The sequence below is a fragment of the Alnus glutinosa genome, chromosome 13 (assembly GCF_958979055.1).
Source record: "Alnus glutinosa chromosome 13, dhAlnGlut1.1, whole genome shotgun sequence".
Taxonomy (NCBI): Eukaryota; Viridiplantae; Streptophyta; class Magnoliopsida; order Fagales; family Betulaceae; genus Alnus; species Alnus glutinosa.
Genome location: NC_084898.1, coordinates 11,461,140 through 11,533,228, shown reverse-complemented (window position 1 = coordinate 11,533,228; position 72,089 = coordinate 11,461,140). Strand labels below are relative to the sequence as shown.

At 37.9% G+C, this 72,089-nt stretch overlaps 3 protein-coding genes across 4 annotated transcripts; 2 read left to right on the top strand and 1 right to left on the bottom strand.

Annotated features, from left to right (window-relative positions):
- Window positions 1–11,155: 11,155 nt before the first annotated feature.
- LOC133854230 (scarecrow-like protein 22) lies at window positions 11,156–14,431 on the bottom strand. Its single transcript, XM_062290320.1, has one exon. The coding sequence runs from the start codon at window positions 13,882–13,884 to the stop codon at window positions 11,467–11,469; it is 2,418 nt and encodes an 805-aa protein (XP_062146304.1). The 5' UTR covers window positions 13,885–14,431; the 3' UTR covers window positions 11,156–11,466.
- A 41,865-nt stretch (window positions 14,432–56,296) lies between these two features.
- On the top strand, window positions 56,297–60,142 carry LOC133854915 (autophagy-related protein 8f). 2 transcript variants are annotated; one of them, XM_062291187.1, is made up of 6 exons: window positions 56,297–56,440; window positions 57,155–57,201; window positions 57,281–57,336; window positions 58,341–58,393; window positions 59,407–59,525; window positions 59,829–60,142. In XM_062291187.1, exons 2-6 carry the CDS (start codon window positions 57,165–57,167, stop codon window positions 59,930–59,932), a joined length of 369 nt encoding a protein of 122 aa, XP_062147171.1. In that variant the 5' UTR covers window positions 56,297–56,440; window positions 57,155–57,164; the 3' UTR covers window positions 59,933–60,142. The 2 variants fall into 2 exon arrangements, with proteins under 2 accessions (XP_062147171.1, XP_062147172.1); XM_062291188.1 differs by having other exon boundaries at window positions 56,298–56,435.
- Window positions 60,143–67,793: 7,651 nt separating this feature from the next.
- On the top strand, window positions 67,794–69,642 carry LOC133854054 (uncharacterized). Its single transcript, XM_062290083.1, has 4 exons — window positions 67,794–67,963; window positions 68,518–68,731; window positions 69,048–69,109; window positions 69,374–69,642. Exons 1-4 carry the CDS (start codon window positions 67,838–67,840, stop codon window positions 69,533–69,535), a joined length of 564 nt encoding a protein of 187 aa, XP_062146067.1. The 5' UTR covers window positions 67,794–67,837; the 3' UTR covers window positions 69,536–69,642.
- The last annotated feature ends 2,447 nt before the right edge of the window (window positions 69,643–72,089 follow it).

Here is a 72,089-nt window from a genome sequence, read left to right as displayed (position 1 = left end):
GGTTAATTTAAAATAAGATTATTTCATTCCATCAAAGTATTTATTTTTCTTGGTCATTGCAGTTGTTCCTATTGCTTTTATGGTTGGTAATTTTTATGTTCCAATGCTTTGTTGTAATAATTTTTTTGACCAAGAAGACGTGTTTTTCATTTTTGGGGTATTTGAAACTTGTTTTTGGCATTTTGTATGGACGAGTTACTCGTCCCTACAGAATCAAATGCACCACAGATAATTACTAAAGATGAACGATATGAGTAATCTAATTGCATGACTTTGATTATTCATGAAATCTCAAGTCACTAGTGCATTAGGAGTTCTATCCTTGAATTAATTAAGGTCAAAGATAAAGGTTGTTGAAGAACATTTAGTGTAATGCCCCAATATAAACTAGGGTTAGTAAATCCTTAATTAGAGCTTAACGATTAATGAGGAACAAGGTTTGACATGAAAATTAAGAAAAATGAGCCTGGAACGACACTTGGCCAAATTTGAGGCTCGAGTGATCGATCACTGTCAGTGAGTGATCAATCAGCCCCAGTGAGTCATGGATTAGTGTGGCACATAAACCCTAGAGTGATCGATCACTCCTTTTTGGTGATCGATCAGCGTCAAACATACAGTGATTTGAATATGTTCAAGATTGCAAACGCGGTGTTTAGCTCATTTAAGGCCCCTAATGGCAACCCTAGCGACTAATTGGTCAGCTAGGGCACCAAAAACGCGCACGCGAGAGAGAGAGAGAGAGAGAGAGAGAGAAGCTTTTCTTAAGAGTTTTGGGAAATGATGCCATGTTGGGAGGAAGAACATCCAAAGGGTAAGGGGAATTTCCAGCCTCCCCATCCCAAATCTCATCACCCTGCTCCCACACAACTACCTCTCTAGACGGATCAAAACCTACTAGTCACTAATGAGATTGGGACAAACCATTTATCCTAAATTCATCGCCATTTCCAAAGATAGGAGTGACACAACCACTCAGGGGGGAGAAACCTATCACCTCATCTTCCTTAATATCTAGAGTCGATGACGACACGACCGACTCTAAAAGCGAGGAATGAGGAGTAGAAACTTTCACAACCAGGCTCGGGTTGAGAATCCCCCTCCAAAGGAAACCCTTCTTCGAAATAGATGGCTTAACAATATCCTTTAGGGAATCTGCCACTCTCGCAGAATCCATCATTGAAGCACTGCAACTGTTTCCTCAACTGAAAAACTAATAGACAATCTCATTCTTGCCACAGATTCTGCAAATAAATTATCGTCCAACTGCACTAATCGACCTTCCCTTGCCTTCCGGTAGTATTTTTGAAATGGCTTAGATATCGGCAACACATAAAAATAAGAACAAAGATTCTCACGCAGCTTAGTCGCCCCTGAAAAAGAAACCTGTGAAGGAGCAAAGAGGGGCTAAGAAGACCCCTTAAGTTTGAGTTGAGGGATCAAAGAAGCACCACCGGAGCTGCTTGGGAAAGGGGGAGAGGTACCGAAAGAACCAAACCCAAACAAAGAACTTACCGGAGCCGGAGAAATCCCCTCGGACTTGTGAGGAGCATCCAGAGATACCAAAAACAACATCTTTAGTGTCGACAAGGGGGGAAAGACGAACCATGAAGACGTAGACAACTTGGTGGAATCGACTGCTGGATCAGAAACACACCCACCCCTGGAAGTCGACAGACGTAGATCCACCCCAGAAACAGCCGTCGAAGTCGTCTTCGGCCGATAAAAATTCCCCCGGGCAACTATCGGACATTGAATACACATCGAAGAAACGAGACCCGCTTCAAGGTCCGAAACAGGACTCGTAACCTCAAAGACCTCCATCGTCTATTTGAATTTTGGTTTAGGCATGAATCGGCCTAAACAAAATCCTTTAATCTTACGGCCCAGACCAAACCCAACAAATTGACCCAACAACTTCCCAAAAAATCTAGCCCACAACTAAGTTGAACCTGACGAGCAACTTACTCCACGCACGCAAATTCAAACGTGAATTTGTCTTCCTTGCAAAGCCTGTGGACCCTCGAACAGAGAGACCAGCTTCAAGATTCTTCTTACCCAACGAACGTAGCAGCTTCTCCTTGACCATCAGATCAAGTGGAGGTATCTCCAACACAGAGCAATCCACCACCGATCTCAAAACCTCAGTCTACAAACCTCTGGCCAGAAGGAGATCAGTAGCACACGGCTTCACCAATGGAACCCATAACCTAGTATGACGTAATGGCTTCGATTGCACCACCTCCGCGTACGAGAATGGAAAACCACCCACAATGGGCATCACCATCACATTATAGCATGAGTCCGACCTCACCACCTCCACAAATGAAGGCCCCGTCTAATTCAAAACCATTCCCACCCTTTTTCTCCGCCGAAGACCAAGACTAAACCCACACCCCACCGTAGCAAAAAAGGAAGTCTTTTGCCTTTCTTAACTCACCGGCAAATTTGTGCTAGCCCCACTCTCCACGACCCTCAGGGATCAATAGAATCCCTCTCTGTCCGCCCATCCCATAAGCTGCCGCCTTTAAAAACCGGCCATCTTGGTTCCCACCTCTATGCACAATCAAAACCTTTGTCCCCTACCTGAAATATTTGACAAACTCTTTATCTCCAGGGAAACCCAAAAGAGCCTCTATCATTGACGCTAGTAAAACAGTGCACTGGTTGCTCAGGAGGACCTCACTAGAGAAGCCTTTCCTCTTTTCTTCCACCTACAGCACCAACACCCCATCCAAGACCGAGAGCACAAAATATTTCAACTCCACTAAGAACCTCCTTTCCATCTCAAGGCTCACTTGAAATTAGCTCTCCATAAGGCGAAAACTTCATAAATACATACCCACCCAATGATCTCCCACAAAGAAGGTAAAGTTTATAATGTCTAATCCCTATTTAGGAAAGATAAAAAGTTAGAAGAGTAGAACACTAATAACTTCACTCTCATGGGTTTGATTATTTGGATGGAGCCTTTGGTGAGTGCTACTGTAATGATTATGAATTCAGATTTAGGGATTCACGACATGAAATGTTTTTATGAAGGAAAATGTCTTGTTAGAACATTAGAAATTAAAGAGTGTTCAAATGATTACTTATGTTAAAGGAAAGACAAAGAAACACAAACATGCCCAGCAGTTAAAGAATGACAATAAGGTGCCAATAAAGTCTAATTTTTTTTTATTTTATAGGTAAGAAAAGATTTATTAAAAAAGCGTAAAAGCGCCCCTTGGTACACAGGAAGTATACACAAAAAACACCAAAAGTTAATCCGCAACAACTGACAGAAAATGGAAAAAGAGCCCTAGAACCCAAGAAAAAAAGCCCAAAACAACCCACAAAAGAGCCCAACCAGACACAAGAAAAAATCCACAAACCCGAGAGAATACCCACAACCCACCAAAGCACACAACCCCTACAACATGCAGACCTTTCCTTTACTACGCCTAAAGGAGACTAAGGCATCGCCATAATTTATGGAGCTTTGCAGATTCAGTAGCTCCCTATTGCCTTTTGACTTTTGGCATACTATCATCTTCTCTCACAAAAAATCTTCCTCCATGGCGTCCCGAATAGCCAAAGCCTCCTCCTTCTCAAAAGAACCATCCAAAGCCCAATCCAAGGGTAAACCATCCCAATAGTCTTCGTCCTCCTCCCAAACCACAATCTCTCCATTATGATCAAAACCGACAGGCCAATTTCGAGATTGGAAAAATTCATTTCCTTCAGCAGAAAAAGGAGATAGGCAACCTCTCGGGGGGGAGGAAGGTCCAACCAACCCGACCTCAACGACCTTCTACTACGATGTGAAAATAACTGGCACCTTCGGGCGAGGATTGAGAAATCCCCTTCTTAGACCCTGCTTCACTAGAGGTTCTGTAACCTTCTTCACTGGCAGCTCTGCAACTGTAACCTTTTTAACAGCACAGCCAGCAGACATCTTCATGGCTTCCAAGGAATCCAAAAATAGCTCATCATTCCAAATCATAGAATGCCCTTTCCTTAGTTCCTTCGCCCTCCAGTAGTTTGCTGAAAAGGCTTAGAAACCACCATAGGGAGGAATGATCGCAACTTCTCACCCAACCCAGCCGCTCCATCAAGAGACAAAGGGGCAAAATTGGGTTGAGGAATCTGAAGTGGCCTCAACGGAATGAACTTAAAGACAGTAGCCGAAGAACGGGCCGAAACTGCCGAAAAATTAGGATCCAGAGCCAACGATGGAGGAAACCCGAAGATTGTAGAGGCTGGACTAGAAGGAACCGGAGTCACCTGCAATCCACTAGACCCACCCCCAAAAGAAGACAAAAAAGGAGCCATCCCACTAGTTGTCGACGACGAGGGTATCTGCCGAAGAGAACACCCCCAAAGTGACCGGCGACACCGGACCCACTCCCACTGGGTTAGTCCTCGAACGCCTTATCGACCCACCCCAAATAAAATACAACCCCAACAACTCCCCAGAAGCTGATTCTGGCGACATCTCCGAAATGATTCTCGTCGGACGGACGGTTTTGGAGTTCGGTAGAAACCGGCCCAAACAACAACTTGAGCGTTTCCGATCCAAGCCTGGGCCAATTCTCAAACGCCTTGTCGACCCACCCCAACAAAATGCAGACCCAACATCTTCCCAGAGGCTGGCTTCGAACAGGAGGCTTTGGGTCTCGACAGAAACCGGCCCAAGCCAATACCTGTGCGTTTCCAACCCAGGCCAGACCCAAAACACCGGCCCATAAACTTCCCAGCAGCTCGGCCCATGGCCAATTTGAAACTGATTACCAACTGTTTCCACGTACACAAGTTCCAAAATTTGAAATTCAAATTCAAACTTGGGAGAGACTTCTTGCCCAGCGGTTGGTGATTCTGGTCTTTGTCCAGAGGATCTAGCGAGGGAGATTCCAAGGAATAGCATCTACCGCCATTCTCTGGTCTTCCTCTGCAAACCTCACCACCGGAAGAAAATCACACGACTCCGCCGGCAAATCCCTCAATCTGGAAGGAAGAACCCCCAAGCTGGACACCTTCTTCATGGCAGTGATCGGGTTCGACCTCAACACCTCCGCAAAAGAGAGCCCAGTCCACTTCGTAGCCAAACCCAAACTTGTCCCTTCTACCTTCCCAGCCTTTTGTTCCAACGCAGACGATGACCCGAGCCCGCATCCCACCATGGCTGAGAGGTAATTTGCCGCCTTTCTCAGTTCGCCGGAGAACTTGTGCCATCCCCGTCCTCCACTACCCTCAGGGATCAGAATGAAACCTTTCCGGCCACCCATCCCAAAAACTGTCGCCTCTAAAAAACAGCCAGCTTTGTTGCCACCTAACCGAGCAATCAAGACTTTCGGCCCTTCCCTGAATGACTTGACAAAATCTTGCTTTATCGGGGAACCCAAAAGCCCTTCCATCGTCGACACAAGCCACTCGAAACACTGGAAACTCAAGATGACCTCGCCGAAGAAGTTTTTTCTTTTCTTCTCCACCCTCAACACCGACGCCCCATCCAAAACCGAAAGGACAAAAGTCTTGGCTTCTACTATGAATCGCTTATCCATCTCGCGACACACCCAAAACACAAAACGGCCACGTCAAGGCATCACATCTTCCCCAGAAGAAAAAACCCACCCAACTAGAATGGTAACCGGCTTACGCCTCTACAAAAAAGCGGGACCCAAAAAATGGGACAGAACAAAGTTCTAGCCCCAAAGAACAAACGAGAGGCTAGTTGACAGAAAGGAAAGAGAAAACTCCGAATATGAGCACCTAAATTTCAAAATTACAAGACAACTTTGTAGAATCTGTAACAATTGAAAAAAGCTTATTGAAGTAGGCCTACTCAGAGAAGGATCCCAATAAAGTATAATGGCAACTGTGATACTTATTTCTTCTACAAAGGTTAGTAAATTATCTAGAGTTTTAAAAAATCTTAAATTTTACTATCTTTGGTATTTATGTCGATTGCATTAAGGGACATCAAATCAACAAAACCGCTAAAGGTGAACAAACGAGTTAAAGAGATTCTTCAAAACCAATAAAGGTGAAAAAATGAGTAAAGAGATTCTTGAGTTCATACACACTGACATGGGGTCTTTTCCTACTCCCTGTTTAAATGGTCATATATATTTTATTTCTATTATGGATGACTATACAAGATTTATGTATGCATATATTCTGAATGACAAGGTTGATTAAATGCTTTCAACACCTATAAGAAAGTAGGAAAACAAAAGAAAAAGAAAATTAAGATTGTAAGATCTGATAGAGATGGAAAGAACTATCATAGGTACACAGAAAATGGACAAATGATAAGCATGATTAGTAATTCTAATTTGCCATTATCCTTATGAAATGAAGCCTAAACGATCAATTTGTACATATGAAACATAGTTTCATGCAAGGCTGTCTCTAAGATTCCTTTCATTCTATTTAATGAGTAGAAATCACGTTTAAATATTTTACATATATGCGGTTGTCCTATTGAAGTGATGATTTATAACCCACACCTAAAGAAATTAGGCCCAAGGATAACTAACAAATTTTTATTGGCTATGCAGTCGACTCCAAGAAATTTAGGTTATATTGTCCTTTCCCATAATCCTAGAGTTGTTGAGTCTAGAAATGAAAAATTTCTAGAGGATGTTGTGTAGCACCCCAATCCCACATTGGGAAGATAAATAGTCCACATTGAGTGGGTAGATTATAAAGGCACTTATGGTGCTAAGTACCACATTGATTCTTTATTAGGTAAGACTAAAGTTTATAACTACTATTTTTGAAGTTATAGCGTATATGTGGCTATCGCTTTCCCTAAATTGTTAAAAATTGAATCAGAACAACCTAGTAATGCCATGTGGTAATAGAACACTACATGATGTGACATTAACGAAGACGTCAGTGATTTAAAAAGAGGCAAGTGAGGAAGATTGTAACACTCCAATCCCACATTAGAAAAATGAATAGCCTACATTGAATGAATAGATTATGAAGATACTCATAATGATAAGTCCTTCATTAGTTCCTTACTAGGTGAGACTAAACTTTAAAAATGATTTTAAAAAGCTCCAAATTGACTAGCCTTTTTTTGATTGATAGCGCAAATATTACTAGCACTTTCCTTGGGTCATTACATGCTGAACCTAGTGGGATTGTTTATCCTTGAAAGATAGAATTTGAGGAAGCACAAGAATTGATTGAATTGCCTTCAGACCAAAAAAGACGCTTGATTATGGGTAGGGGAAATCAATTTGATTGCCTTGAGGTACTATCAATTCTAAGACAACCAACTCACGAAGAACAGATTCAGGATGAACCTACTTAGACTTTGCAATAGTCTGATTTTGATATCGGATCTACAGATGATCAGCTTGTTTTCACAAGCCATTAGTGAAGATAACTCCACATTAGGTTCAATGCTATAAAGGATGAGATGAAATCCATGACTAAAAATCATTAACTTCCCAAAGGAACTGTAGCCATAAGCTACAAAAGGATTTACAAAACTGAAAGGGATACTTCTAGTAAAGTTGAATAATATAAAGCTGGACTTATAGCCAATGATTTTACTCAAAAGAAAACACTAACTATCAAGAAACCTTATCTCTAGCATCTAAGAAGGATTCATTTAACATAATAATTTTCTTTTAGTTCTTGTTTCTTTATTTCTTTCTTCTTTTATTTATTTATTTATTTTATTTTATTTTTATTTATTTATTTTTTTGTTGTCCTTGTGTATACTTCTAGTGTACTTTAGGAGCGTCTTACGCATTTTCATAAAATGCGCTTGCTTATAAAAAAAATAATGATAATAGTAGCTCATTTTGATCTATAACTACAACAAATGGACGCGAAAACAAATTTTCTAAATGAGAATCTTGAAGATGAGGTTTACATGACACAACCTGAATGTCTTGGTGATAACAGTCAAAAGGCTTGCAAATTAAGAAAATCTATTTATGAGTTGAAAACACGCCTCCCACCAATGGCATATGAAATTTTACAAGGTTATTAATACATACGACTTTATTGAGAACCTTGTTGATCAGTGTATATACCTTCCGGTCAGTGGGAGTAAAGTTATCTTTTTAATCCTATATGTTGATATTTTGCTTGCAAGCAAAATGAAAAATTTGGATGAAGCCTCTTATGTCATTGGAATAGAGATTCATAGAGACATGAAATAAAGAATATTAAGATTGTCTCATAAGGCCTACATTGAAAATGTTTTTGTGAGATTCAGATTAAAGGATTGTGCACTTCCAGTGGTACTTATTGTTGAAAGGGATAAATATAGTAAAGATCAATGTCCCCGAAATGTATTAGAACAAGAGCAAATGAAAAGTATATGCATATGCAATAGGCAACCGAAAGTATGCACCAGGTCTACACTAGACCTAACATTGGACTGGCAATACGACTATTGGGTCAATACCAAAGCAATCCAAATTTGGAACATTCGAGAACTACAAATAGAGTATTGCAGAATATGCAAAGGACCAAGGACTATAGCTTGACCTACATATACACAAACCATTTGGAGGTAGTTGGCTATTTAGATCAAATTTGCTAAATGTGTAGATAATAAAAACTCTACTTCAAGATATATTTTTCTTATTAATGGATGGGCTATATCCTGAAGATGCAATAAGAAGACTATAGTTGCTACATCTACTATTGAAGCATAATTTATTTATCTTATGCTATGAATCCACTAAACAAGCATTACGGTTGAGAAATTTTATTAAGGATCTCAAGATTGTCGATAATATAGCGAGACCTAATAATATCTTCTGTGATAATTCTACTACAATTTTATTTCATAAGAATAATAAGAGTAGAAGTAGAAGTAAGCTTATCGACATAAAATATCTTAGCGTTAAGAGCAAGTATTAAGAGACATGAAGTGTCTATTGAGCATATAAGTATTGAATTAATGATTCCTGATCCCATAACTAAAAGTTACCGACAAAGCAGTATAAAAATCATGTGGAGCATATGATTCATTAATTCATTTTGTACTTAATTTCTCTCTAATTGGTCTATAAACATAAAGTTATTGCTATAAAGTTTTATGCAAATGTATTGTTTCTATTTGTTGGGACAAATAAAGTTTGACCCGAATAGCTTAATAGAAAATATATTCATAAAGTTTGATTGCCCATAAAGTACTCATTTAGGGAGTAATATACATTATAATATATGGAAGTGATAACTTCTTATATAATGGTTTTATCATCATGATTCATGTATAGTCTTCTTTATGGGAGTGGGAACAATCCATAAATAATTAGAAAAAATGAACTTATGGACATATTGAAGAACCCAACACCATAAGAAATTCATGAGTCATAAAGGCCAAGTGGAAAAATGTATGAAATTCCATTCCCTAATATATTAAAGTGTGGCTCATATGCCACATGTATTTGTTGTGGTTTAATTAAACACAATTATAAGTGTTTGAAAATTTATTCCAGATAAAGAACTATTTGTGGAATCATAATTAGAATTGATTTCTTATTCCTTGATGGGAGGAATAAGTAAGGTAAAATTCTAATTGAGAGTCCCTCACCTAACCTACAAATACAGAGTCTGTGTATTCCATCTAAAAATGCGTTATTGGGCATGGGTTTGAAGACACTTCTTCTCTACTAGTTTTTTTTTTTTTTTTTTTTCTGGTTTCTGTTGCTGAAAATCTCTATTTCGCTTGAGCAAATATGAGTAGAAGTAACTCCAAAACTTTTATGTTGCGTATTTTAAAATATTATTTTATTTGTTAACACCCTTCTATTAAACAAAGAGCCCTGCAAGGAATTAGCTTGTTAAAGAGGATTCAGTTCCTAGCAAATAGAATTTAGGATTAGGTAACAACTGTTCAAATAAAAAGTTAGGTTAATATTGTGACAATTCCATGGGTAGTATTCACGCAGCAGTATATTGTGAGTTGCCACTGTCTAAGATTCCAAAGAAAGAATCCCATTGTGTAGTTTAAGCACAGCCCAAAACCGCCTTACATAAGAGTCAAGCTCACACTATCATCAACTGAAAGAGGGCCCAAAATGAGAAATTTTTAACATCATGTGTTAGGAACCTTTAGAACCCACAAGAGTCGAGTGCTGCATCAAGAGAAACTAGCACAAAGATTCTTAAATAAGTAAAGATCATGTGAAGTCAGTCTAGAATGTTATTGACATGAGGAGTATAGTTGTCCACCACTGTGCTAATCTCGAATAACACAGAACATGTAGCACCCAGGAGAGCACAAGATAAAAGAAATCATTTGTTTGAGGAATCACACGGTTAGCATTAGAAATCTAAATACTAGTAAACCAGGATATTATACTCTTATGGTATTGAAAGCCAAAAATAAAACTCTCCAATGCTTTGCTTGGGTTGCCTCCTCTTAACTCTTAGTACACACTCTTCCCTCAACATCATCTATGTCATTGTAAACCTATCCTTTGCCTAAATTTAACCAGTGTCAACGAAGTTGTGGTAGTTAAGAACAGAAAATTTGTCCATTACAATGACAGAATTTAGTTGGGCGGATCAAAGGGTGTCATGGTTATGTACAAAAATATAAAGCCAAACATCATGTAGGAGTTAAATTCATATATTATGTTAGCACAGGGAATTATTTTCTCCATTGTGAGGTTGCACGCACTTTATGGAATGCTATCTTCAGTCACTTCAGTTTGTCTTTGGTTATGCCTCTTCAGGAAGTAGATTTATTCGCTTGCTGGTAGACGGGTAATCGCTCTCAGAGTACGGTTGTGTGGAAGATAGTTCCTTCTTGCCTTTTGTGGTGCTTGTGTAGAGAATGAAATGATAAGACATTTCGAGGACAAAGAAATGACGATTAAGGAGCTCATTACTTTTTTTCTTTTTTTTTCTTTGTTCTCTTGGACTACTGCGTTCCTAACTCCATTAGTAATTAGCTTTAATGATTTCCTTGTTCTTTTTTCTTCTCCTTCTTAGACGCTTCTCTTGTATACTCCCTGTATACTTGACAGTGTTTTGCCTTTTTTTAATGATATTACTCTTACTTATCAAAAATAAAATTATTTACCCAAAAAAACCACCAAAATATATCAAATACTGCTATATTCATTTTCCATCACTAGTTCTCATTTGTTGTCAAGTATACAACAAATACTAGCCACCTTAAGCAGAATAAAGTGCAGGCTCCCCCATAAATGATCAATATACCATAGCAGCGATATCAATGTCCAAAAGAAATAAGATTCTAATTAACTTTCCAGTTAGATTTTTGATACTACCAGGAAGACTAGTCTGTCTGGCCTAGATGGACAATGAGCAAAGGAGACTCGAAAACATATAACATTTCATAAGATTAAGTCACAAAAGAGGTGCCACCAACAGAATTCAACATTTATTGACTTAATATAAAGTAATAGTTGGAACCTCTGTGGTAGATTGTGAGTTGCCAAAAACCAACCTCCCTGCTCGTCCAACTGCTGCTCCTCAGCACCTCCAAGCTGAAGCTGAGATGAGCTCCCGATGCTGCCAGCACAGCACAAGCGACGCCTGGCGCTTCTCAACATGAAACCCCCTAACCGGAGTCCTCTTCACCACACATTCTGCCTGAGTTTCAGTGAAGTTGCTGAATGTTAAAGGTGAGAACCCGGCGGAGGCAAAGAGTGTTTTCCAAAGGGGCATTTTGTCTGGGGCTCGGAAACGCCCCAGAACAGTGCTTTCGATCTTAGGCTGAAGAAGGAACTTCTCAATCTTGCTCACAGCATCCGAAGTCACATTAACAGCATCCAGAGACTCCAAGAGATTTATGTAGGAGTGGAGAGCTTGTACAACATGTTGTGGGAAGGGAAGATCGGTTCTATCACACCCTCGGTCCAAGGACACCACAATTTTCGGCGAGAGCTGCTTCACAAAGCGGAGGAGAGAAGGAAGCGCAGCCGGTTGATTGGAAGAAGACCAAATGGGAAAATTCACTGCAACTGCCTCATTCTCAGCCGCTCGCAGAATGGGCAGGGAATAAGAGGCTTGGTCCAAGCAATCAAAGTTCACCACTTCAAGCTCAAAACTTATTCCAATCTCATTAGCAAACTGCGTTAAGTTGTCGCGCATAAGCCCGAGCTCAATGGCATGATGGGTGTAAGGAGAGGCAAAGGCAGTGATTTTCAATGATGGGGCACCCCTGTTCCTAACTGGAAGTTCTTGCATAAACGACGCCCACTGTGCACCAAACCCAATATCAAAATCCACAATATGAATACGGCCAACATCATCCAGAGCTTCAAGGAGGGCCTGGTTGCAGGTGAAATTGACAAACTGAATAAGCGGTGAGATTTCGGAGAAGACTTTGTAAGCGCCCATCTTGAAGATAACATCAAATGGGGTGGGGCTCCTTGGTGGAGGGGAGGTGACTGGGTTGTTCATAAGGAGGAGCAATTGCAGAGCCTCCTTGAAGTAGAAAGCAGCCCTATGGAGGGGCTTTCCAACAGGGGAGAGCTGGTGATTGAGCCGCGCCAATATCCCTTGCGCGTGTGAGAAATTCCCAGTCTCTACCAGCTCTGCGGCCTTATAGAGCTGGTCGACCAAAGCAAACTGTTGTTGTTGTAGTTGCTGCTGCTGCTGCTGATGGTGCTGGTGGGCCATGTCCTCTTCGCCAGGTCCCATTTTCTGCAGCTTGGGCACCATCTGTGGCTTTTGTTGCTGAAGATGATGCTGAGGAAGAAATTGCACTCCTGAAGAGAAACCCAGATGTTGTGGCTGTAGCTGTTGCTGCTGCTGCTGATGCTTTCTGAGCAAAAACTCGTGCCCAGGATCGCCAAAAGGAACCTTCGGGATCGGAGTGAGAGGATCTAACCCAACCCAGTTGGGTCGCTTCGGATGGGGAGGCTGCAGGAGGTGCTGTTCCTGTTGGGAAAAAGACAATGGCAGAAAAAAGTTGGGATTTTGAGAGTGTGGCTGTTGGTTCAACAACACCTGCGGATTCACAATCTGGGGCTTCTCATCTGGGGCTTCAAACTGTTGCTGCTGATAAATCATGCCAGGATGCAAAGTAACTGGAAGAGGGAGACTGTTAGCTGAGCAACAATAAACTGGGTTTTGTATATTACAATTGCTGTTGTTGCTGCTGTTCAACCCGACACCAGAAACCTTGTAATTTAGGACCCCAGAAGAGCTTGGAACAATTGTACCACCATTCTTTCCACTACTATTACTGTTGCTGTTGCTATTTGTAAAACCCCCAGAAGCTGGAAAAGCAGAAAGATTAGGACTGGGATTAATGCTTGTAATTAGATTACCAGTACCCGAAACGCCTCCGATGGGCTCGAACCCGCCGGGACCCTGATCGACGACTCCCAGCCCGGCATTGCCGTCTAAATCGAGAGGATTGTTCGCAGTCTGCAAGAGCTGTTTGAGGCCGAACGACGGGTCGTCCACATCGCCCGCGATCCAACGCAGCAGCGAATGCTCCTGCCCGTGGCTCGGCGACGCCGCCGTTTCCGATAACATGCTCTCCCAGTCTTCCAATCCAAGCGCGCATCTCTCCCCTCCGCCAGTGACCGCCTCTAGTCCGCTCGGAAACGGTTGGAGCTCCGATGCCCATTCGTCCTTTCGAGTGGGTCCGTGTTCGGGCGCGGTTACGGCAGGCGGTGGTTCCGAGGAGCCTCCTCCTCCTCCGCCACCGAAAGAGGAAGACAGAGTCGATGCCGATGTGGGAGGGCTCGGGCTTCTTCTCATATGAAGCACAGAGGTGGGCTCCTTGTTGTTGTTGTGTCCGGTGCTGTTGTCGTTGCTCCCAAAGCCAAGAAGCTCTTCTTTCTTATGATTGTTACTGTTCCAAGCACAAATCGGAGCAAAGCCTGCGATTTCAAAGACCCCCTTTCCCTGTAGCTGAAAGGGCATCCCTCTCATACCCAGAAAAAAAAAAAAAAGAAAAAAAAAAAAAAGAAGCTGTTGAAAGATCAGAGAAAGCCCAAGATTTGCACAGAGGAAGAAGAACAATGACAGTGCAATATATGGGTTAGCTCAAGTAGGCTCTCAGATTTCTTTTTTCCCAAGGCCTCAGAGACACCATCTTTCCTTGCATGCCATGAATCCCTCAACTGAAAGGAAAGATACCCATTTCAGAAAAACTTTTCATACTTCATAGCGCTATTATTGACCACCTTGTTTTTTCTCTTCCTTTTCAGCTCCATAGTCTCTCTACTGCTCTATGCAAATCCATTTGAGCTCCATGTCTCTCTCTCTCTCTCTCTCTCCAAGCTTTCTTGCTGTTGTTGGAGGGAGGTGGAGGATTTGTGGTGCTGCTTTTGTGCTTCTAATCTCTTCTTCAACCCTTATGTCGCAGCTGTACTCTGTACCCTTCTCTGTTCTGCCATGGATGCGTGCATCATAAAAAAGGTAATAAAGTGGCCTCGCTCTTCCCCATCTCTTTCTCAGTCTCTCTCTAGTCCCTATCTCTTTTCTCTCACTCTAAATATATTTTCCCATTTTCATTGTTTTTTTTTTTTTTTTTTTTTTTTTTTGGCCTTTTCACCTCCTGAACCTGTATTTATCTCTCTCTCTCTTTCTCTCGCTTATGTTTCCGTCTGAGTTGTCTTTCCCTTATTTTACAGGGTAAATTGCGCGCACCACTTTTTGACTGTGGGACACCCATTACTAAACCATATATAAATTTCCGACCAATTGAATTTTACGATTCAGTTTCAAAAAAGTAAGTGATTTTTAAACATGGGAGAATGACTTCTTCTACTTTTTGTTAATTAATAGAGTAAGGGAGAATTAAATGTTATTAATAAAAAATAAGTATTTTTTACATATGTATTTTCAGTAATAATAACTAAAATACTTAAGGATAAAGTGTATCAATAGAGAAGTCAAAATATCTTTTATGGCTATTTACTGTAGCAGACTACATTACTAAAATATCAATTCTTTTTCTTTTTTTTTCCTTCTATCTTTATCTATTTTTTTAAGAAAACAATGAGTAATACTACATATCATTCATTTGTCCTCATTTTATCTTCCCAAAATTGATGTGGCTCTTGAAATCACCATTGAATTTATGATAGATCATTATTGAATTTTGATCCAATTGTAATTTTAATGGAGAATGTTGTAAATGACACAATATTTTTAAGGTCTGAATTGAATGAATTTTTTTTTTTACATGTCCACACAAGAGAGGGGAGGGAGATTCGAACTAATGACCTCCGCTTCATGAGGCGTGATCTTTAGCCGATTAAGCCACATCTTGAAGACAAATTGAATGAATTTTACTTGAAGGAGATTTCACCATTTTTATTAACGTTTGCTGAATGAGACTTAAACAAGCTGGCTTTCATTGATGCCAAGTTGCCAACTCTATTTTCCTTTTTCATAAATAGTAGTATTAATTAGATCTAAGGGCGCGATTATGGTGGTATAATATATAATGGATAATGACTTTTTTAAATATCAAATAAGATAAGCTTTCATCGCATCTTAAAAATGTCTTTACTAACATTTTTTTTTTCTTCATGTGTTAGAGACAAGTCTTAAAAATATATTTTTCTCATTTTTCATTTTACGTTTTGTTTTGGAGACAATGTTGATTTCTTTTATTATGATTTATGGGGAAGAATCGGTTATATGTTAAAGACATGTGCCATAATAAGGATTCCTTTTCACTTTTTTTTTCTTTTCTTTTCTTTTCTTAAGGTACCAAATGATGTTCTTTTTTCTTTTAATATTAATTGTTTTACCAAAAAACTAGTCTATTATATTCTATATCTAGCTTTAAAATTTAATGAAGCTAAAATCGGCACGACTACTACCACGTCAAAAGGGACTTGCAATCATTAAGAATACTAGCTTAGAGGTTTGTTGGAGTAAGCCGACGGGTGATACATCAAATGCCTAAATTAGTAAAGATTTTGAGGAAAACTCTCCTCGATCCCCTAAGAGGAAGAAACTCTTAGAATTAATGTGTGCTTCGAATGAATGAGTGGAGTGTTTACCTTTCCTTTCAAACCATTTTCCCTCAAGTTGAAGGTCACGCCTTCCTCATATAGGTCTTTCACGCATTGCCCTCCAACTAGATTGTGTGTAGTTAGTTCATTAGGAGTAGATCACCCAATCTAGCAAGGGGTGTTTCCGATAACCTCTCATTTGTCATGGGTCAGGTGCCTTGGTGATGGAGGAGAGTGGTGCTACCATGCCTTCTCTATCGTGGGTTGCCGAGAAAACTTGCTAACAGATCATGATTTGGCCCATTTTTAGGTGGGAGGAAAGATTGGGTGCCACACAGCCTATTTTAATCCTTCTACAGTTGTCAAAATGGGGTTGATGGGCCAACCTAGGTTTGGGTTGGTCCATGCTTGGAATAGGCTTTCCTAGCCTAGGCCTAGTGGGTGAAATCTAGGTGTAACTATGACGACCCGGTTCAATCCGTTTTTCTTTTTTAAAACGGATCATTGCAGTGGCATGACTGCACAACATAAACTCAATCATCACAATAATTTGTACATGCCTAATAGTGTAACGCCCCCAAAATTAGATAATTGTATTTACTTGGAGAGTTACTGGCGATGCCCTTAGTGCAATTAATTGGTAATTGACCAGGAGGAAATCACCCTTACACTTATTAGAGTAGAAAGGCATGCAAAAACGAAAATCATGATCTGAGACTTTTATTTCTAAATCCACAAAGAATATTCATGTATCATCAAACATAGACTCAAAGCTTCCAAACAGACATTACTATCACAATTAAATTATATTTACCCAAACCACACCTTATGAGCAATCCGCTTGGCATTTTCATCTCAGCGAATTTCTCACCATCATGAATCTTGCTAACTTGCAAAACACCAAGGTGTTTCGCAGTGGAGAAGAAATAACTGCATAAGTTCACGACTTAGTAACTAAATAATTACTAGACCGATCATAAAATAAGCCTTAGGAAGCACTTAACATTCTGGAATTATAAACGTGGGTTTTCACAAAGTAGTACGTATTGCCCCCGTCCTTATGCTAGATGAAATGTAGTTTATTTTGAAGATTTGATGAGGCATAATCTCGATGATAAGCACTAATACTTTAATGTAAAAGAAAGCATGTTATATTTATGTATTTAAGTCAGCTCTTTTCTATACGGTCTACCCAGAATATTATCCCCATCCCGGTAAAGTTGGTGCTATCATAAAGGACCTGTTAATACAATACCAGTGCTTCGAATATTATATACATACCATCATATACTTGCAGCTCGACTGAGTTCGACCTCAGGTGCCCCACGCTACTAGTAAAGTCATAAACAACCATTGGATCCAAGACTTATCAACTCAAGTAACCTTTGTGACCATAGGGTCAAGCCTATATAGTAAAGCCCATGGTTGTTCTACTACACGTACTGATGTACCATGTTATACGATGCAAATATTGTTCATTTATTAACATTGTAAAATAGTATTACTCATCACGAAGCTGTATACAAATAACAGGCTCATGGCATATTATTACAAGAATAAAATATGCTCAGTCCGCTAACATATCACATGTTAGAATGAGACCAATTTTTTAAGTATATGCTTACCTCAAACGCTCATCCAAAGGCTCGGACATACCCTAATATTAAACATAATACAACGAGAGTCTTGTTAGTTTTATTGGCTACATTCTGTTGACAAAATCACTACTAGTAAGTGTTCTACTGAAACAGGGATGCCGTATTTATCTAGAGTTTTCCAGAATATTTAGAACTTAATTCTCAACTATGAAAAGGCCTTAACATGACAAGTATCAGTGTCACAAGTATCAAGAAGGCAATTTTCAGACTCTTGGATGATTCTGCGTAGTTTACAACTCAGCAAAAGTTGGATCTTCAGTTGACCATCTGGATGGCCCAGTGGAAGCGTCTGGACTCCCATCAATTCAAGAAGATTCTGAATAGTTCAGCATAGACAGCATGAATTGTCCGGATGATAAGGCAACATTGTCCGGAAGCTACTCCATGTTCAAAAGATTTTGAACTACGCAGCAAACACTTTTGCTGAAGATAGCTAGCAACCGTCCGGACGCTAGGACAACACCGTCTGGACGCGGCCTTAATAAGAAAACGCGTGAAGCGTATTATGGAAGTTGGTTGCAGTTTACCGTCCGGACGCTCTCAGCCTACATCCGGACGCCGCCTAGAGAACTCCGAATCAATGTTGAATTAGGTTTTCAAAAGCCTATAAATAGAGGTCTCTAGGCATGTATTATTTACAGAATTTAGTATTGAATTCTTTTGAGCTTAGAGATGGTATTTAGGTAGAAATTGTGGTTTTGTCGTATGCTTATGTGGCATCCCACATCCGGATGGGTTAGTGATGCGTTCAGACAGGTACCCTATAGGTTTAAGTATCGTTTTTCAGCCCTAGCTGTCACACCACACTTCCACTATTACTCATTTTTTCTTGAGTTTTTGTCCTTTTGATGCGTTTTTCTTGTGGTTTCTCACGAGTTTTCAGCTTATTTTGTCCGTTTGTGCACTTTTATCTCCTTTCCAGGTATTTTGCTTCATCTTGTGCATTATTTTCAGTTTTATTTAACTGTTATTCTTTTTAGCATTCTGGAATTTATTTTGAGATAAATGTTAAAGCATGTTCTTTGCTGTTGTGTTTGGAATAACTGCTATATCATTTATTTGGACTGTGTTGGGATCTATTGCTTATTTGTAATTTTTGGGAAGTCCATTTTACTGTCGTTATAATGCCGATTTTTTTTTTTACTAACAGAATCTAATATCATTGGTATTATTTTTGGCAAATATTTTTTGGTTATTCTTTGCAGAATCATGTTTGCCAGCAGCTCTCAACGTAGGGTCCGACAGAGGACAGATGAAGGCGTTGCAGCTTCCAGAACCAAAATAGCAAACAGGCTAGTCATTCCAGAATACTCATCTGGAGTTCTACACTCATCTGGAGGTTGTGCAGGATGAGGACAGTGGCATTGTCCTTCAGTCTTCTATTGAGGGGCATGCAATTAAAATTTATCCATAGGTCATTAGCCAAATCATTGGTGTACCAGCAATTTAGATTTCTGCCAGCCCATTCAATGAGGTTGTGGAGGCTCCCTCTTTGGAAGATCTTAGGGAGTTTTTTCATGCTATTCCTCAAGGCGAAGAGCGAGCTACAAATATCATAATAGATGCTTTTTCTCCCCCGCACCACTTGCTCGCGAAGATTGTCCAACACAATCTCTGGCTTACTGTTCGTAGGAGTGATCTGATTCAGAAGAGGGCTTAGTTCTTGTATGCCATTGTCATGAGGTTGCCCTTCTATCTGTGCAAGCATATCCTCAACATTATGCTGGAGGTCCGAGATAAGAACACTACAGAACTTCCTTTCGGCTGCTTGATCATGCAGATTATTATGCAGTATGGTATAGACATCTCTGGAGAGCCAAAGATGAAGATACAAGACCCTCTCAGCAATCAGACTTTGATGAAGTCAAATGCCCAGCTGAGGCATTAAGGCCAAGATGAAGCTCCTCAGCCGCCTCCTATTCATGTTGAGATGCCTGCTGTTGCTTCATCTTCACAGACTACTCCTCCATCTCCCTAGTCTGATGCAGTTTTGGCACAGATTCTAGCTTCTCTAGAATCACTTCACGAAGGTATAAGCTCGATGCAGCGAGTGGTTCATTCTATTAACCTCCGTGTGGAGCACTGCCAGCTGGATATCCAGGAGTGTCTCCAGCACCATCATCTGGCTTCTAATGACGAGGATCATCCGACTCTTGCTGAGGAGGATTGATGATTTTATTTGGTGTCTTGTTTGACTTATTTTGAGACATTTTGCTTTTATTGCTTTTTTTATTTATAATACTTTTTAACTCTTGGATTTATTTTACTCTATCTTGCTGAGACATTGAGGGGGAGTAATTTTATTGTGTTTTTTCTTACCCTTTGTCATTTTGAGACAAAAAGGGGGAGTACTTTTTGATTTGGACCAGGATTTTATTTTAAAACCGGTCAAGTAATTTTTGTCCCAGAATGACTAAAGGGGGAGTTTGTTAGTTTGTGATTGGCTACATTCTGTTGGATAAAATCATTTCTATGTAATGTTGCTTATTAATCAGGGATGCTATTTATATTCAGAGTCTACATTTCAGTTATGTGCTTCAAGAAGATTCTGTGCGGATTTTAAGACAGAGAAGTTGAACCCCTTCCATCCGTCTGGACATCCCTGTCAACCGTCCGGATGCTCGTCAGTCAAGCAACATCTGTCTGGACGACATGGTTATTCCGTTTGGACTCCCATCAGCGTCTAGAAGCTTCGAACTGTTCAAGGTTGCATCCGTTCGGACGTCTCAATAACACGTCCAAACGCCATTCAGTGTTCGACAAGTAAAAGTATTTCCTTCGTAGACACAAATATGGGAAGACAGCTGCAACCGTCCGGACGCTATCCTCGATAAGGCAAGACATGGAGCAGATTTGCAACCGTACGGACGTCAGGTCTACACCGTCTGGATGCCAGTCCATATTATGGAAATTGCGTGCAGCTGAAGTGCTACCGTCTGGATGCTAGGGCAACATCATTCAAACGCGGCCCTTTTTAGGAAAGAATATTAGCGAATTTGGAAAGCCGGTTGCAGCTACCGTATGGACGCTGCCTAGAGAAAATCGATTAAAACTCGATTTAGGTCTTCTGTAGCCTATAAATAAAGGCTTCTAGGCATGTAATTTGTAAGAATTCGATTGTGAATTCCTTAGAGCTTAGAGAGTATAATTTAGGAGTTATTGTGCTTATTAGTTTGCTCTCAAGCTATTGCCGAAGTGTTGTTGCTGTGCCTATATTGAAGTCTATCTTAGAGAGGAGCCCTAAGGCAAAGGATTCCATTGAAGACCCCGTCAAGTAGGTGACTTGGTTGGGAGGCGTTCGCATTGGGTTATGTGTCAGACTGCTTTGTAACTAGCTTTGTCTTCTGAATAGTGGATATCCTAGGTTTGGCTGCCTCAAAGTGGTTTTTCTCTTAATTGAGTTTCCACTTCGTTAACAAAATATTTATCATTTAAATTCTACATTTATAATATTTTGTTACATGTTGCACACGCACACGGTTAAATTAGAAGTCACTTTAATTTTCAAAGTCGGTTGTAGTTTACCGTTCGGACGCTTTCAACCTACGTTCGGACGTTGCCTAGAGAACTCGGAATTAGTGTTGAATTAGGTTTTCAAAAGCATATAAATAGAGGTCTCTAGGCATGTATTATTTACAGAAGTTAGTATTGAATTCCTTTGAGCTTAGAGAGGGTGTTTAGGTAGAAATTGTGAGATATGCTAGCTCTCTAAGAGCTGTCCATTGTGTGATTTGATCCTGTGAAGTCTAGCTTAGGGAGGAGCCCTAAGCTAAAGGATTCCATTGAAGACTCATTTTGGTAGAGGACCTGGTTGGGAAGCGTTCACGTTGGGTTACGTGTTAGAGTGCAAGGTATGATTCCTGCATCAGAGGTATGTGAGTGTTACTGCTTTGTTACTAGCTTTATTTTCTGAATAATGGATATCCTGGGTTTGGCTGACTCGGAGTGGTTTTTCTCTTAATTGAGTTTCCACTTCGTCAACAAAATATTTGTCTCCTTAAATTCCGCAATTGATATTTTGTTGCACACTTGATCACACACACACACACGATAAATTCGGAATCTTTTATTTTTCAAGTCCTAACCCATGCACGTAACCTAAATACGACCTTAGCACTCTGACCTATCATTAAAACCCTAATTTTCCATTCAATACATTGTTGAACATTCGGTATTGGGGTTAAGCGTTCGACTAACAAAGGTCGAACGTTCAGTCAATTGCAGCAAACGTTCGAGTGGTACCATAATGCATGAGAAACTCCAAACTCAAACTCAGACCATTCATCCTTAGAACCAAGGCTCAAAATAACTTAAATACGACATGTTAAATCATCATGCCAACATGAAGGTTTATGAAAATAAGTGTAAACTCCTAACTTTTTAAAAAATATTCATTTTTAAGAGAAATGAACTATAAACACATCATGATACATTTAAGACTCTTTACAACACATGTTCAAGATACTAACAACATGAAAACGAGGTTAAGGCTCAAGGTTTACCTCAATAAAGTTGAACAACACTAATATCACCTCTTCTCTTTCTAAGAGTTCTCTCTCTCACTCAAGAAATATGGTAGCAATGGTGCATGGAGGTGTGGAGTCTTCTAAGGGGCGTGGGGGTGCTTTAAATGGGCGAGGGTTGAGGGGATAAGACTGACTAAGGTGGGTAATAAATTAAAATTTCTTTTTAGGCAACATCAAACGTTCGGTGTACTATTCTGAACAAGAAAAAGTGGTCCACATCGAATGTTCCAAAGATGCTTTAAACGTTTGGTGTAGGGATCCATTACGAACGTTCCAAGGATAGGTCGAACGTTGAATCAATTTTTATTTTATTTATTACTTATTACATCTTAAGGTAATCATTTTAGTAGATTAATGAGGCAAGTATATTTTGTAAAAGGGTTTTGTTTACTGGTTATGTGCTAACTACTATTATTGTAAATTATATTTATTACTACTTTAAAAATTATGGTTTGTGGGGTATTACAAATAGCATCTTATAACATGAGCATATCAAATCATAGATTATAGATAGTAGCGGAAAGTTCTAAACCTATAGTGATAAGATGCCTTTCTTCATGATGAGGACAACTCATATGCCTTTAAATAAAGGATTAATGTACAATTTGAAGGGAGTTTAAAGAAGAGAAGAGAAAATGAGAGAGTTTGGACTTTTGTTTAGTTTTTTTTTTGCTTCTCTCAGTAGGAAGTCGTGGACAATAACTCTTGGATGGATTTCTCTTCAACCAAAGTGAATTCCAGCACTTCCATGAGTAGCTAATCTCTTTATAGGGTTTTGATGTAACCCTTTCCAAGTATCAATGGCTTAAATTGTATTTGCTCTTTGGGATTTTCTGCATATGCATGATGGTTGTATAGCCCAGAGGATTGCAACTTTTGTAATTGATTTTAATGATTATATGCAATCTTGATGAAATTCTTATCTTGTTTTAGAAAGCTTTTTATCTTGATTGTACTCAAATCAATTTTATTTTCTGTGATTATGAGAATGATGTTTATGCAATGGTTTTCTTTGACATGCAATTAAGAGCGTTTAATAGCCCATGCCTAGGGAAGAAAAATCGTACTACACCCTAGTTTAGTATAATGTAGGTAGACGATTTGTGCTAACCAAAGATGATTTATGCTTATTCCTTGATTGTTTGTAACTAAGTTGAGAGATTTGATAATCCATGGTTAGGGAAGACAGATCGTACTACACCATAGTTTAGTGTAATGTAGCTAGATAATCCGTGCTAATCAAAGATGGGTTATACTTATTTTTTGATGATGGTGTTTTCTTGACAACTTTATTGTGTGCTTGACAAACAAACATAAGTAATATCATGCATAGAATGAGTTTCCCTTGTTAAATATGATAACCATTGTTACAAGGTTAGTGGTGAAATCCCTATCCTCTACTCTCATTTAGTCGTATTTCACTTTTTATTTCAACACTTAGTTTCAAAACAAAAATCACAAATCATTTTTCTGTGGAGTTAAGTTAGAGTAAATTTTATTAAGACTTGATAATACAACCAACGCAATCCTTGAGGTTCGATACCCTCAATATAGACCTATCCTACAGTGATTCATACTATTGCGAGTGGTATTTATTATTGATGTTACAAAACGACCACATCACATTTGAAGGTTGCTCTTAGAACAACCTCCGTTTGAATGGCCCAGAGAACATGATGCATTTAGACTTCCATTGTTTGCTACACCGTTCGAACGCTCCTAGCGAATGAATCATTTTTGCCTTCACCATTTGCTACACCGTTCTAGCCTTCACCATTTGCTATACCATTCGAATGCTTCTGGCAAACATAACATTTTGTATCACCTCTGTAGCGTTCTGTTCAAACGGGAAAACTGTCATTCGAATGCCAACTCTGTTATTAGGCATTTTCCCCAAAATTTTAAGGTTTTTCTCACTTTCTAAGTTTTTAAACTTAATTAGTAAATTACTAGGTGTCCTATTATTTCTTGAGTGTTACAGTAACAGTTGGCCGAAATTATTAGCGTTACGGCAATTAAAATTTTTGACTAGTCTAGACTACATCTTTGGGATTTGAGGTGTCTTTTTAAATGCGAGGACATTCGATGGATGTTGGGACGTCGGAAGATGTAGACGGTGATTGCTTTTGAACTTGGGAGTCATAGGGCTGGCACCGTTTTAGTTCATACAGAAAGACCCTTCCCTTACTATCATTTCATGCTTCTAATTTTCTCTACCTTCTTACAGTATTCCCTCAAGTTTTTTTTTCTTTGTAGCAATCTCTCATTTCTTCTCTTCTTCAGATTCTGGAAATATGGCTAAAAAAGGTTGCACTATTGCTGCCACGAACCCCACTCCTTTTCAGCAGTCAGTGTTCGAGGCAAAGCGCTAGTGTTCCTTCTTCAAGCAGGACGACCTGAGGTGAAAAATAATGGACTCCTAATTTACCGTGTGTGTGTGAACAACGTGTAACAAAATATCTAAATTCGGAATTTAAATAAGACAGATATTTTGTTAACGAAGTGGAAACCCAATTAAGAAAAAAAACTACTTCGGGGCAGCCAAACCCAGGAATTTCACTATTTAAAAGACAAAGCTAGTAACAAAGCAGTAACACTCACATACCCCGATGTAGCGATCGTACCTTACACTCTGATGTGTACCTATACACGATCGCTTTCTAACCAGGTCTCCTACCTGAAGGGGTCTTCAATGGATTCGTTTAGCTTAGGGCTCCTCCCTAAGCTAGACTTCACACGATCAAGTCACATACCTGACAACTCTTAGAGAGCTAGCAGATCTTCACAATTTCTATCTAAACACCTTCTCTAAGCTCTAGAGAATTCAATACAGAATTCTGTAAATAATACATTGATATGAACTCCACCAACAATTGTGATGAAACCCGATAACAATGATGGTTTGAATCCCCAAGATCGTGTAGACGAGATTTGTTGAGCCTTGACCCGTCACCTAACTAGATGAGAAACCAAGACTACGAAGGATTGAAACGCCACACCAAGAAACCTAAGAATCTCTCAAGAATCAAAGTGATAAGTTTGGTTGTTTGAACGCCACAAGATTAACTTGATAAGTTCAAAGAGTTCTTTCAAGAACAAAGAGGAACACAAGACCCCTTGTCACTTCCTAGTGGCCCAATTACAAGACTTAGAGCCAAACATTTCAAGGAAGCACTAAATGGGCTAATCCAAGAGAATTGGGCTGATTCTAAAAGGACCAAGATGAGCTCAAATAATAATCAAGGCTTAGTCCATCATCAAAGCAATTGAAGAGGCTAATTAGCATGCAAAAACGTGACCAGCATGGTCTGACCATTACAAGGTGTGAACTTGTTGAGTTTCAAGGATATTAAATAGGGGAATGAACTTGGTCTTGGCTGGTTATGTTAAATACATTGAATTTAGTCATTTAGTTATTTTTTGGCTGCCTCTAGAAGTCCAAGAGACCTAAAAATGTGGGGACTTATTTATGTTGATGTTTGTGTTGCTTTTAAAGCTGTAGTTATGACTTTTCCTTTTCTTGGAGGGTTGTTCCAAGTATATAGATGGGCATTACGAATTTTGTAGGCAGATATTGTTTTCAGAAAATTATTATTATTCTGAGGTCATGTGTTCCTCTTTGTTCTTGAAAGAACTCTTTGAACTTATCAAGTTAATCTTGTGGCGTTCAAACAACCAAACTTATCACCTTGATTCTTGAGAGATTCTTAGGTTTCTTGGTGTGGCATTTCAATCCTTCGTAGTCTTGGTTTCTCATCTAGTTAGGTGACAGGTCAAGGCTCAACAAATCTTGTCTACACGATCTTGGGGATTCAAACCATCATTGTTATCAGGTTTCATTGGCTGTTAGCAAATCATGCTTGTGTGGACTGCTTTCGAAAGGAAGGAGTGTTCAAACCACCCTAGAGGTTAGAGTATAAGTTTCGAGGGAATCAAGGTGTTCGCCTTCCCAAGCTAGTTTCGGCCATGCAAGCTTGTCGTTTGATTAGTAAAGGATGTACAGGTTTTCTCGCTTGTATAACTGAGGAGAAGCAAGAAGTGAAGGTTGTGGATGTCCCTATCGCTAGAGAATTCATAAACATCTTTCCAGAGGAATTACCTGGCCTACCTCTTGATCAAGAAATTGAATTCTCTATTGACCATCTGCCAAGCACGACACCTATTTCCAAAGTACCCTATCGGATGGCACCTTTAGAACTCCGTGAAATAAAGGAGCAATTACAAGAACTTCTGGACAGTGGTTTTATTCAGCCTAGCATGTGGCCATGGGGGGCACCTATTCTTTTTGTCAAAAAGAATAACGTGATGATGAGACTGGGCATCGATTACCGAGAATTAAATAAGGCTACCATAAAGAACAAGTATCCATTGCCATGCATAGATGACCTGTTTGACCAGTTGCAAGGATCTCAAGTGTTTTCAAAGATCGATTTACGGTCAGGTTACCACCAAATGAAGATCAAGGAGAACGACGTGCCAAAGTCGGCCATCTGAACTAGGTACGGTCACTACGAGTTTCTAGTTATGCCTTTCGGCTTAACTAATGTTGTAGCAACTTTCATGGACATGATGAATTGTGTTTTCCGTGAGTTCATCGATCAGTGTGTGGTTGTATTTATTGATGACATACTAATCTACACAAGAAGCAGAGAGGAGCATGAGAAGCACCTACGAACAATACTCAAAATTTTGAGGGAAAATAAGTTTTATGCCAAATTCAAAAAGTACGAATTATGGCTGGAAGAGGTCAAATTACTAGGTCATGTAGTGTTTAAGGATGGTACTTCGGTGGACCCTAGCAAGGTGGAGGTAATGGTAAATTGGGCAAGATCGTTAACCATACATGAAATCAGAAGCTTCATAGGACTTGCCGGGTATTATCGAAGATTTGTAGAAGGATTTTCCAGGCTGGCGGCACCACTAACCCACCTAATAAAGAAAAATGAGAAATTTTTATGGACAGATGAATATGAGCAAAGCTTCCAAGAGTTAAAGTACCGCTTAGTGTTGGCATCGGTTCTCACACTTCCGACGGGGTCAAGGAACTTCATGATTTATAGTGATGCCTCACACAAGGGCCTAGGTTGCTTGTTAATGCTAAATGGCAAAGTAATCGTGCATGCTTCACGGCAATTGAAACCGTTCAAAAAAAATTACCCTACTTATAACCTAGAACTAGCAATCGTGGTATTTGTGTTAAAAATTTGGAGGCATTATTTATACGGGGAGCACTATAAAATCTTTACCGATCACAAGAGTTTAAAGTACTTCTTCACCCAGAAAGAGTTAAACATGCGTCAGAGGAGGTGGTTAGAACTATTAAAGCATTATGACTGTACTATCATCTACCATCCGGGAAAGGTGAATGTCGTGGCAGACGCTCTTAGTAGGAAAACTGCACCAGGAGTGGTGGTGGCGACATTCACCACCCAAAGGCAAATTCTACTGGATATAGATAGAGCTGGAATTGAAGTGGCAGTTGGCAATATGCAAACCTACCTCAACAATTTGACTTTGAAGTCGACCCTCATGGAATAGATCAAGATTGTTCAATTGACAAATCCTGAGATGATCAAGATTCGTGTAGAGAGACTAAAAAAAATGAGCAACTAGACTTTAGCATTGCAGAAGACGGCATATTGAGGTTTCGTAATAAACTGTGTGTACCAAGTGAACCAGAGTTGAGGAAGTTGATTTTACCAGAAGCCCACCAATCTCTGTACATAGTCCACCAAGATGTATCGAGACCTTCAAGAACGCTTTTGCTGGAATGGGATGAAGATGGATGTTGCACAATTCATAAACCAATGCCTCACATGTCAGCAAGTCAAGTCAGAACATCAGAAACCAGAAGGGACGCTCAAGCTACTTCACATCCCTAAGTGGAAGTGAGAGAATATCTCCATGGATTTTGTCACAGGATTACCGAAGGCGCTAAGCGGTCAAGACGTTGTTTGGGTAGTGGTTGATCGACTAACTAAGTTAGCACACTTCATACCCTTCAAGTCCACGTCTACTATGGATCGAGTAGCAAAGATCTATGTCCGAGAAATTGTACACTTGCATGGAGTACCTATATCGATTGTGTCAGATCATGATCCTCGCTTTACATCAAGATTTTGGCAGAGCTTACACTCAGCATTAGGGTCAAGATTAAATTTAATGCGACATTTCATCCTCAAGCAGATGGACAATCTGAGAGGACAATTCATACCCTAGAAGATATGTTAAGGGCATGCGTACTAGAGTTCAAGGGCAGCTGGATTCTGTATATTTTGTTAATAGAGTTCACATACAATAACATTTTTCAAGCAAGTATCGACATGGCACCATACGAAGCACTTTATGGGACGAAATGTCGATCGCCTTTATATTGGGATGAGGTTGGTGAATTGCAACTGATCAAACCAGAGATAGTCCAAGATACTCATGAGAAGATCGCACTCATCAGGGAAAGGCTAGCCTCAACTCAGAGTAGACAAAAAAGTTATGCGGATAATAGATGCCGAGAAATGGAGTTTGAGGTAGGCGAAAAGTATTTCTCAAAGTATCCCCAATGAAGGGAGTTTCCCGCTTTGGCAAGAAGAGTGAGTTAAACCCTCACTACATCAGACCGTTAGAAATCTTGAAATGTATTGTGCCAATGGCATATCGTTTAGCACTACCGCCAAATTTAACTAGAATTAATAATGTTTTCCATGTGTCGATGTTACAAAAGTACGTCCAAGACCTTTTGCATGTTTTGGAAAGTGAACCACTTCCAAGATGTGACTTATGAAGAGGTACCGGTATAGATAGTAGATAGAAAGGACAATGAGTTGCGTCGACGAAAAATTCCAATGGTTAAGGTGATGTGGAGCAATCACTGAACACCTATAGAGGCCTCCTGGGAATTTGAGGAGGAAATGAGAGCAAAGTACATGCAACTATTTGAGTAACTATTGTATCATGAAACAAAGGAAATTTTAGTATTGAAAAAAAAATAAAAATAAAAATTCCCTGTATTCATTCCATGGCTGGTTGCATGAATTAATTATTTGACTGAATCATTTGCCCTTACATATATTCATGACATCAGTATGGCAGACTCTTTAGACATCCTTGGGTACCCCCAGGATCGTGACCTAATGTTACGTCGTCGTGTGCAATGGGCCAATCAGAATGGTTATGAGATCATTCGACTTCGCCCATTTATGGTTTGGACATCGATTGTTAGTCGTGGTGGACACCGCCGATTAGCTTTGGGACCACAACCGATTCATCAAAGATATGGCAGAATGCCTATCACGGATTTTTTGTGAGTTCTGGACCTTGAGTGTCTGGATGAGGAACCTACACACCTCTCAGGGGGACCGATCCAGGATCCTGCACTTGTACCGACTGAGATGGTCACTGAGACCCCACCCATTGGATCTCTCACGGACTAGGCTTGAGCAAGTTAGTATGTATATATTCATTTGCTTTCATTTGTTGTATTGACAAGATAGCAATTTTGGGGACGGAATTTTTTTTTTTAACGGGGAAAGTGTGGTAACACCCTCATAGTTGTACTTAGAAATTATTGACCAAGGTCTTGAGCCTAAACTTAGGAACCAATGTTATTAGACCTAGTAAGCTTAATTATGATTGGATCATGTGCCGACCCATTTTTTTTATATATATAAAATGGAATCGCACAGTGGCATAACGATTAGTTACTCAACCAACTCAAAGTACACATCCCATAATACATACCTGATATATCAAAGATGAACATGCATCGAAATACTATGCAATGGATATTAAATCTTATAAAACTACCAAATGTTTCTTGCAACACAGAGTCATTACATCGTCTATCTGTTTAAAGCTTAATCAAAGTATTATAGACATTCAAAGAATAGTTGTAGAAAATACGTGTCACATACGACGTAAGCCATCTATAAAAATGTCTGAACAAAATACGGACTATCCACAAGTCCAACGCCTACAACCGTTGCAATAGGCTTCAGTCGTAGTATCCCAAATACAAAGCCACTGGGTTTTCATTGACATTAGTGGTACCTGCAGCCAAAGCATTAGCATCTAACACCTGGTGAAAGTATAAGTTCACCAACTCAAAGTATACCATATTTCACACTGATTTTTACAATATTTCACAAACATACAGGCATCTCTAAGCATACCAACTATTATCATCAAGTGAATCATCATAAACATGTCGCACATCATCGTTTTGCTACACATACTCAACATCCATTTAATCATTACACATCATCATTTTACTTTTCATGCATAACATCCATTTTCATCTCGTCTTAGTGCCAAAAGGGACGCGACCCAATGGTCTTTCACTTCTTAATGCCAAAGAGGACGTAGCCTAGTGGTCTTTCATTTCACATTGCCAAAGGAGACGTAGCCCAATGGTCTTTCATTTTACATTGCCAAAAGGGACACAACCCAGTGGTCTTTCCTTTTACTTTGCCAAAGGGGACGCAGCCCAGTGGTCTTTCCTTTTACTTTGCCAAAAAGGACGCAGCCCAGTGGTCTTTCCTTTTACTTTCCATGTACATGCTTCCACATGCATTATGTACTTTGTCTTCATCCAATCTCGAAACTCAAATTAAATAATGTTCATCCAAACATATCATGGCAACATATCTCATACTTTTTCACACACTTTCATCAACACATACATCACATAACCCTAGTTCTCCAAACTTCACATAAGATTTATCAAAGCACATTTCAAACTTCATTTCTTATTCACATTTCAATCATCATTTCATATTCACATCACAAACATCATTACATGTTCTCCTATCAATCATCATTTCATATTCTCATCTCAATTATCATTTTATATTCACATCTCAAACATCATTTCATATTCAAATATTCAATGCACATAAAACATCTACAAAACATTTCTTTGGCATAAAATATAACGAATTCTTAGTGAGTAAAATACTCACTTTGACTGCTTAGTTTATTGCTTAATGGTGAATCCTCAATGAAAGCCTCACAATGTGCTGTTGTATGATCACATTGCATAATACGTTAACACTTTTTAATTCTAAAGTCCTAAATAGCTCTTGAATCTCTCAAGAGCTATTCATTAAAACCATAACTTAAACCACTTAGACAAAACTAGGGTTTTGGGGTTTTACTTTAAATCCACCAAAACTTGACCCAAAGTTTGGAGATCGTTTAGAACGCTCCAAAATACACAACACCTAGAGAAATTTGAAGGATAGGCTTAACCCATCAAAAATCAACATAAAAATCTAGGGATTTTCGGATTTACCTTAAATTGAACGTTGAAAACGTAGATCTTGCTTCGAGGATCACGCTTCCAAAGTCGGATTTGAGATTGGAGGCTTGAATCTACCGGGATATAGGGTTTTGTGGCAAGAACCCTAAGAAAAAGAAAGAGAATGGCAAGAGAGAGAGAGAGAGAGAGAGAAACTTTCGGAGAAAATGAGCTAAAAAACCCATTTAGCGATTTTCTATGGTGGTCTGTCCAAATACATAAATGGTTCGTCCAGACAAGCGTTTTAGGATTCACACTTAAACTATAACGACCCACCCCCAACAACACAATATTGTCCGCTCTTGGGCTCCTCTGATCATGACTTCCCAAGAGGTCACCCATCCCGGTACTACTCTTGCAGAAGCACGCTTAACTGCGGAGTTCTGATAAGTTCATGGCTATCACGGCTTTAAAACGCTTTGTCTCAAGAAGGGTGTGAATATATATATAAACACATACTCATTCCCATATACAGGCAATGTGGGACATCACAATCACCCCTTCTTTGGACCTAGTGTTCCCGTTGGAGACCCTCATGGGATCACCCCATTCTTGGCGTCCCAATGAGTGCCTGCTGGCGACCCTTATGGGCTTGTGCATGCTCCCCCCATCTCAAGTTGGGTAATGGCTCTAATACCATTTGTAACAACCCAATGAAAAGCATTAGCTACATCTGCGCTATCACCCCAAAAGCACTAGTCAATTTGAAGTTTCCTAAAATCCATTATAAAGCTCAGTTTCACCTAGTAACTAAGCAATGTGGGACTTAGCACCCATGAGTATCTTTATAAACCACTCACTCTATGTGAGTTCATCTCTTCCCAATATGGGACTGGGGTGTTACATAAACCTTCTGTAAGGTCCGTCAGGACACAAGTGAGGTTCGGGACTTACTGGAAGTCTTGTCTGGACACGCAAAGAAATTGTGACATTTTACCAAGCCTATCCGGACACCAAATGGGTCCATCCGGACACACTTCGTAGAAAATCTATCCTAAGTGTTTTCTAAATGTTTTTCTCCATAATTTCTTACTTTATTAATCTAATTCATGTTTTAAATTCTTAATTAATGTCTTTCTAATTCATGTTTTATAAATTTTTCTAAGTCAAATTCTAAAACTAACCCCACTTAGGTTCCTTTATTAAAAGAAAACAAAAATATTAATAATGTTAGTATTTTATATTGGCAACATTCTGGTTGACAAAAACACTTTATGTAAATGTTACTTTTTAATAGGAATATCAGTTCAATTTAGAGTCTTCAAGTAATATGGACAATATCCTATTTCATGCCACGTGTCTGGTCACAAACCTCTAGAAGATGTCCATGAAGATTCCATGCAATTTTCAACAGCCGGTTTCTATGCAACCATCCAAACGGGCCCTTGAAGGCATCTGGACGACCCTCAGTGTCTAGAAGTTTCAGCCGTTGCAGCTGTCCGAACGACAGAGTTACACCGTCCAGACGCTAGGTCATGCTACTCCAAGTTCTACACGGATTTGGATTTCAGAAGACACTAATTGGGAAGGTTCTACCAGACTTCCGAACAATGTGGCAACACGTCTGGTCGCTAACCAGTGTTCAAGAATATTTCGGGTCTCCTTTACGGATGCGGAAAGGAGTGAAGGGGAAGGCCGAACCACCTAAGGGAAAAGATGAGGGAACTAGCAAGAACAAACCCATGGTAGATTTCTAATCTTTAGGTAATAGAGATATTAAATGTTTTAAATGTTTGGGATCAGGGCACATCGCGTCTCAATGTCCAAACAAGCAGGTGATGGTTATGCGAAGATCATGCCTTATTGAGAAAGTCTTCACACATGCATTGCATGCATTAAGTATACTATTTAAAAAATTCTTCTGTAGGGAAATTTTTGCTAGTTAATTATTTAACTCTCTGTTATATTTTAGCATTAGTGTTAAAATGCTATTGAACTGCGTTATCAGTTTTTTATACATGTGTGTTCTGAAATTATTTTTGTTTCTACTCTTTTTCCCTCTAATTTTAGCTTTTCCGTGTGAAACATCCAGACGGGATGTTCTGTATGTCCGAATGGGGTGGTAGTATCGTCCAGACGTTCCAGCATTTGGTCCAGACGCGCGTAGCAGTGCTGGTCACTTATGTGGTACTTTGCGTCGGAACGGCTTTAGTGATCCGTCCGAACGGGGAACCCTACAGGATTATATCGCTTTCTCTCCTGCGCCGCACGACTCTCCTCTCTTTCTCTTTGGCTTTTGGACGGCTGTGTATTATTTTTTTGAGCTTTTCACATGCTTTTCTCACATGTTCTTGTGCTTTTGTGATTTATCTCCATCCCAGGTATGTTTCTCCACCCTTTTTCATGTTCCTTTTCAGTTTTTATGCTTAAAATAGTGGAACTTTAGGGATTCGTTTCTTGGATTTATGTGAGATAAACTGCTCCTTTTGCTCATATTCTCTGTTATTGGGTTGAGATAGTGATATTATTTGAGTTGTGATGTCAAGTTTTAGGAAAACTGTCTTCAGATAACACTTTGTTAGTATTTTATATTGGCAACATTCTGGTTGACAAAAACACTTTATGTAACGGTTGCTTTTTAACAGGATTATCGGTTCTATTCAGAGTCTTCATGTAATATGGATAGTGTCTCATTTCATGCCATGTGTTGGTCACAAGGTTCTAGAAGATGTCCATGAAGATTTCATGCAGTTTTCAAAACAAAACAGCTGGTACCGTCCGGATGGACCTTTGAAGGCATCCGGACACTCCTTAGTGTCTAGAAGGTTCAGCGTTGAAGTCGTCCGGACGATCGAGCAACACCGTCCGTCAAGCTACCCCGAGTTTGACACGGAGTTGGATTTAAGTCCACACTATTTGGGAAGTTTCTGCCAGACGTCCGGACGACGTGGTAACAGGTCCCGATGCTACCCAGTGTTCCAAAATATTCTAGGTTTCCTTTACGAACGCAGAAAGAAGTGACAGTGAAGATCATCCGGACGCTCGGCCAAGTCATCCGGACGTGGTCCTGTTTTGGGAAGAATTGCGCTATTCTGGAAAGGCGGTTGCAGAAGACCATCTGGACGAGGGTAAGTTACCGTCCGAACGCTCCATAGCCAGAGTCAGAATTTGTTTAGAATTAGGTTTTCTGAAGCCTATAAATAGATACCTCTAGGCTTGTAATTTGGAAGAATTCAGTATAGAATTCAATAGTGCATATAGAGGGTATTTAGGGAGAATTGAAGATTTGCTAGCTCTCTAGCCGTTGCTGGTGTGTGCTCTTTGTTTCTTGTGAAGTCTATCTTAGGGGTAGGCCTTAAGGTAAAGGATTCCATTGAAGACCCCTTCAAGTAGGAGACTTGGTTGGAAAGCGCTCACGAAGGGATTCGTGTTAGAGTTAAAGGTATGACTACTGCATCAAGGGTATGTGAGTACGAGTGTCTTGTAACTAGCTTAGTCTTCAGTATAGTGGATATCCTAGGTTTGGCTGCCCTGGAGTGGTTTTTCTCTTCACAAAGTTTCCATTTCGTCAACAAATATCTTGTCTCTTTTATTTTCCGCATTTAAGATATTTTGTTGTACACGAACACATACTTGGTAATTTAGAAGTCATATTTTATTTTGAATTGGTATCAGACCTTGGTACACTCTGTTTAAGATTTATTTCTTAAGTGTGATCTTTTTGACTTCTATTTTTTTTTTATATAATGTCTCAATCTCTTCATTGCATACCTGCATTTGATGGCACGAATTATGGGTATTGGAAAGCTCGTATGTGCTTCTTTTTAAAATCTATTGATGTTTGGCAAATTGTAGAAACTGGTTGGATTAAACTAGATGCTACAACTGCCGAACAATCTGTTGCTTAAAAATAGTGCATAACTTTCCATTGATAAAGCCCTCCATGCTTTATGTCAAGCGCTTTCCCCATCTGAATTTGCAAGAATTTCAAATTGTGAATCAGCTAAAGAAGCATGGCAAATCTTAGAAACAACATATAAGGACACCAAACTTGTTAAATCTGCCAAGCTCCAGATGTTGATTTCTAGATTTGAAGAAATTAAGATGTTAGAGAATGAGACATTCGGTGAGTTTTACACCAGGATCAACGACTTGAAAAACTCGATGGTGAGTCTTTGGAAGAGGGTCTCTGATGTAAAACTCATCAAAAAAGATTCTAATGTCTTTGTTAGAGTGTTTCAGGATCAAAGTGACTTCCATTGAAGAAAGTAAGGACTTAGATTCTATGAAGATTGAAGAGTTGATGGGATCTCTTCAAACTTATGAGTATTCCCTACCCCCAATCAAGAAAGCAAAGGGGATGGCCTTCAAAACGACTAAAAGCAGAGTCTCCTCTCATGAAGACTCGGACAATGAAGAAGAAGATGAATTAGCCATGATCGCCAACATGATCAATAAATTGATGAAGACTAATAAATTTATCAAAGGACTGAGGGAAACTCTCAGTGAAGCTGAGCCAGAAGAAGAAGAGAAGGAGGATCCTAGAGGTCATAGATGTTGTGAATGCTCCGGCTTTGGGCACATGAGAACTGAATGTGCAAATCTTAAGCAGGCTAAGGGGAAGGCCTACATTGCAACTCTCAGTGATGAGTCTGAGAAAGAAGAAGAATCTCCTGAGAATTTTCTAGCCCGTGTGGCTCCACATGAAGACCAGGACAATCTTTACTACTCTGAGCACAGTGACAAAAAACTAAAAGAGGAATATTGTGTCTTGTACATGGAACTCATGAAGCTAAGAGAGTCCAATCAGAAGAAGGTGATGTCTTTGAACACTATGAAGATAGAAAGAGACACATTACTTCAGAATATCATGGACTTGGAAGATAAACTGATTGATGCACAGTTACAGTTGGAGAAGTTCTCAAACAACAAGCTAGCTCAGATGCTGACAGGTCAAAAGTGCTCATCTGACAAAACTGATCTCGGGTTTGTAGCTACTGATTCCTATAACATTGCTTCTACTTCCAGAACTGTGCTTGTGAAGCCCTCAAATTCAGAGCCTCAGAATGACAAAGGTAAGGCTATTATGGTTTCTTGTCATCATTGTGGGATGGTGGGACATATTAGACCAAATTGTGGTCAGTTAAAATTCCTAAGAACTTGGAATAAAAAGAATGCTCCTAAGAAGGAAAAACAACGTTGAAGAACATTCCAAGACAAAATATGTTCCCCCACATAGGAGACAACCCACTCAAAAGTTTGTCCCTATTTGCCATCACTGTGGGTTGCGCGGTCACATCCGACCCAAGTGCCCACACATACTTGTTCAGAGGTCTAAAGTGAAGGAGTTGCCAAAGAATGATTCTACTAGCACTAGACCTCCTAGCAAGCATCAAGCTTAGAGGAAACTATCAAGGTATTCTCCACCAGTGCATAAAACTCCCATATGTCACCAATGTGGAGTTAATAGTCATGTCAGACCCAAGGGTCCTTAACCTCATAAGGACCCACCTAGAAAGTCGGGACCTCATGCAAGATATCCTTATCCAAGGCATCAGCAACAATAGCAGAGGTTTGTTCCTGTAAAACAGGTCTGATTGCCAAAGAAGAACGATCTCAGCATCATGAGGAAAAGCTGCAGACGCCTAAACAGGATCCATCCTATGAAGAATTGCTCGTTGCTGGCAGCTTTAAGCAGAGCTTGATTAGATATATCGAACTGTAGCCGAAGGATGGAAGACAGAGTAGACACACTCACTTCCCAAGGGGGAAGGGACCCACCTAGTAGGTGAGGTCACACATGCTTAGGATTGTGGTTCCTAAATCCTAGTGCATGTCAGGTACACTTGCATTGCATCTTTTATATTGTCATATCTTGTGCATGCTTTGCATATTTGTTATGGAACCATTTTGTCTATCCCTATATAGTTTCTCTTGTTGTCTTGAGAAATTTCTGCAGGTGTTTCATAGGGATGACAGACAAAGCACATCAGGCGACTGCTTTTCTGTCATGGTATAGGTAAACCTCTCTCCCTAAGGTCAGGTTTGCCCTTACCCTACATGATTGGACTGATTGTCTTTTCTTTTCCTTTTATGCATGTTGATTTGTTTTGTTTTTTTTTTTTTTTAAAAAAAAAAAAGGTAAAGTGCAAGGTTTTTCTTCTTAGTCTTTCAACTATCTCATGGATCTTTATCTGCTATCTCAGTTATTTGTGCTTTGATAGAATATGCCTACATATTATTGAGATTCTAAGTCTGATTTGTGCTAAGTTTTCCTGCTACATCTGTATTAGATAGTTGCTTTCCTCATGCGATGAAAATGTGCACTATCCAAGGCTCCTCTAAGGTACAAATTTTTATCTCTAACTTTTTTGCTTCTGAAAATTCTTCTAAGAGAGATTTTTTTTTGCTAAGATAGTCAAATTGACCAACTTGCTAGTTGAACCTAGTCCCCAGAAACTCTAGCTTTCTCTCTAGGTTGTAGCACCAAAAAGATACAAGCAGTTATACTACTGAGCTTATTGTTGTATGAATAAAATCACTGCTTCTGTGCTAACTTAGCTATTAACCTTGTCCTTCATGGTGCAAGTAAAAAGATTAATAGTGCTGCTTCTTAGGGGGAGAGTATCAGATGAGGGTGACTAGGCCCTAGTAAGATAAGGTTTGACTTTTGACTGATCTAACTATGAATTTCACTCTTATTTAAAAAACTCAGTTGCTTTAAATCAAATCAGTGAAGATCATACCTTGTTAAGAAAGTCTTCACACACACACGCATTGCATGAGTTAAGTTTAATATAGAAAAATTTCTATCTGCAGGGAAATTTATGCTCATTAATTACTTGACTTTTCTTTATCTGTTTGCGTATTTTTGACGAGCTATCTGACTGTTTTCTCAAGTTTAGATACATGCGTGTGCTGAATTCTTGTTAAAGCCCTAACCTTGTTATCTTCCTTTGTTTGTTTCTTTGAAAATGTTTGGTTATGGCTTTTCTCTTATACAAAAAGAGGGAGTATTTTTTGTTTTTGGACCGGGAATGTATTTCCAAAATGGTCAAGTATTTTTTGTCCCAGAATGGCCAAAGAGGGAGTTTGTTAGTATTTTATATTGGCAACATTCTGGTTGACAAAAACACTTTATGTAACGGATGCTTTTTAACAGGATTATCGGTTCTATTCAGAGTCTTCATGTAATATGGGCAGTGACTCATTTCATGCCATGTGCTGGTCACAAGGTTCTAGAAGATGTCCATGAAGATTTCATGCAGTTTCCAAATCAGAATAGCCAATTCCTGTGCAACTGTCCGAAAGGACCTTTGAAGGCCTTTGGACGCTCCTCAGTGTCTAGAAGCTTCAGCGTTGTAGCCGTCCGGGCGACCGAGCAACACCATCCGAACGCTAGGTCAAGCTACTCCGAGTTCGACACGGAGTTGGATTTAAGTCGACACTATTTGGGAAGTTTCTGCTAGACGTCTGGACGACGTGGCAACACGTCCCGATGCTACCTAGTGTTCCAAAATATTCTAGGTTTCCTTTACGAACGTGGAAAGAAGTGACAGTGAAGACCATCCGAACGCTCGGCCAAGTCGTTCGGACATGGTCCTGTTTTGGGAAGAATTGCGCTATTCTGGAAAGGCGGTCTCAAAAGATCGTCTAGACGAGGGTGAGTTACCGTCCGGATGCTCCATAGCCAGAGTCCGAATTTGTTTAGAATTAGGTTTTTTGAAGCCTATAAATAGATGGCGCTAGGCTTGTAATTTGTAAGAATTCAGTATAGAATTTCGTAGTGCTTAGAGAGGGTGTTTAGGGAGAATTGAAAATCCGCTAGCTCTCTAGCCGTTGCCGATGTGGGCTCTTTGTTTCGTGTGAAGTCTATCTTAGAGGTTGGGCCTAAGGTAAAGGATTCCATTGTAGACCCCTTCAAGTAGGAGACTTGGTTGGGAAGCGTTCACGATGGGTTTCGTGTCAAAGTTAAAGGTATGACTACTACATCAGGGGTATGTGAGTACGAGTGTCTTATAACTAGCTTTATCTTCGGTATAGTGGATACCCTGGGTTTGGTTGCCTCGGAGTGGTTTTTCTCTTTACAGAGTTTCCACTTCGTTAACAAATATCTTGTCTCTTTTATTTTTCGCAGTTAAGATATTTTGTTGCACACGAACACACACTTGGTAATTTATAAGTCATATTTTCTTTTCATTCTCCACCCAGAATCAGGCAAAGAATTGAAGAATCTGTCGCTGACAGATGTCTCCGCATGCAAAAGAGGCAAGTTCTATCAGAGCTGAATATTCTCCGCGTAGATCTGAGGGATCCAGTCCTACTCCCTATTGGCCAGTTGATTTAGGAGAATCAGTGGGACTATCTCTTCAACTATGCCTGCCCGGCTTTTCCCAGACTGGTGCGAGAATTCTACGGCCATATGATTGTCACTTAGGATGACGATATATGATGGGCCCCATGGTAGGCCGAATCTTAAAGATCCCTTACAAGTTCCAGATGGGCCAATCACAAAGTCAAGGGCGAAGAAGATCAAGGAGGCAATGCAAGGATTGGTGCAATCCACTTGGGCCGAGTTTGCAAATTTATCGAGCAAGACTCCAACATTCAAGATGGGCTTGAAAGAAGAAGAACCAACTTTAATTCATGTGATACAAGCAACAGATGGGGGCGGCATAGCCTAGTGGTTTCTTGCAAACTCTTTATTTCACTAAGTATAGGCATATGGGCCTATATTTATGTTTCTATGGTTGTAGGCCTTTAGGCCTATTTGTTTTATTAAGTGGACTTCTTTTATTAGCTATAGAAGTGTAGTTTAGGATATTTTGGGCTTGAAGATGTTCAGCCCATGTCTTTTAATTGATGTAGGCCTTAGTAGGGTTAGGGTTTTATAGAGAGATTTTAAAAAGACTTGTAGCCGCATATGCTAGACAAGTTGATTGTGAATGAAGTTTTGTTCTTCATAGAAAACTTTTTCAGTTTTCTCTACTTGTTCTTGATTGAACTAAGAACTTATCAAAGGCAAAACCTTTGTGGCGTTCTCACCAAATCTAGGTTCTTGAAACAAGATTTGAACGGGTCTAGATTCTTTGGACTTGATTCTTGGCTTTCTTGGGTAGATTTCAATTTGTTTGTGGGTTCAAAGGGGATTTCATCCTGCGGGTTCACATCATTTGGTATCAGAGCTCAGGCTCCAAATCAGGTCTTATTTATCCTTTTCCTTTTCCTTTTCTTTTTCTTCTTCTTTTTTTTTTTTTTTTTTGTTCTTGCATTTGGATCTACAACTCCTTTCTTCATTCTTATTAATTTCGTGTGTTCTATTCGAAAAAAAAAAATCGTGTTAGAATTCAGATCTGTGATTTTCACAATTGGTTACTCATGTAATTGATTCTGGAATTCAGATTTGTGAATTCTTTAATTAATTACACCAGTCTATGCTTTAATTTTTCAAATCTGAAATTGTCAGATTTGAATTCCATTCTTGATTGCTTTTGCAAATCTTTGCTTAAATTTTTCAGATTTGAATCCTTGCTTTAACTTCCATATCTGTAATTTTTCAAATTTAAAAAAAAAAAAAAAAGAGAGAGAGAAAAAAAATAAAAGAAGAAGAAGAAGAAGAAAGAAATTTCAAAAAAATAAAATAAAATAAAATAGCTATTTGATATACTTTGCAATCCGGAAATTGAAATGATTTGATATTGATTGATCTTTATCTTCAAAGGGATCGAGTGTATCATCTTTAGTATCTTGTGTCCTAATTGTTCTTTCCTCGTACAAATTCTTTTAGATCCGTGTCATCTTATTCCTTTCTTGTTGCTGGTTGGAATAATACAAGGTGATGTCTTGATTTAGTTCAACTAGTTCTTAAAGAACTTGAAAGGGAAAACAGGTGAGGTGAAAGACTAAAAGAGTGGAAACACGAGTGGAGTGACAATATTTGAGTGTAAACACGTAAGGGAGTGTGTGAAGTTTTTACCACTAACATATTTTTTTGTTTTGTAGTGCATTGAAAATGTCTCATAAGAGTGATTCAACACTTAAGGAGGAGGTGGATAATTCATTCTTTGTATTGCGGGCCATGCAACAACAGTTTGAACAGTTGAATTTGGTGTTGGAGGAGGTGAAGAATAGGATGGATCAGCAAGAGGTAGTCACTAGAAATCTGCAAGGTGGGCGAGATAGGAGGAGACGTGCGCCTAGCATTGAAAATGAGTTTGAAAACGAAGGAGATGATGATGATGAGGAAGACATAGCATCTGAAGTTGGAAGGGGCGGAGTTGACAGACCTAGAGGAGGTAGGCGTGGAAGAGGACATGGGAGAAATCCAAGGGGTCGAGATGAGGTAGATAGGAACCTTGGGAGCATCAAAATGAAAATACCATCTTTCCAAGGTAGGACTGACCCTGAAGCCTATTTAGAGTGGGAGAAGAAAATAGAGTTGATTTTTGATTGTCACAATTATTCAGAAGAGAAGAAGGTGAAGTTGGCGGTAATTGAGTTCACTGATTATGCAATTATTTGGTGGGATCAATTAATGACCAATAGGAGGAGGAATCATGAGAGACCTATAGAAACATGGGGTGAGTTGAAAGCTCTCATGAGGCGAAGATTTGTACCTAGCCACTACTATAGAGACCTCTACCAAAAATTACAAAACCTTACACAAAGGTCAAGGAGTGTAGAAGATTTACCATAAGGAGATGGAGGTGTCTATGATTCGGGCCAATGTAGAGGAGGATCGGGAGGCCACAATGGCCAGATTTTTAAGTGGTTTGAATAGGGACATAGCCAATGTAGTTGAGTTGCAACATTATGTGGAGGTAGAAGATATGGTGCACATGGCTATGAAGGTGGAGAGGCAATTAAAGAGAAAGGGGGCAGCAAGGTATACTTCAGTTTCTAGCACTCCTTGGAAACCAAAGTGGGATAGAAATGCTCAAGCTATAGTAAAGGGAAAGGCCGAACCACCTAAGGGAAAAGATGAGGGAACTAGCAAGAACAAACCCAAGGTTGATTTCCAACCTTCAAGGAATAGAGATATTAAATGTTTTAAGTGTTTGGGTTCAGGGCACATTGCGTCTCAATGTCCAAACAAGCGAGTGATGGTTCTGCGAGACAATGGAGAGGTGATGACTGATAGTGAAGATGATAGTGATGAGATGCCCGAGTTGGTTAATGCTAGTGATGATGATGGAGTGGAATACCCCGTAGAAGGTGAGTCTCTTATTGCCAGGCGTGCTCTCAATACGCAAATTAAGATAGACGATATGGAGCAATAGAGAGAGAACATATTTCATACCAGATGTTATGTAAACAACAAGGTGTGTAGTATGATTATAGACGGGGGAAGTTGCACCAATGTAGCTAGTACCACCCTAGTTGAAAAGCTGAGCTTACCTTTATTGAAGCACCCTAGACCTTATAAGTTGCAATGGTTGAATGAATGTGGGGAGGTCAAGGTCAATAAACAAGTTTTGGTGGCTTTTACCATTGGGAGGTATAGTGATGAGGTGCTTTGTGATGTAGTTCCTATGCATGCTGGCCATATTTTGTTGGGGAGGCCATGACAGTATGATAGGAGGGTGATTCATGATGGGTTTACAAACAGGTACAACTTTGTGAAGGATGGAAAAACATTCAAGCTTGCTCCTTTAACCCAAAAACAGGTCTATGAGGACCAACTGAAGCTGAAAAGTGAGATTGAGCAAAAAAAAAGAGTGAAAAAGAAAATAGAGAGGTGCTTGAGAATAAAGAAAAGAGAGTGGAGCCACGAGAGAAAAAAGAAAGAGGACTTGCAGAGAGAAAAGGGAAGGCAAAGATGAGTTTTTATGCAAAGGAGAGTGAGGTTAAGAGGGCCTTCATAGCAGATCAGCCTATGATTTTTCTTGTTTACAAAGAATCTTATCTTAATCTTGATGAAACTAACCAATCTCTTCCTAGTTTGGCTCTTTCTTTGTTGCAGGAGTTTGATGATGTATTTCCGGAGGAGATGCCGAGTGGGTTGCCACCCATTAGAGGCATTGAGCACCAAATTGATTTCATACCCGGAGCAGTTATTCCAAACCGACCAGCCTATAGGAGTAATCCGGAGGAGACCAAGGAGCTTCAAAGGCAAGTTGAAGATTTGTTGAGCAAGGGGTACGTGAGGGAGAGCATGAGCCCATGTGCAGTACCAGTGCTACTAGTGCCAAAGAAGGATGGGACTTGGAGGATGTGCATTGATTGCAGAGCGGTCAACAATATTACGGTAAAGTACCGTCATCCTATTCCTAGATTAGATGATATGCTTGATGAATTGCATGGCTCATGTATTTTCAGTAAAATAGATCTTAAAAGTGGATATCATCAAATTAGAATGAAAGAGGGAGATGAATAGAAAACAGCTTTTAAAACTAAACATGGACTTTATGAATGGTTGGTTATGCCATTTGGACTTACAAATGCGCCTAGTACTTTCATGAGATTAATGAACCATGTATTACGTGCGTTCATAGGCAAATTTGTAGTCGTGTACTTTGATGATATCTTAGTGTATAGCACGAACTTAGATGAACATATTGAGCATTTAAGATGTGTGTTAGATGTGTTGAGATGTGAAAAGTTGTATGCTAATTTTAAGAAATGTACCTTTTGCATGGAAAAAGTTGTTTTTCTTGGTTATGTTGTTAGTACAAAAGGTATTGAGGTGGATGAAGAAAAAGTAAAGGTTATCAAGGAGTGGCCAACGCCTAAAAGCATCATTGAGGTAAGAAGCTTTCATGGTTTAGCTAGCTTTTATAGGTGTTTTGTTAAGGATTTTAGCACCATTGCTGCACCACTCACTGAAATAATTAAAAAGAATGTTGGATTTCATTGGGGGAGTGATCAAGCAAATGCATTTGCTACTATCAAAGAAAGGTTATGTTCTACACCTGTGTTAGCATTACCTGATTTTAACAAAACTTTTGAGATTGAATGTGATGCCTCAGGAATAGGAATTGGAGCCGTTTTAATGCAGGATAGGCGGCCCATAGCCTTCTTCAGTGAGAAGCTAAGTGGGGCGACCTTGAATTACCCCACTTATGACAAAGAACTTTATGCTCTTGTTCGCGCTCTAGAGACGTGGCAACACTACCTTTGGCCTAAGGAATTTGTGATCCACACCGATCATGAATCATTAAAGCATCTCAAGAGTCAAGGTGATGATTCGAGGTCGAATCCTTTTGAGGAGAGGGGGAATGATGGGCCCCATGGTAGGCCAAATCTTAAAGATCCCTTACAAGTTCCAGATGGGCCAATCACAAAGTCAAGGGCGAAGAAGATCAAGGAGGCAATGCAAGGATTGGTGCAATCCACTTGGGCCGAGTTTGCAAATTTATCGAGCAAGACTCCAACATTCAAGATAGGCTTGAAAGAAGAAGAACCAACTTTAATTCATGTGATACAAGCAACAGATGGGGGCGGCATAGCCTAGTGGTTTCTTGCAAACTCTTTATTTCACTAAGTATAGGCATATGGGCCTATTTTTATGTTTCTATGGTTGTAGGCCTTTAGGCCTATTTGTTTTATTAAGTGGACTTCTTTTATTAGCTATAGAAGTGTAGTTTAGGATATTTTGGGCTTGAAGATGTTCAGCCCATGTCTTTTAATTGATGTAGGCCTTAGTAGGGTTAGGGTTTTATGGAGAGATTTTAAAAAGACTTGTAGCCGCATATGCTAGACAAGTTGATTGTGAATGAAGTTTTGTTCTTCATAGAAAACTTTTTCAGTTTTCTCTACTTGTTCTTGATTGAACTAAGAACTTATCAAAGGCAAACCCTTTGTGGCGTTCTCACCAAATCTAGGTTCTTGAAACAAGATTTCAACGGGTCTAGATTCTTTGGACTTGATTCATGGCTTTCTTGGGTAGATTTCAATTTGTTTGTGGGTTCAAAGGGGATTTCATCCTGCGTGTTCACATCAATATAGGCCTGATGATGCAGACTTTAGTCAGAGGGAACACCATTCAGATTGACCCACAACTTATCAGTGCTGTGATCGGGGTCCCAGTTCTACTAGTTCCAGGGTTACCACTCCCTGAAGGAGTTAAGGCTCCCAACATTGACTACCTCCTGGATTTCTTTGAGGCACGACCACAGGGGGAGGAGAGAGTCCTCTCTCATATCAGGATTGGTGCCTATGCTCCTATGCACAGGCTTTTGGCAAAGATTGTAGTGACAAACTTCTGGCCTCAAACTCATCGGAGTGAGATTATCCTCAAGAAGGCCCACCTTCTGTATGCTATAGTGATGCGATTACCCTTCTGTTTGTGCTAGCACATTATGCACACAATGCTTGAGGTTCGTGATGAGACAAACACTAGTCTGTCCATTGGGTGTTTGATCACTTAAATCTGTCTTCGGTTGGTGACAAACATTTTTTATTCGAGCCCAGATCGAGGATTCCGGATCCTCTTGGAAAACAGACTCTCATGAAGTCAAATGCTCAGTTACGGCACAAGGGTCAAGGCGAGTTCCTCAGCCTCCACCAGTTAATGTTTACCCTTCGGCTGCTGCATCATCATCTCAAACGATGCCCCCTACCTTCCAGATCGAAGCTGCTTTTGCTCAGCTTATGTCTGCTCTAAGATCTCTCCAATAGGCAGTCAGTATTATTGGAGAGCGTGTCGAGCAGTGTCAGATCGACATTCGAGGGAATGCCTGAGCTATCATCAACCTAAGCATGATGATGATGAGGATTGAGAGTTTATTTTTTTTACTCTCTTTATATGTTCTTATTTTGCTGTTGATATTATTTAAGAACTATTTATCTTTATGAGACTTTGGGTATTTAAATACAAATGGTTTTTCTCTAATATTCTGTTTACCATTTGTCCTTTTGAGACAAAAAGGGTGAGTATTTTTGGACCAGGAATGTATTTCCAAACCGGTGAAGTGATTTTTGTCACAGAATGGCCAAAGGGAGAGTTTGTTAGTATTTTATATTAGCAACATTCTGGTTGACAAAAACACTTTATGTAAATGTTGCTTTTTAACAGGAATGTCGGTTCAATTCAAAGTCTTAAGTAATATGGACAATGTCTTATTTCATGCCATGTGTCTGGTGACAAGCCTCTAGAAGATGTCCATGAAGATTTCATGCAATTTTCAAGTCAGAACAACCAGCTTCTATGCAACAGTTCAGACGGGCCTTTGAAGGAGTCTGAACGACCTTCAGTGTGATGTCCTGAATATTATTTGCCGTTTTAGGAATAAATTTAATGGGATAAACAACTAAAATTAATTAGACGACTGAAAAATAAAATAGGACGCGCAGAGAATGTTATATAGTCCAAAGAAATAAATTATACAAGAAGAAAATATGTGAGAATGAATGGGAAATGGAATAAATGCGAAAAATGGATTAAAATAGGTAAAATTAATGTGGCGTGTCTGGACGGCTCAAAAGGCTCATCCGGACGGTACTTTATCTATACGTGGCGAACGCCTCATTTCACGCACGTCCGGACGCCTGTCTTAATGCGTTCGGACGGCTTGCAACGAGTGGCGCACGCCTACTTAAACGGCGCGCGTCTGGATGGTGGTTAGTGCCCTTCCGGACGGCTTGTGATGCCCGTCTTGACGGGGTCCAAATTAAAGTGGGCAGAACGCCTATTTCTCTCTGTCTCTTCGGTTTTTCTCTCCATTTCTCTATGGTTTTTCACCTAAAAACCGTGATATCTTGAAATCCAGCCATCCAATCTTAGATTCGACTTCGGTAACGTAATCCTCGAAGCCCGATCTACGTTTTGACTGAACATTTTGAGGTATTTTCGTTAAATTCATGTTTTTGAGATTTTGGTTAAATCTTGCAAATGTGAGCTTAATCTAGTGCTTTCTTTAGGTAATGGGTTACTTGGAACTTGTTGGAGGCTACCCAAACCACGGGTTTTGGTTTGGTGAATTTTTGGTGGGTTTCCTCAAACCCTAACTTTTGAGTATTTAATTTCAATTGATTTTTTATGTGATTAACCCTTAGTACATGCTATTGGGTTAATGGTATTGTCTTTAAAAGTAGATCGTTAAATCATGTTAATAAGTTAGTAATTATTGTAAAAAGATTAGTGAACATAATTTTAGGATTGATGTTATTTTAAATACGGTATTAAATTATGCGACTAGGTTAATGAGAATAATTTATGAGTTAGTCGAAATAATTTGGAATTAACATTAATTGAGTTTAAGTTAGTATCAAGGATTTATGGGTAGACATTTGAAAACCTTTAAAAATATTGTGGGTTTTCTAACGGTTAGCATTGAGCGATTAAAGTGCTAATTTGAGTGTTAAGTTGTTTAGAGTGCTAAACGATGAAATGTGTTATTCCACAGTGACACATTGCATGGTGATGTCTAGGAAACCTAGTGCATAATATCCGCGCAACCATGTCAGTATTCTACTCACTGAGAAAATATATATTTTTATATGTAATAGATTGATAAAAATATATATATTGTTTATGAAACCGAACCGACCATATGATGAATTATATGTTTTGAGATAATTTTGATTAGTTTTGATTATGTTTAAACTATATTAATGATGTTTAAGAATTGATGCATGAGTGAAGAGTGAGGAATTGATTTAAAATGTTTGAGTAAGTTCTACGATTGAGATTTAAATTATGCAAAATTGTTTGAGAACATGTCATGTTGAAACTGTTTAGGTTTTATGAAGAAACTATGTTTTGAATGATTTCAAAGTATTTGATGAAATGTTGGATTTGTTTAGTTTTGAGGGAACTTGATTTAGTAACAGCATGATTTTATAGCATGATACAGTAGTGAAACATATACTGGTCAGGCACAGAGCATAGAGCATGTAGTACATAGCATACATACCCCAGCAGTATCAGTATATCAATATCAGCAGAATCAGTATCAGCAGCATATTAGTATCAGTAGCCCTAGTTCATGTATATCATGTATAGCATTGTTTTATGAGTGATGTTTTTTATGTTATGAGTAGCTTTTACTAGACGTGTTGGTATGCATAAGTGTCTTAAATGAAAAACGCTTATGTATATTTCTATCGGATGGTTGCACGATTTAAATGCTATAACTTGAAAGTACATGGATTCATGACTGCCCAGGTGCGAGTAATGGCATGTCTATGAGTAAGAAGGTCGATTGTTATTGTTCTTCAGGAAAGACGTGTTAGCATAATTGAGTTCAACTCTAGTACTCACATGATCTACTGACGTTCAAGGCATGAAACTAAAATACGATTAGAGATGGTGTTGCGAGTATTTTGTTGAAGGATGATATCCTAGTATGGAAAAGTAAGAGGCCATACATTGAACTTGAAAGTACATGGATTCATGACTGCTCAGGTGCGAGTGATGGGATGCCTATGAGTAAGAAGGTTGACTGTTAATGCTCTTCAGGAAAGACGTGTTAGCATAATTGAGTTCAGCTCTAGGGCTCACATGATCTACTGACGTTCAAGGCACGAAGCTGAAATACGATTAGGGATGGTGTTGCGAGTATTTTGTTGAAGGATGATATCCTAGTATGGAAGAGGAAGATGTCATGTTTTATTGCTTAAGACTTATGTGCTGTCATGATATCTGTGATGGAGTGATCTATATGTAGAAACTTCCAAGCGGTAGATTGGAACTTCTACATATGTTCACAGCTATGTAGTATGTTTTAAATGTTTTCTGAATAGTCGGTCTTTGCTGCATTAGCTATTGGTAAATTATGGCTAATATAGTGCTCGCGTGACTAAAAATAAAAGAAAGGTTGGTTCTTTGTGAAAACTCAGTTAGTTTTATATCACTGAGGTCTTAGTATGAGGTATACTGAGGCGGTGAACTCATTATTTCACCTATGCGGATGTGGATATCACCACAACAGTGTAGATGTGGTTTCTTGGTTGCAGGTACTACGGATGTAGATGATGACCAGCTTGCTTAGCGTATGGGTTGCTATGATTGGACCATATCGCGACAGTCATATGCCGGACTCACGGGTAGTCTGCATTTTTTGGGTATTTTGTTATGGCTCGTGTCCTATGGGGCATGTAGTTGCAGAGCCTGTATTTTGGGTATGTAATTTTAGTAATATGTTTTATAGGCTTTAACCAGTTAGACATGTAATTGGCTCCTGTTGTAATTAATTGTTATGTATTAGATGTATTTCCACTTATGATATGTGTTCCGTTGCACATTAATTATTATATTCCGTTGTTAGATGTAACCTCTGATGATCTGGTACATGTTATGGGGCATGTGCCATATGTTGGCTGAGCGACACGTAGTCGTACCACTGCGATGACTCGTTTTACGTTTTGTATAAAAAAAAAAAAATACGGGTCGTCACATTCAGTGCCTAGAAACTTCAGCCGTTGCAACTGTTCGGATGACGAAGCTACACCGTCCAGACACTAGGTCAAGCTACTTCGAGTTCTACACGGATTTAGATTTCAGAAAACACTAATTGGGAAGGTTCTACCAGATGTCCAGACGATGTGGCAACACTGCCGGTCGCTACCCATGTTCCAGAATATTCTGGGTCTCCTTTTACGGATGTGGAAAGGAGTGACAGCGTTGACCGTCTGGACGCTCGGTCAAGCCGTTCGGACGCCATCCTGATTTGAGAAGAATTGCGCTATTCTGGAAAGGCGGTCGCAGAAGACCGTCCGGACGCAGGCAGCTAAGTGACCGTCCGGACGCTACTTGCCAGAGTCTGAATTTGATCAGAATTAGGTTTTTTGTAAGCCTATAAATAAATGGCTCTAGGCTTGTATTTTATAAGAATTCAATATAGAATTTCATAGTGCTTAAAGATGGTGTTTAAGGAGATTAGAAGATCCGCTAGCTCTTTAGCCGTTGCCAGTGTGTGCTCAACTGTTCGTGTGAAGTCTATCTTAGGGAGGAGCCCTAAGGTAAAATATTCTATTGAAGACCCCTTCAAGTAGGAAACTTGGCTGGGAAGCGTTCATGATGTGTTTCATGTCAGACTAATAGGAACGTTGCATCGGGGTATGTGAGTGTTACTTTCTATGTACTAGCTTTGTCTTCTGAATAATGGAAATCTTAGGTTTGGCTGCCCAGGGGTGGTTTTTCTCTTAACTGGGTTTCCACTTCGTCAACAAAATATTTGTCTATTTTAAATTCTGCAATTTAAATATTTTGTTGCACACTATCACACACTTGGTAAATTAGAAGTCAATTTTATTTTTCAAATAAAATAAGTGAGATTAAAATGAAATATATTTTTGGAAATAATAACTTAATTTCAGACCTAGTTCAAAAAAAAAAAGAGTCTATTTTAATAGGGGGAAAGGTCAAGAATGTTGTGTAAGGGAGGACAGACTCCTAATTAGGGTCTTTGAGTATCTAGCCCTGAGCTAACCTAGACGAACCTTATTATTCAAATCCTTGCCAAGTGGTACTCCTTACCCCTTCCAAATGCATTCAATTCTAAGGATCATCACTTTCATATTGTACATGTTATGATGGAGATTACTTTGAAAGTTTAATTACCCTGCAAAGTAATGTTTCATTATTTCTTTAAATATTTTAATGATATGTACTTGTTATGGCAATTCTCACAATTTTTCAGTGCTTTATGTTCCCTTTTTAAATGTCATCATATAATTTAAAAGTTCACGACATTATAATGATTTATAACTAAGTTGTCACTCACAAGTGGGTACAAATGCTCAGTATTGAAAGGATGATTTCAAATGAGGAAAGCTTCTATTTTTGTAATTTTTCCCAAATGAAGAAAAGTTTCCGTTTAAGGAAACTTTCCCAATAAGGAAAATTTTATTTAAAGAAGTTGTACCATTTTCACATGTTGAGTTATATGATCATTGAAAGTTTAAGGAAGTAAAAAATAAGCGTGTAAGGTGGAACCACATTATGTAAAGGAATGTTTTAAGACGTTTGGCCTAAGGAAAAGTTAATAGTACTGTACCAAACTAAGATGGAGTGCACCACACTGACGTTACAGTTGCATGAAGGTGTGGCCATCATTAAGTTGTCATGTTGAATGCACCAAGAAGTTAATCAGCTAGCCAGAGCATATCTGCAGCCACGGTGTTGCTTGATCCTCGAAGATTTGATCCTCGAAAACCCCATGCATACTAGATGTAATTGTATGCAAGGCTAGATGGGTAAAACTACAAAGGATATGATGTTTAAATTATTGAGAAGTTTACATCTTATTCCGATGTTATACGTTTTTCTTACGATGACTACTTTTTCCTTATGTTGCTATTTGTCTCCCCTCAACCAACTGTTTTAATTCGGTTGAGAAGTATTACTTACTAAGCCTTTCGCTCACCCCTTACTTTCTCCCTATTTCAGGTTTTGAGGCAGATGGGTAGGTGGCCAGAATGCTTAGGCTTTTGGGGGTCATTATATCATTCACTATGTTACTTTTATTGCATTTATATTTTGTCAATCTATGTTTTATGTTAGTAAGTGCATCGGGCACAGACAAAAAAAAAAAAAAAGGACCACTTAACTTATTAAGTTGTTTATTATGTACTCTTTATGCTAAGAACTTATACTTCCGCAAAAATATTATTTTCTCATAGCATGCATGGTAGTAGTTTACAAGTGCTCTAACGTCCTAATAAGTAATATTGCGCCTAATTTAAAACTAACAGGCTAGGTCCTTTTGGGTATGGGCGTTACATAATAGACTCTTTAAAAGGCCCACTACCTTAATAAATCCGATTAAAGATCCGCTATATTATATGTCCTTTACACTCAAGCTCTCTTAGTCTCTGGTCTTCTAAAGGGGGTTTTCGGAGGGGGGCCAGACAAGCTAGGCATGGAAGTAATAAAAAAGACAAACAAAACGGATTAGATAGGTGCTGTCGTGCTGGTATTATTGTGCCTTTGTGTCTCATTCTCTCTCTTTCTTCCTTTGAGGTTGTAGTTTTGGCTATAAAGTAAATCATGCTATTAGATTTTATCTTCCAACACTATACATGACATCGATTCCAAAATTTTGTTAATAAAATCATTCTGTTTAATTGGTTTTATCTTGCTTTTGTTTGTGGCTCAGTTGTTGGTCTCTTGCATTTGTGGTGTGGAGTTGAAATACTGATGTCAATGGATTAATTGGGGATGCAAAGATTTTAAGTAAAATCACCGATCCAAGAAAATATTAACCATAAATTATGATGTGGCATTGTAATACTGATATCCGTGGAGTTGCTGGAGTAATTGGGGAACAAAGCTTTTAAGCAAGCTCCCATATCCATTAAAATATTAAGCAAAGCTGACATTAATCTTGGAAGAGAGAGAGAGAGAGAGAGAATGGGACACGAAGGCACAACAATGGGAGTGAGAGAGCAAGAGGAGCAGTAGAGAAAGGCATAGTGTAACACCCCCCGATCCTATATTAAGAAGAGATAACTAGTTCAAATAGAGTGAGTGATTTATAAAGATACTCATCGATGTTAAGTCCCATTTTGCTTAGTTACTAGGTGAAATTGGACTTTATAAGGGATTCTAAAAAAATTCTAAATTGACTAGTTTTTTTAGAGTAAAAGCGCTAATGTGGCTAACGTCTTTTTTTCTGAGTCCTTAGATACAGTACCATTGGCAGAAAATCTTCTTCATCATCATCAATTGGCAGCAACGAGTGTGATTCGATCCCTTGAATCCAATGCCGTTTGCTTTGCCTCTTGATAATTTGACGTCGATTTGCAGTTAAAAAAAATAACAACATGGAAACCGGATCCCTATTCTATGACCTAACAAATTTATTCAGAGAAACTAACAAAACATAGAAAAAAAAAAAAAAAACATTTTTGTGAGTAAATTGACCGGTCTTAAATGAATCCACTTGGGCCGTGTTGAATCAGCTGCATCACAAGCGATGTTTGGGCCTCAAGCCCAATCAATCCCTAGCGGTGCGAGGACAATGAATCTCCACCTCTCAATTTCCTAAGAAAACCTTCTCCTCTCTCTGTTTTTTTTTGTTAAATAAATATATGAAATAGAGAATATATGTTAAAGAGAGAAAGAGCGGAAATATATCAAGGACTATATTGCATTGAGTAGTATATGCATAACATATTACAAGAGACCTCTATATATAGAGAGGCTATGAGTAGTGACCAAGAAACCCTAGAGTAATTAAGGTAGGGAATAAATTCTAATAGGAAAGACAATAATATATTCTAACATCCCCCTCAAACTCAAGGTAGAAGATTCTAAAATCTCGAGTTTGAAATTAGAAGCCGGATTTAAATGCAGCAGAAGTACTCGATGGTTGGATCAAAACGGTACCGGCGAGAAAGGCTGAAAGTGACGGCTGGAGAACAAAGATTAGCCGTTAATCCCGTGAGGGGCCAAGCCGCAACTAACAATGATGGTCAGAGAACGAAAACTAGCTGTCAATCCTATGAAGAGCCAAATCACATTGTGTCAAAAGGCTGAAGGAGACGGTCGAAGAACAGAGAATATCCGTTAATTCCATGAGGGGCCAAACCGCAACTTACAATGATGGTCAGAAATAGAAATTAGCCATTAATCCTGTGAAGGGCCTAATTATATTGTGCCAAGTTTCGCCAATGAATTGAGCTGTAGATCACAACAAAATAGGCAAACAAAAATCCAAAAGAGGGGTTTTCTTTTTTCTTTTCTTTTTTGAGTTCGTCGGAAAAGTGGTTGGAGAGCGGCAGGAGGCGGAGGGCGGCGGTTGTTGGCAGCCGGCAGCGGATGGTGGTGGCTGCTGGTGGCAGTGAGTGCTTGGTCCTTGAATTGGGCTGAGAATGGAGCCTAATAGAATAGGCAATTGGGCCAAAAAACCCATGGACCATTGAATATGGTTTGACCCGAAAACCTGGTTTAGAAACCGGTATTGGACCTGTTAAAAAGACCTGATGACCCGAGTTAGAAATCGGTTTTGAACCGAGTTGAAATGGAAGTTGGCTTGGTCGACTGAACCGGTTGGAGGATCCGGACCCGATTGGCCTGGGCGGCTGAACCGAGTTGAGAGGCAGTGCGTGGGCACGTGAGACAGAGATCCAGCAACTTCTGGAGGTACGTGAATCGCCCAATTGGCGGTTTCTGGATGTCTCCGGAATGCTCGGTGGCAGATCTATGCAGCGGCGTTGCAACCGGGATGAGTGGACCACTGGATTGGTGGGGAGCGGCGCAACGGGGCGAGGGCGCGTGAAGAAGCGATCCAGAACTTCAAACAGCGCATGGGGGCGCGTGAATGGTCTGATGGAGATGTTCTGGACGGCTTTGGAGAGCTCTACGACGGATCTACGGATTGATGCTGTCACGGAGGGAATTGGCCTAGTGTGGAGGCGCGTGACAACACATGCAGAAAGGTGGGACGACACATGGAGGCCTGTGTGGCTGTCGTCGGCGGCGGATCTTCCCCAGATCATAAGATCTGGACCTTGTAGAACAGATTCTGGGATTGTTTTTCCAGATGTGGCTGCGATGAAGGCGTGGAAGAGACTGACAGCAAGTTTAAAAGCGGGAGGCGGCATGTGAATGACTAAAATTATGAGACAGCCGTAAAACACATGAAGGGAGGCTTGAAAATTTCAATGACGTTTATTGAAAGGCCACAAGAAAGTGGCTCTGATACCATGTTAAATAAATATATGAAATAGAGAATATATGTGAAAGAGAGAAAGAGCAGAAATATATCAAGGATTACATTGTATTGAGTAGTATATGCATAACATATTACAAGAGACCTCTATATATAGAGAGACTATGAGTAGTGACCAATAAACCCTAGAGTAATTAAGGTAGGGAATAAATTCTAATAAGAAAAATAATAACCTTAGAATAATATAGTAGGAAAATAAACCCTATTAAGAGAGATAATAACCCTAGAATAATATAATATTCTAACACTTTTTATTATTAAAATATATTTTAAGATTTGGTCAACTTTAATTGCTCTGTCAGGGTTAGATTAAGATTGTATTTACTATTTAGAGTGAATTAATGCATTTTTTTTTTATATATATTATTATTATTTTTTTAAAAAAAATATCATACCGTAAAAGGGGATTGGATAGTGTAAATTGGGTGCTTTGCAGAATTCTTATAAAAATGAAATCCTTCCTTTGAACTTGGGAAATAAAATTTGTAATATTTTTCAAATTCAACACAGAAATCTTTTGAATAAATATTATCCTAAGAAATGATTTGTGGGACTAAGAAATAAGCAATTAAAAGCAACTGTTTTCATTACTTCAAATTCTTTAATGGCAACTTGTTTAGCTAGTAAATTAATTTGTAATTTATTAAAGAGATATAATATATTTACAATTTTTATAAAACTCATATACAATTCTAACAACTTTTTTTAAAATTAACCATTGAATATATTTTGTAAAAAAATAGATCTTTAAAAAAAAAATTATTAGAATTATACAAAATTTATATAAAGAGTTATACAACAAACCCCTCCTCCTTATCAAATATCTCAGTTGGTAAAAAAACAGTGTTAACGTAGGAGCTATATATAGACCACAGAATACTTGCATAGTCTAACAAAAAAAAAAAAAAGAGCAGAAGAAGACAAAAAGAGAAAAGAAAAGCAACTTGTATTCAAATCCTAAGAACTCGCCTGGCAGAGAGTCCCAAGAGAAAAAGGGTATCTAGGCATATTCTTATTTATTCTAAAGGCCAATGCTATTTACAGTAATCCTATTTAAGTAAAAATGTTATACAATTATCATATAATTTTATGATGTAGTAGTAAAATTAATTTTTAAATTTATATCTATAAAAAAAAAAAAAAAAAAAAAAAAAAAAAAAAAAAATTTACATTATTTCTCATATATAACAGCAGCCTACTAAAAGCCTGGGCCGTTCGATGAATCTATTCATAACATTAACGCATCGCAATTTGACCCCAACTCAACTGCTTTGTTCCCTACGTCTGCAGAGACCTATGAGTGACCACATTCTAAATTTTCCCACATAATTTTAATGGTTAATGATTATTATCTATTACGATATTGCAGTTCATAAATAGTTGAAAAACCAAGCAAAGCCGTCTGATTTTCTCTATCTTCAACCAACGAGCTTCGTTGAGTTCTGCTCGGAAAAGCTCCCCCTTTTCGGCTCGTCTTCGTAAGGTTTTTTTCTCTAATTTTTTTTTAAGTATGATATTTCCCAAGTTTAACAGTCTTTCAATTAATTTACTAATTTCATCTACTTGATAATCTGTTTGATATTAAATTAATCGAGTGACGTTGTGATAAACACAAAGCCCCTGTAATTTTTCTTTTCCTTTTTGATAAAATCCTGCTTAGATTTTTTATTTTTTATTTTTTTAAAAAAAACTTCAGGTAATTGAAGTTTTTTCCTTTCCTGGGGATGTTTGATTTTCAGCAAGCTAAGTGGATATGTGTTTGTTTCTTCAAAAGAATTTGTGCACTATTGTGTTTAGGTTTTACGCAAAATGAAAAAAAGTTGGGTTGTTGATTTTTTAGTATATACATGTTCTTGCTGTTAATTGTATGATCAAGTTTATGTGGTGCTTTTGTGGGTAAACGATATTGAAAAAATGCTAGTTCAATTTGAAATTTGGTTTTTTTCTAAAAACAATTAAATTTATGCATGTTCTTCATATTATTGATGAATATGACTGCAAGAAACTTTAAATATAAAGTAGGTGCTGCCTAACTCTGGGTTGTGGCTGGTGATCTTTGTCCTATGTCGCGTAGGCTTTTGGGTTTGAGCAATGTTGTTTTATATTATTATGGCTCTTAATTGTCCGAGGAATAATTTTTTTTCCTAATGAGTGAATGAATAGGTAATAATTTACTCTATTTTTATGGTAATTTCAGGGAAAAAAAAATGGCAAAGAGTTACTTCAAGCAAGAGCATGATCTTGGTATGTAGTATGTACTGTTGTGTACGGATGGCTGGGCAATATATTTAATTTATGAATATGTGATTACTTTTGTTTTCAGAGAAGAGACGCGCGGAGGCTGCTAGGATCAGGGAGAAATACCCTGATAGGATTCCGGTGAGCAATAACTTTTAACTTTTAAGCCTGATGTTGGCAATTCTGGTTTGTGATGTGATTTCACTGCTGTGGAACCACATATATTCTTTTTATTTCGGTTTCCATTTAGGAAATCAAATTTTGGTTGAACTGGTTTCATAAGCATGTTTCTGTATTTGTAGTATGTCTTGTGTTTTGAATATATTATCGGCTTTCTAGTCCATGAATGGGAGCAATATAAACTGAGAATTGCCGAGGAATTTTACATTTGAAGATTCCGTGTACCATTGTACGTCGGGCTATTAGGGTTACTAATGATTTAGGGCTTGGTGATTTACAAAGCCTTGAACTATACTTATATCAAAGAGCTCCTGCTTAGGGAATACATATTTATCAAAGCTTTAGCTAGATGATCTAGAATGCTGCTGCTGTTGGGTTTGGGAATGGCAGTACTAATTCCTGTGTAGACCATAGATAACTTAATTACGTCTTTTTTGTCTTATATCTTTGTACAAGTTATATTTTATGTCTGTCGATTATTTTGCCACATATCCTTATTTTTCCTGCTTTTGCTTTTTTAGTGCTTGTGTGCATGCAATAACAAAGTGCTGTATCTACACTTTCTAGATGAAGGCCTTTTAATGTTCTCTTGCAGTATATTGATAGCGAAATTTTGAAGATAGGTCATTTTATTTGGTAGAGAAATTTAAAGAAGAAATTTGTGAGATGTTGAACCACAAGTTTCACAAGGTCCTCAAAAAATTGAATCCCATAGTACTGATAATTTGGTCGTGTGACTGTCATTGTAGAAAGTAACAAGTTTCTTTGAGTACTTGGGGAATTAAGGACAGGACTCTGTTTTTTTTTCTTTAATTTTTTTTTCATTCTTTCTATTTATTTATTTATTTTAATGAAAATGAATTCTGCTGTACTTACTATCCAATGATTTAAATGACTGCATCAGCATTCTACCGTTTTGTTTTTCTAAGCTGACTTTACTGGGAACTTGCTTGTATAATTTTAAGGTTATTGTGGAGAAGGCAGAGAGAAGTGATATCCCAAGCATCGATAAGAAAAAGTAAGTAATTCCTGCAATTAGATGCTGTAGAATCTCTTATTACTTTCCCTACTCTCTCTCCCCACACTAATGATTTAGTTTAATTGTCCTAGAAAAGTTGTGTTCATTAGTGTTTCAAACTTGAAATTTAGTCAGAAGTATTCTTATCGAGCATCATTGGGGGAGAATAAGCTACGCATTGGCCCTTCCTAATGCCTCTGGGTTCTGATGCCTCCCTCCCTCAATTCAATAGCTCTTTTTATTTCGCGTGTACTTGGTCCCCCCCCCCCCCCCTCCCTCTTTAGATAGCTCTTTTTATTTCATTTGTACTGTTGACATACTTCATACAACTTATTCATGACTACAAAATGAAGTTTTCATTGAACATATGGCCATTGGTTACTTGCAATATTCATGGTTACAAAAACTAGTTAAAAGAAAGGTATTTTGATAATAAATAAAACATTTTATTTTCATTGGTATGGTGGGCTGTTGTGATCACTTGCAATATTCATCACCAATGCTTTGTGATGATTAATAAATCCAAGAAAAATTCTAATGGAGAAGAAATATGGTGATACAGTTATGATTGCGTTTGGTATACCTGCCCACTTATATGCTATTATGTCTTGGCACTTGGCAGTGTTTTAGGTGAGACCTGAGCTTGGTGTTGGTCTTGTTGAATTTAAGCATCAAACTGTGAGCCCTGCCCTTATAAGAATTACTAATTCTTATTTGGACAAAACTTTTTGTTGCTTATCAAACAATAAAAGGATTCAGTTTTAAAGTGATGTACAAATGTAGCGGATAATTAGTTGCTTTATTTTTTTCACTTGCTAATTCTTGTAAGGCCAAGTGTGGGTGTTGTTTTGTTTTTGTAATTATGTTAGATGTCTTTATGCTACATGGTTGTATATTATACCAAAGAGGAGATTTTGGTCAATATGTTTGTTATTGTGGCTGGATTTTTATTTTTTATTTTTTATTTTTTATTTTTTTCACTTTTCACCATAAGCTGAATGGAAAAACCACAGGTACCTTGTTCCAGCTGACCTGACGGTGGGACAATTTGTCTATGTCATCCGCAAAAGGATTAAACTGAGTGCTGAAAAGGCAATCTTTATATTTGTGGACAATGTCCTTCCACCGACGGGTAAACCTAGCCAGATTATATTATCGCCTACATGATAAGAGTATTGATAAAAACTACATTTTTATTTAATAACTATTTTATAATGTTGATATGGCAGTTCCAACCAAACCAACTTTTGGATTAGTCTTTTTTTTTTTTATAAAAAAAAATCTAAGAATTGGTTGGAACTATTAGGTTAGCATTGAAGGATATTTGTAAGATAAAAATGTGGTATATGGTATTACTCAAATGATAATGATCTATTTGGACATTTTGATTTGAGACGGCTCACTGAATGTTGTTTAATTTGTTTGGTTCTTACAGGTGCTATCATGTCTGCCATATACGAGGAGAAGAAGGATGAAGATGGGTTTCTGTATGTTACTTACAGTGGTGAAAACACATTTGGGCATCAGATTCCACTGTAGTCTTTGATTTTTCTAATTGCCGCCTTCTTTCTTTACATCTTCACCGTATTTGATTTGCTTGTTGCCGTCACCGTTGCCTCGTGCAGGATAATTTGGTTATTGTGCCTATATCCAAAAACCTACCTGTGGTTTTATGCAAAGGTATATATTTGTACAGGTTAAAACTCTTAAGAACCAGGTGAATGTTAAATTTCCTGCCTTTTTTAACAATGATTCTCTTCAATTTTTGTCTCTTAGAAGTAAGTTGCTCTTCTTAAAAGGGTTGTCAGTGTTTGTGTGCCTCTTTGTTTCTTAAATCCCGAGTGTAGGCTACTTGTTGGACGATCCTATCTTCATACCTCACTGGTTAGAGGCTGGTCTTCCTAAAGTTACTTTGGTTGATTGGGACAAGATCCTCTTCATTTCGAATAAAATAAATAAAATCCCTTTCATGTTTAGAATTGAAATTTGGTGTATTTAGCGGTATACGTAATTTCATATTAATTAAATTTTTTAATAGAAATACAAACATTGACTTAATATACATTCTTTAAATGCACCAAATTTTAATATGGGAAAAGTACACATAAGTTATTATTTCATTGTCAATGTTCTCTCCAAATTATCAATTGTGTTGATGTCTTTTTTTAAACTATTAAAGTATGCCAATGTTTTCCAAGTGACAAAAATGCCTTTCATAAAATTGTTTTTTTTTTAAAAAAAAGAGACTAAAATAACAAAAAGTTATAAACAAAAATAATAATAAACAAAAAAATTCAAATTAAAAATAAAAAACTGGTTTTTTTTTTTTTTTTTTAAAAAAATTATAATTTCAGTTGTTTTTTCGATTGCTTTAAAAAAAAAAAAAAATCATTCTTTTCCTTTTTTATTTGTTTTTCATTTTTTTTTTCTTAAAAAAAGAACATTGTTTTTGTTTTTTTTTTTTTTTTTAGAATTTATAAGGACATTTTTGTCTTATTGAAAAAAAATTAGAGTAATTTTTGTCTTTTTGTTGGTTTTATGAGAGACATTGACACAATTAATAAATTTGGAGGACATTAACAATTGAGTTGTAGTTTAAAGGATATGTCTACTTTTCTCTTTTAATTTTGATCATAAAATGGATATTATTTATTTTATGTAAAATAGAGAGGATCGCACTTTGCTGGCCGGACCAAACACCATTTAATAGAAAAGATAAAGGACCACGTTAATGACAAGTATTCCTCTTATTAAAACTTCACATTGTCACTTATTTTATTTTTTTTTTGAAGGAAACACTTCGTCACTTATTGCCTAAAACAATCACCACTAATTTTTTGTTAAGATGATTTGATTATGCAGACAAATCAGAGATCAGAGTAAATACAGCATCAAATATTAGTACGATCGAGCGAATTTGGGATGAACGTGTTGATGAAACCTCATTTAGGCGTTCTTTTCGAACAGAGAAAAGTACTATGATGAACTTCTTTCAGCTCTTTTTATTCTCTATTTAAATTACTAGTCTAAACTCACTACTTCATTGCGAAATCTTTGAAGTAAATTATAGGAAAAAAAATGCAAAATCTGTCCATATGGTTTAACTGATTTACAATTAACTCTCTATGATATCAAAATGAACTCAAAGGTCTCTGAGGTATGCCAAAAAAACAAATCACTCCCTACAATCAAATTTCGTTAAATGCTTAACAGATTCTATTAGTGTCTTACGTTAGTGCTAATAAAATGACGACACGTGTCATTCTTAATAATATATATATATATATAACTAAAAAATTTAAAACTTAAAAGAATTTTTTTTTTTTCAAAAAGAAATAGAAAAAAAAAATAGAGAACCAAAAAAAAAAGATAAAAAGGTGGGGTGGCTAACGCTTGGCTAGGGTGGCCTGCCAGCCACCCCAATAGGTGGCTTGGGGGTGGCATTGGCCCATAAGGGTGGTGGCGTGTCACCCCCGCCCACCCTTAGGTTGGCTTGCAGGCCACCCCAATTTTGAGGGTGGCTAGGGATGCCTTTGGGCCACCCCATAGGAAGAAGTGGGTGGACCCCAGAGCCACTGCCTGCTTATGGGGGTTGCAGCGCGCCACCCTAGGCTTCCTCTTGGTTGGCCTGAAAGCCACCCCAGCCACTTATTGGGGTGGCTGGCAGGCGACTCCAGCTAAGGGGTTGGCTGGTGATCAACCACCTTTCTTTTTTTATTTTTTGTATTTTTATTTATTTTTTCAAAAAAAATAATTCTTGAATTTTCTAATTACTTTAATTTTATAGTTTTACATATTTTATAGGGATAAATGCACTACTGGTCCTTAGGATTTGCCTAAACGAATCACTCCATGTGGTACTATAATTACAAATCACTCACTGAACTCGTTTTCCGTCCACCAAGTAAATAAAGTTCGTTAGTAGATTATAATACAAATTATATTTAGAGGTTGTATCACTATTTATATGATATGACAAACTAACGGATTTTGTTAACTTGGTGGACGGAAAACGAGTTTTGAGAGTGATTCGTAATTATAGTTTACCACAAGGACTCTCCATGAACTTTTTATACCACAATGAGTGATTCATAATTTAAGCTAACCCTAGAGACCAGTGGTACAGTTATCCCTATTTTATATTTATAATTATATTTTTTTTATTAAGATTGACACGTGTTGTTATGTTATTGGAGCTGACTGACATACTAACGGAATCCGTTAAGTAGTTGACGGAATTTGACTACAGGGAGTGATTTATTTTTCTAGCATACCATAGGGACCTCTGAATTCATTTTAATATCACTGGAAATTAATTGTAAATTAGATCCACATAGACTGTTTTTACATTTTTTTTCCTATATTATATGCTTTGCTTGTAGAACGAACTATCAAACTATTTAAACCATAAATATTGCATGATTCTTTGTATGAGAAGGAAGGCCTACGTACAGTCTTTTGGGACCAATACTCGCTGCACATTCTTATCGTCAAATTAATTTGTAGGCTTTGTACGTTTTCTCCATGTGACGAGTGTGGAAGCACACAAAGTCCACTCAAACATATGACCCATGTACATTTCAACCTCATCTACTTTTACGTTTTACTAGATTTCTAATACTAAAAATCACTCATATTTCATTGGACTGATGTGCCAATACCAATCATCGATCCTTTAGATCTGCTTATGTTTATATATATATGGGCCGATGGACACTACCACGTTAACCCAATGACATAAAAGTAGAACGTGAGTATATATAGTTTTTAACATTTCTCCTTCTTAAATTATGAATCTCAAACAATTATTTAAAAAATTATCATTAAGGCTGAGCATGGGGGGATGCCCCTTTTTTTACCCCACCCCGCTAAAATCTGCCTACACTCGTGCGGGGTGGTTGGGGTTGGGGTTGGGGTGGGGATGCACGGGGCGGGCATAGAAAGAGTAGACAATTTTCTTCAATTGCCGTTGCCATCATGATAGAAACTCTACAAATAAATCCATCAATTCAGATCTAGATCTGAGATTTCTAACAAAAAACATATACGGGATGTACCAACAATGATAAAAACCAGATCTAAGATTTTCAACAAAAGTCATATATAGATATACCAATAAAAACCAGATTTGAAATTTTCGACAAAAACCATATACAAAACAGTGAAGTGAAGTTCTAATTCTCTGAAAAATAAAAACACCTGCAAACCTGTTGCGAGTTTCCAACGTTCCCATCTCTCTCGCACCTTCTCTGATAAGTTCTCCCCATTTCCGCTCTTGAACCCATCTTTGTTGGATCTTCGACTAGTGCCCATAACAAAACCCAAACAGTGAAGTGAAGATTGATGAAGGTGAAGACTGGAGAGTGGCGCAAGGGGAGGCTGAAGTCTATGAAGAGAAGAGAAAAAATGAAGAGAAAGTCTAGAAGAGATTGAAGTGAAGCTCTGAATCTTCTGATGAGAGGAAGAGGAAGAGTCTAGAAACAAAATGATAAATGGAAAACTGAAGAGGCGTGCTGGGTAGCCTGGGTTATTAGGGATTTTCTAATTTTTTTTTCTTATGTTTTTTTATGCGGGGCAGGGCGGGTCCCTGGGGTTTTTTAAAACCCCAACCCATGCCCCGCCCTGCCCCGCACGGGTTGGACAAAATCCAACCCGTGCCCGCATAAATAACTTCAAAAACCCGTGAAAATAGGGGCAGGGCGGGTCCTGCTCAGCCCTAATTATCATAACCCGAAATATTCTTAGGAAAATTAGATCAAAGTATGTGTAGCGGAATACCAATCCCATAAAAAATTTATTCAAGATAAACAAGGCCAGATTAATTAAACTAACATGTTCAGGGTACTTGAGTCAACCTTTAGATCTTCTCTCTGATGATTGAATATGACCATGAGTATGGACTTACAACTTGAAGTAGTAAATTAGTAAATAATACTTAACTATGGGCCTATGACAATCTACTTATAGACTTGAATTTAGAGCTGTAGCATATATAGGATTGGAGTCATAGGAGAACTACAATTCCAATACCTACTATTTAGGATGCAGAGATAGAACTGGAGTAATAGGAGAACTATAATTACAATCTCTACTATCTAGGGTTTTAACCCTAACCCATTGCCACCAACTATTCAACATGAGCTTGGGTTTTATCCCTTATGCACAATGCTCTTTTATTTCTATTTAAGCCATTTAGAATTAATTCCAAGAGCTCATAACTCTTTAATTGTTTAAGCCCATAGAAATTAATTCCTAAGCTCATAGCTCTTTAATTGCTTAAGCCCATAGAAAATTAATTCCTTAGCCTAATCATCTCTAAGTAATGAGTTACATAAGAATTAAATTACTTTGACCAATATTTTATCAAATAAAAAAATAAAAAAAAAAATAAAACAAATAAATACAGAACCGAGGCACATAGAATATGGTCAATTTACATCATCTCATAGAGACCTAAAGAAAAAAATACAATTAACTTTAAATAGGTCTGTAACAATATCACATGACCCTATTTAATCACAACTGATTCCACAAAACAAATGTGACTGCACTCTAATATGTATTTTCAAATTAATGAATCAATCTCTGCGACGTATTTATTTATTAGATATTACCCTTCCATGGAATTATTCCTTAGTTGAATCAAAGTCAATACACCGTTACTTAGTTCACCACCTATTTTCCTTGATACCCCTGATCTAATTACATGATATATCATTTTTGTACCTTGTGAGATTTTCATCTCACCTTACACAAAACAAAGTTTCAGTAAATACTACTGAAACACTCAGGTACGAGCTTTAGGATAATCATTCCCATTAAATCTACATCAAGGATAATATTTCTTATCGCTTTGTTCCATGACAAAATGATTTGATTCATTCTTGATGAATGTGTTTTCACAATGTTACATACGATCACTTAACGCATAGAAGTGTTAACTAGCGATTTGATCTCATTCTCGTACATCAAAGTAATCTACACTATACATCTGATTTCACAATCTTTTCAAGATTTAGAGTAACTGTTATAAGTCGTGGTGCACGTACATCATTCTTAATCACAATATTGAAACGTACATCAAAGTGACCTACACCTTTCGCTGCTCTGCCACACCTTTGGGCGAATTATTGTAAGAGGGCATGAGGCCTACCTGCCCAATCAAGTCTCAGCCTGTTTGACCAGGCAAGTAGGCCCCATTAGGGCATTCTCACAATTGTTTGACCAAATTACAATCAATGTGAATAGACAATTACATTGAATTTCAATTCCACTCCAAAAACCTTTTATTCTCACTCTTTTTCTTTCCAGCTAATCTTGTCTCTCTTCCTCATAGTTCCTCGAATTATATGAAAACATAAGAAATATTTGCCCTTTTTCTTTTTTTTGTAGGAACCAAAAAGTATTTTGGAATTGAAAACATTTTTTCAACAAAAAAGAAAAAAATGCTTAATGCGGAAAGAAACAGGAAAGAAATAATAACAAAAAAAGAAAAAAGAAAAAAAAGAAAAAGAACACAAAAAGACCCTTAGATCAAACAAAGAGAGTCACTCGTAAAACGGTACCGTAATAAGTGGTAGAAACAATAATAACTAATCGTACTTGGGGCCCACAACTGACATGGCAATGTACGATATTGGAAATGGCACATGGAGTACATGGCACGTGGCATGCAAGGCGGTACCGACGGTGGTGGGGAGACTGGGACCCATTGATGTTCGAGAGAAGAGGCGCAAGAGACGGTTTGGGCATGCTCCTTTGTCCCCTCAGTCCCCGTCCCCACTCCCCACTCCTCCATGCATCCCCACGTCACCCAATTAAGCTTCGTTTTTTCCAAGAAAAAAGAAAAAACCATTCTCTCAACCTAAATATATATATATATATATATATATCTTCATTCGATTAGTAGTCTTTTTCATAACGATTTCTTCCTACCTAATGCATATATGAATCATTTTACTCATTAATTAAGTAATATATATATATATATATATATATATATATAATTTTGATATGAATATATGATCGATATATAGGAATAATTAAAAGTGGAGATAGAATTATTATAAAAAGTTTATCCTTTTTAGGGATTTTGGGTTGGTCCAAATATAAATCCCGTTTGATGATTTGTTTTTCACTATGAATATATGATACTAGCTAGGTTTAGGCCAAAAAGATACAGCATGCATGTTAACAAGTTGTGCAATTACAAGGATAATTACGACATTTTTTACATTCCTTTAATTTGTAATTATATATGATTATACTCTGCCTTAGGAACATATATTTTATGCATAAAGTACGTACAAATCATGTCTTTAATTTAATTAGCAACTCTTTTTTTTCTTTTTCTTTTAGCAAGTAATTAATTGTTGTTGATGATTTCTCTCGTAGAAAAGGTAATCAATTAAAGATCCAGGGAGGGCAATTGAAAAAGCAAGCTAAGAAGGATATATATATAGATCGATATAGCTAGTTGCAAGCTCCATGCAGAAGTAAAACTTGCTTGTAGCACAGAGACACAGAATGCAGGTCGTTTACAGAGAAACACATGGGTAGGTCCTAGTTCTCCTGGTATTTGTATGGCTAGATATATATCCTCTTTTACTAATTTTAACACCAGATCGATCGATCTCAGCAATTAATGTTTTATCTTGAGTTAGCTATATATATTGCCCTTATTTTCTTCTTTCTTAATTAGTACTCACAATATTTGATCAAGCTAGTGGTCATCATCTCTTGATTAACAAAATGTTTTGAAGATGTTAGTTGGTCATACTCGATCCGAGCTTCGGATCTATGGGGCTTGCAAGGAGGAGAACAAATAAAGAAGGATTAAAGTGAACGGCCAGTGATTCAGCGGAAAGTCACATCGATGCCTAGCTAAGTCAGAAAATGATTTTGAGGAAAGAAGTAATTAATTAAGCTGAAAAAATAAGAAATAGAACGAACGTACCTCTTAACGCAAGAGTAGGAAATATTGTGAAAATATATATAGTTCGTATTGGTGCTTTCCTGGGCATGCTCTTAATTAGTGTATATATATATATATATATACCAAATTTAATTTCCATAAGCATAGTTGTAAAAATATTAATCTCCATGCATATATATATATATATATATATATAAACATTCGATCGATCATTACGTAACTCTATAGTAGCTTTCTCTTTCTTGAGGCCCCAGATTTAATAAAAAGTGAGAGGAGGGGAACAAGGGAGGCCCCCAGATATCTCCAAATGCGTTTCAAAGGTTCATCACCCAAACACCTGCATGTTCTCTTAAACAACTTCTCCCATCCCATACAAAACCTGCATTTAATGCTCTCCTTTGCCTCCACCACTACAAATACTTGGAAACCTAACTCTGAATTCTCACCTCCATCATTTGCGATATATTCAGTGACCACTTCAACCTGATAATAATCTCATTATTCAAACCATGTCTTCTCCTCTTCTTCTTCTTCTCATTCTCCTATCATGTCTTTCTCTGCATGTATCTGATGCTCGCCATCTCCGACTTACCAAAAAGGAGAACGCAAAAGTACAAGTCTACCATTTCACCAAGGTTTGGTCTTTTAACATTATTAATGCCATACAAATACTATCTCATGAAATTTATTCACTTTATTATTATTATTATTTAGTTCATTCAGCCAAACAAAATTATACCTATTATTATGGTCTAATTATTTAGTGAAAAGTTACTCAAACCCTTAATTAAGGAGCAATTTTTTTTTTTTTTTCTCAAACAATGTTAGAATATTAATATTAACTGATTAAATTTACTCTTTCTTATAAATTTAAGCTTTTGGAATAAATGATGATTTTAACATGTATGGTATTTAAGCCAGAAGTCATAAGTTCAAACTCTGACTCCACAATTTATTCTATATTTTCAAATTAAATATTCTACAGGTTGAGTATCATATTTTCACTTATAAATTAAGGTGGAGTATTTGAGATATAACAAGTAATAGATTGTTAAAATATTAATTAAATAATTAAATTTATCATTTCTTATAAACTTGTGGTAATTAATTTAACAAAGTGTATGTAGCGTAATATTTTTACAATTTTTCTCTTACGCATTATTAATGGTTTATGGTTCATTTTACGTAGGATGTAGAAGATACAAAAGTTTTTGAGACATCAATCACATCAAGGTTGAGGCCTTACACCTTAGAGGGGTGCATATCAAAACAGAAAAAAGTCAAAAATGGCGAAAGAAACGACCATGACAGTCGGGGTGGTGCTAACAAGCAGAAGGATTCAAACCCAAACTCAAAGCTTCTTTTCAAGAAACAAGAACGGGCAAATGGGGAACCTCCTTCAGGTTCTCTTCAATTAAATTGAATCTTGTGTTGAGTTTTTTCACGTGTGCTAGTCATGCTATTATTTTAAAAAGACTATTTAATTTAATTTTTTTTATAATTATTTATAAAGTTTAATTTCATAATTAGCCTAATAAAAAATTAATATAAAACTTTTAATAATACGAGTATTTTTATAACCCACTATTTTATATGGACTATACATTTTTTCATGATCAACGTGATCGAGAACCATAAATATTTTCTCAACTACTATTATTTCATTATTGTTGTTGTTGTTACTCGATTAATTGACATATACAGCGGTCGGATTTGCAGGAAATTACAATTCCATGGTATCATTTTTCCAGAAAGAACTGCGGGCTGTCAGAAATATAAAGGTAGATAACTTCTGCTTTTGTATGTACTTAGATTACATAGGTTTGCATACGTTAAATAATCACTTATTTTAAAAGTTTATGTTAATAAAAAATGATGAATTTTTAATTATTTAATTTATATTTTAACGCATCTAGCATCCTCACCCGCGATAAAAATATGCAGAATATATATATAGCAAAAGAAGTAAGACGTAGGAGAAAATGGTGTGGCTATATATATATATATATATGTTTGCATGAAAATGCATGCTTAATTGTGTGTAGGGAGAAGAGATCAGAAACGTGCGGTCACTGCTGGGATCTGTGCAACATAACAGTACTGAAGAAACAGTAGATGTGATGGAAAATGACGCTGCGGAAGACATTGTAGTGATGGATTATGCGCAACCCCATCGGAAACCACCCATTCATAATGAAAAGCACTAGATCCATGATCTATAATTCCGACATTTTATTACTTTTTTTGTCTTTTGGGATTAATGTTGTTTCGAACAGTGTTTAATTAAGGGTACGTAAGATCGATATGAAGTATAGTTAGATATTAAGATACGGACACTCTCCTAAGATTTCCTGGTTTTCAATAAAAATTCGAAAGAAAAAAAAAAAAGGACTTCAATACATGGGAAAATATCAGTTCCCTCTGGACGTAAAAGTATTTATAATTAGAGTCAACTAAGAGGAATATATATGACGATCGAATTGATCGATCCTTTTAACTTTGTTTTGGGTTATGCTTTATATATATATGTTAAATGTACGTGATCGTAGATAAATGATTTGAATAAAGATGAAATATATATAGGATTATTCATCCAAAAAAGAAATATATATAGGACGTGGATGAGTTTCAATTCCATCGTTGTAAATATTGTGGTTGGTATTCTTATTTGTTTTTCACTTAATACAAAGCTGGCGGACTTCTCTGAGATAAGATCAGATGGTCAAAAGGATAATTAATGAAGAAGAAAGAAGAAGTTGTTATGCAGGTGCTTGCAATGAAGCCTCTTCATCCCATATGTCTTTACAGATTGGATCAGTCTCCTGACTCTCCTCTGAAAAGAATCATAGCATGATTTAACCTTTTTCTTGTTGCGTATTTTGCTGAAAATATATAAATTAAAATAGTACATATGTATATGGCCCTATGCTAAACACGGGGTTTGAGGAATAAAACTTTGCATGCCTTTTTATTCGTAGAATGTTGCGTTAAATAGGCTCACGCTTAAGAAATTACAGACTCCTACTCAATAACATTTACATGCATAAGAGATAAATTAATTAAAACATCACAACTAAAACAGAAATGTTAACAAAGACCATCTCTAGGATGATTTGGAGATAGATTTCTTATACCTTCAGAACTAACACTAACATAGACTATGAGTGTGTGGCTATTAACCGCCCGCATCCACTATTCGCACATGTCGATGGAGTTAGCGAAAATCATTTCCCATATATGCGGATGTAGATATCAGTTTTAGGGTATGCGTTAACCGCATTTGCATACCTTTTATATAAAATATATACTATATTTAATAAATTCACCAAAATAATGTCGTTTTGGATTGGGTATAGGTTATGTGAAATAAATATGTTTTCAATAGATTAGGACTTAAAAAAAAATTAAAACAAGCCAAAATCACTAAAAACTTGGGCTGTCAAAATGGGTTGACATGACCCGTTTGATCTGCCAACTCGTTAAGGATTGACCTTGACACGGCCCGTTTAGATAAAATGGTCAGACCCTTCGACCCTAACACGACTCACTTAAATAACAGATTGACATGACACGACCCATTTGACCCGTTTATTAAATTGGTCCAACGGGTTGTGTCGGGTTGACACAACCCGTTTTACCTATTATATAATAAAGTCTATAAAAATAAAAATAAAAACACGAATTTAAACTAAAAAAAAAAAATCATATTGTTTAAATAATCATATTATTTCACAGTTGAAATATGAAACATTGAATTGTTTTATTGTTTACTTGTTCTGATTCAACTTCTAAGTTCGAAAACTTGAAAGAAAGAAAAAAATTCCGCTAATTTTTTTTAGTTTTTGTCTTTTTTGTTCAAGTTCTAACTCAATAAAGGAAAAATGCTTGTTTTGTTTTTATGAGATTTTTTTAGTTTAGTCTTTACTCTTTAGACAGTGAGAGAAAGAAAAAGGTAACATGATTGTTTAGATTTAATTTTTAATGTTGAACAAAAAAAGGTTTAAGTGTACGGATCGAACAGGTCGACCCACGGGTCAAACGAGTTGACAATTTAATGACCATTTTATTAAACGAGTCTAACAGGTCAACCCTTTTATGACCCGAACCCTTTTAAGCTTAATCCTAACCCTTTAACTTCGTGTCGGGTTTACGAGCCATGTCAAAAATTGCAAATTCTACAGTAAAAACGGCCCATATAACATTTTCAAAATCATTTAAAATATGCCATAATAAAGACCCAAATAATGTCCAAAATGTCCATTACCTAATATGCGGATAGTGGATAATAACCTCATTTAATAAACGCGATAACCACGCGAATGTGAATAGTAAAAACATGATGCGGATATCTAAAAGTGATATCCGCATATTGCAAATGCGGATGCGGTTAGTGCAAATAATCGCATTCGCATCAGCATCCGCATGTACACCCCTGGCATAGATTTCTTAGTTAAGGGATAACTCGATGTACTGAAAGATCAAATAAAGAAGAGATGATTCCGGCCAACTCCTCCCACTTCACCACGTCGTGTGTGCCCCTTGAAACTCTTACTCCTCTAGACTTCTATTCAAGTTAACATCATTTCCATATATTAATTAGTTGCTATAGGAGCTGGTGATTATAGTAAAAGAACATCATGTAAGGGATGGCAAAATGTGACGGTGTCCATCAGCCTTTGGAATTTTTTTTTTTTTTTTTAACAATGATTGATGATGGGCACTGTCACATCAGCCCATTGAAATATGATAAAATAGAAGTAT

What these genes read in the sequence shown, in the direction of transcription:
- LOC133854054 (XM_062290083.1), top strand. Translation starts at nt 67,838, where the DNA reads ATGTCTTCTCCTCTTCTTCTTCTTCTCATTCTCCTATCATGTCTTTCT. An exon ending in AAATGGGGAACCTCCTTCAG is followed by an intron (nt 68,732 to 69,047) that starts GTTCTCTTCAAT and finishes TCGGATTTGCAG; the next exon opens with GAAATTACAATTCCATGGTA. An exon ending in GGGCTGTCAGAAATATAAAG is followed by an intron (nt 69,110 to 69,373) that starts GTAGATAACTTC and finishes AATTGTGTGTAG; the next exon opens with GGAGAAGAGATCAGAAACGT.
- LOC133854230 (XM_062290320.1), bottom strand. Translation starts at nt 13,884, where the DNA reads ATGAGAGGGATGCCCTTTCAGCTACAGGGAAAGGGGGTCTTTGAAATC.
- LOC133854915 (XM_062291187.1), top strand. Translation starts at nt 57,165, where the DNA reads ATGGCAAAGAGTTACTTCAAGCAAGAGCATGATCTTG. An exon ending in CAAGCAAGAGCATGATCTTG is followed by an intron (nt 57,202 to 57,280) that starts GTATGTAGTATG and finishes TTTTGTTTTCAG; the next exon opens with AGAAGAGACGCGCGGAGGCT. An exon ending in CAATGTCCTTCCACCGACGG is followed by an intron (nt 59,526 to 59,828) that starts GTAAACCTAGCC and finishes TGGTTCTTACAG; the next exon opens with GTGCTATCATGTCTGCCATA.